The sequence below is a fragment of the Chrysemys picta genome, chromosome 20 (assembly GCF_011386835.1).
Source record: "Chrysemys picta bellii isolate R12L10 chromosome 20, ASM1138683v2, whole genome shotgun sequence".
Classification (NCBI taxonomy): Eukaryota; Metazoa; Chordata; order Testudines; family Emydidae; genus Chrysemys; species Chrysemys picta.
This window is the reverse complement of record NC_088810.1, coordinates 10,177,332-10,247,435: the sequence shown is the minus strand read 5'-3', so window position 1 is coordinate 10,247,435 and position 70,104 is coordinate 10,177,332. Positions and strand designations below refer to the sequence as shown.

The 70,104-nt window shown below is 53.7% G+C and overlaps 3 protein-coding genes and 1 pseudogene across 5 annotated transcripts; 2 read left to right on the top strand and 2 right to left on the bottom strand.

Moving 5' to 3' along the window:
- The first annotated feature begins 8,699 nt into the window (after window positions 1-8,699).
- Window positions 8,700-10,745, top strand: LOC135976869 (interferon-inducible GTPase 5-like). Its single transcript, XM_065574575.1, has one exon. It carries the CDS (start codon window positions 9,066-9,068, stop codon window positions 10,242-10,244), a length of 1,179 nt encoding a protein of 392 aa, XP_065430647.1. The 5' UTR covers window positions 8,700-9,065; the 3' UTR covers window positions 10,245-10,745.
- A 9,237-nt stretch (window positions 10,746-19,982) lies between these two features.
- LOC101940628 (interferon-inducible GTPase 5-like) lies at window positions 19,983-36,319 on the top strand. Of its 3 annotated transcripts, none has more exons than XM_065574571.1 (3): window positions 19,983-20,196; window positions 28,925-29,757; window positions 32,578-36,319. In XM_065574571.1, the coding sequence occupies exons 2-3, from the start codon at window positions 28,962-28,964 to the stop codon at window positions 33,810-33,812; spliced, it is 2,031 nt and encodes a 676-aa protein (XP_065430643.1). In that variant the 5' UTR covers window positions 19,983-20,196; window positions 28,925-28,961; the 3' UTR covers window positions 33,813-36,319. The 3 variants fall into 3 exon arrangements, with proteins under 3 accessions (XP_065430643.1, XP_065430644.1, XP_065430642.1); XM_065574572.1 differs by lacking the exon at window positions 19,983-20,196 and adding an exon at window positions 25,567-25,717; XM_065574570.1 differs by lacking the exon at window positions 19,983-20,196 and adding an exon at window positions 25,572-25,751.
- Window positions 36,320-41,113: 4,794 nt separating this feature from the next.
- Window positions 41,114-43,906, bottom strand: LOC135976691 (interferon-inducible GTPase 5-like; annotated as a pseudogene).
- Window positions 43,907-63,691: 19,785 nt separating this feature from the next.
- On the bottom strand, window positions 63,692-66,386 carry LOC101940903 (interferon-inducible GTPase 5-like). Its single transcript, XM_008177349.4, has one exon. It carries the CDS (start codon window positions 65,374-65,376, stop codon window positions 64,198-64,200), a length of 1,179 nt encoding a protein of 392 aa, XP_008175571.2. The 5' UTR covers window positions 65,377-66,386; the 3' UTR covers window positions 63,692-64,197.
- Window positions 66,387-70,104: the final 3,718 nt, after the last annotated feature.

Here is a 70,104-nt window from a genome sequence, read left to right as displayed (position 1 = left end):
TACAAATGGGAGCAGTAGAGGAGGTTCCTCTGGAATTAATGGGCAGAGGGTTTTACGCCCGATATTTCCTAATCCCCCAAGGCCAAAGGTGGTCTCAGACCAATCCTGGGCCTGGGAAACCTCAACAAATTCATGAAGAAGCTGAAGTTCCGCATGGTCTCTTTGGCCTCCATTATCTCCTCTTTGGATCCAGGGGACTGGTATGCCACCCTTGAGGTGAAGGACACGTACTTTCACATTTCATTTCTCCAAGGCCACAGGAGATTCCTCCAGTTCGTTGTGGGACAAGTACACTATCAGTTCACGGTACTGCCATTCAGCCTGTCAGCAGCCCCTCGGGTCTTCACAAAGTGCATGTCAGTGGTTGCGGCCTTCCTGAGAAAACAAAGGGTACAGGTGTATTCTAGGGTTACCATACGTCCGGATTTTCCCAGACATGTCCGGATTTTGGGGGCTCAAATCCCCGTCTGGGGGGAAATCCCCAAAAGCCAGACATGTCCGGGAAAATCGGGAGGGACGGAGGGCTCAGCGGTGCTCGGCCGGGGCCTCTGGGGCTGGGGTCGGCGGTGCGGGGCCGGGCCGGGGCCGGCGGTGCTCGGCAGGAGCCGGGGGTGCAGTGCCGGGCCGGGGTCGCGGGGCCGTGCCAGGAGCCGGGCGCGTGGTGCCGGGCCGGGGGGCAGGCCGTGCCGGGAGCCGGGGTCGCGGGGCCGGGAGCCAGGGGCGCGGTGCCGAGCAGGGGTCGCGGTGCCATGCCGGGAGCCGGGCGCGCGGCCGGGCCAGGAGCCAGGCGCATAGTGCCGGTCCGGGGGCCAGGCCGTGCCGGGAGCCGGGGTCGCGGGGCCGGGAGCCGGGGGCGCGGTGCCGAGCAGGGGGCGCGGTGCCATGCCGGGAGCCGGGGTCGCGGGGCCATGCCGGGAGCCGGGCGCGCGGCCGGGCCAGGAGCCGGGGTCGCGTACCGGGCCGGGGGCCGGGCCGGGAGCCGGGGTCGCGGGGCCGGGCCGGGAGCCGGGCCCGCGGTGCCGGGGGCGCGGTGCCGAGCTGGGCCGGGCCGGGAGCCGGGGTCGCAGTACCGGGCCGGGAGCCGGGGTCGCGGGGCCGGGAGCGCGGTGCCGGGCCGGGGTCGCAGTGCTGGGCCGGGGTCTGGGGTCGCGGGGCCGGCGTTGCAGGGCCGGGCCGGGCCAGGCCGGGAGCCGGGAGCCGGGGTCGCGGGGCCGGGAGCCGGGGGCGCGGTGCTGGTCCGGGGTCCGGGGTCGCGGGGCCGGGCCGGGAGCCGGGCCCGCGGGGCCTGGGGAGGAGCAGGGGGCGGAGCGTTCAGGGGAGGGGGCAGAGTTGGGGTGGGGCTGAGGGTGGGGAAGGGGCGGGGTTGGGGCGGGGCCGGGTCCCCATAGAGTGTCCTCCTTTTTAAAAACTAAAAGATGGTAACCCTATGTATTCCTACTTCGATGACTGGCTGGTCAGATGTCAGTTCAGAGCTCAGGGGGAGGCACATATTCAACTAATACTGTCAACCTTCCAGAGGTTAGGCCTCTTATTAAACACACAGAAGTCAACCCTTGTCCTCACCCAAAGGATAGAGTTTATAGGGGCAGTCCTTGGCAATCTGCACTTTACTCTACTTGTCCTGGAAGGTGGCCTTCCTGGTAGCCTTTACCTCAGCCAGGAGGGTCTCAGAAATCAGGGCCCTTACTTCAGAATCACCATAGACAGTCTTCTCCAAGGGCAGGTCCATCTGTGCCCTCTCCCAGCCTTCCTCCCTAAGTGGTGTTGTAGTTCCACAATAACCAGTCTTCCTCCCATAGCTACATGCCAATAGCCAGGAACAGAGGCTTCACTTGCTGGATGTCAGGCGCGCTCTGGCCATCTACTTAGAAACGACCAAATAATTTAGGAAGACTACTCGGCTCTTTGTGGTAGTGGCTGATAGGCTGAAGGGCCTCCCAGTTTCTGCCCAAAGAATCTCTTTGTGAATTACTTCTTGTATTCACTATGATCTGGCGAAAGACCCTGCTCCAGCACAGATGGCACATTCCACAAAGGCACAAGCATCTTCAGCAACATTCGTGGCACAGGTCCCCATCCCGGATATCTGTAGAGTGCCAACGTGGTCTTCAGTCCACACCTTCGCAACCCACTAGGCCATCACACAGCAAGCTAGAGACAATGCTGGATTTGGCAGAGCAGTGCTGCAGTCCACTTGTCCTTGAACTCTGAACCTACCTCCTGAATCTGCTTGGCAGTCACCTACAGGGGAATGGACATGAGCAAACACTTGAAGAATTAAAAACTGTTACTAACCTTTCCGTAACCCTTGTTCTTCGAGATGTGCTGCTCATGTCCCTTCCAAACCTGCCCTCCTACCCCTAAGTCAGAGTTGCTGGCAAGAAGGAACTGAGGGGGTGATGGGGTGGCAGACCCCTATATACTCCAGGGAGCGTCGCAGCCAATCCAACGGATAACACTGAGGGAAAAACCTTCCGACAACTGTGCACGCAGTGCGCACACGCTACATGGGAATGGACATGAGCAGCAAATCGCAAAGAACAACAGTTACGGAAAGGGTAGTAACCATTTTTTTCTGCCTGGGTGCAGGGGAAGGACTTGATGGCAGCCCAAGGTCCCTTCCATTGGTTCCATGCAAGTCTGTAGCTGACTGCACTGGAGCAGCTCTTGATGTCACAGGAGCTTCTCAGACATTTCCTCTGAAATAACAGAGAAGAGTACTCCAGACCACAACCCGGTGAGAAACTTCTAAAAACCAGGCCCGTCGAAAGGAAACTGGAACTGTGTTTGCCCAATACATTGTTAGACATGTCTGTGCAGGAGCCAGCTCTGAAACTGGCAGAAAGCCCCTGGTGTGTTGGGGTGATTCCCAGAAAGGGAGGTGTGGGTAGCGTGTGGCTCACTTGCAGCCACATTGTGCCCTCAGAGCCACACACAGCTTGGCTGGCATGAAATGGCTGCAGCATGGACGTGAATTCCCAACATGGAGGCTGAGTTCAACAGCATTCACTTCAGCCTGTCTGCACGTGTGTCGCTGAGCCATGGCTGAAATCTGCAGTGCATACTGTCCTCCCGCGCACGCTGCAAACCCAGGGGAGCTCTGAATTACTGGAGCTCTGGGAGAGGGGCCTGTATGGGATCCTAAGGGCAGGGGGAAGCGATGTGGTGAAGGCAGCTCGTCCCCACCTTGAGCCCTTTCATAGAATATCAAGGTTGGAAGGGACCTCAGGAGGTCATCTAGTCCAACCCCCTGCTCAAAGCAGGACCAATCCCCAGACAGATTTTTGCCCCCAAATGGCCCTCACAAGGATTGAACTCACAACCCTGGGTTTAGCAGGCCAGTGCTCAAACCACTGAGCTATCCCTCCCCCGACAGAACAAGCCTTGTACTCATAGATGTGGAGGGGACAATCTGGGCCACATGAGGGGGTGGTTGGGAAGCTCTTGGCAGCTTTTTTCACAGTCATGATGTCAATGAATTCAAAGTCTATTGTGACTCTTGGCAACCAGCAGAGACTCCTCTAAACTTGAGCGGCTGGACTGTTATAGGCTTCTGTGCAGCTCCTTGAACGCTCTTGTTTCTATCTCTTTGGAAGCAAGGAGTGGAATGGACTCTCACTGGAGATCTCAGGGCACAGCGTCAGGTTCCTCACCCCGCAGTCTGTGGCCAATTTGGTGTCAGACACGAGGAGATATCGGCAAGAATGTGGTCAGACCCACCATATTACAGAGACCCTCCCCAGACGCAGTCTCTCTCCCAGCCCTTGACAAACTCTTCTCCCTACGCGACTGGAGAAACATTCACATAGCCATAGCCCTGCAATTACTCTGCCAATCTGATAGCTCTGAACCAACCTCTCAGAGCAGGAAAATGCTATTTACCCTGGTGCCCAGCCCTAGCCACTCAAACTGCACCCGCTACGTTCAGTCAGTGCCTCTGAAAGCTCAGCTTCTCTCCCTCAACTTTGGGAGTGCTCTCTCCTGATCCAGAGGGGACAACATTAGCTCTGGGATAGGGTCTCTGTGACAGTCAATCCCAGCAGGGTAACATTACAGCTAGGTGACCAGTGTGATCCAGCAGAGAATCTCTGGGCCACTGACCTCTAAAAAACTAGATTCAAAGAGTTAGCGATTCCAAGGCCAGAAGGGACTACTGTGATCATCTAGTCTGATCTCCTGTATGACACTGCCCATAAAACTGCCCTGAATTAATTCCCATTTGTACTCGAGTGTATCCATTAGAAAAAAACATCCCATTTTGATTTAAAAATCTCCAACAATGGAGAATCCACAACAGCCCTTGGTAAGTTCTTCTATTGATTAGTTACCCTCACTGCTAAACAATTGTGACTTATTTCCAGTCTGAATTTGTCTCACTTTGGACAAATGTGGACAAATGTGAGACAATTAGCTCGGCCTCCCACCACGAATGGGGGACATTAATCTCCCTCATTCTCTGGGCTCCTCTTTTAAGAGCAACCGTAACTATGGATTTTCTGACTCCTGGAATTTTCTCCTGATTAAAAATATAATGTCCTGTTAATACATAGAATCATAGAATCATGGAATATTAGGGTTGAAAGAGACCTCAGGTGGTTATCTACTCCAACCCTCTGCTCAAAGCAGGACCAACACCAACTTCCCGCAGCCTGGCCAAACCAAGCAAACTGACTGGCCCTGGTTACTTCTGCCCTGCCCCACCGTGTTTGCCTGTCTTCAGAGTAGATGCCTCTTCTGATTGTAGGGCCCAGAACCAGCCTTAATCCACAGCCAGGCCCAGCAGCATGTACGTGGCGATATAGTTTTTGGAAGTCACACAGTGCTGGGGTACATTAAACCCTTGGGGCGCCAGTCATGTGCCAGGTTTACCGTGACTTGGACGCAAGCACTGTTGGTGGGTTCAGGAGCTAGGTCGTGTAGGTGCTGCTAACCCTGGTGGGTCCCAATAATCACTCAGACCCATGGCTCAGGGGAGTTTCTGAGGACTGGCAGGAAAGGGGAAGGTTGCAGGTACCCCAGGTACAGAGGGTAACAGCTACAGTTCAAAGGGAGTGAGAGCGGTTCCTGTTGGGCCCCTGGGGGCCATCCAGTCAAGAAGCAGGGATCTTCAGGCTCAGTGCCTGGGGTAGGGTTACCATTCGTCTGGATTCTCCCGGACATGTCCGGATTTTTTGAGTTAAAAATAGCGTCTGGGGGGAATTTGTAAATGTCCGGATTTCCCCCTGTCATAGAAATTTCTGTCCGTTCCAGCTGAGGAATAAGGAGAGACGGACACAGCTAATCAAGCAAGGAGCCCCGGGAGGGGCGATCCGTTTATTTCAATTGCAATTGGGTTCGAGCTCAGAAGTTAGCAAGAACAAAGAAAACACTTACACCAAAGCATTATATGCAGTTGCTTACGATAATCTATCGCTCTATGATTGGTCAAAATTTGCTATCATTACCATATATAATTAGCAAGTTACATATATCTGCCCCTCTGGTGACCCCTTATTGTTCATTTACTTGCCCCCTCCTTGCTTATTTTGCAAACTAAGTGGTTAGTTATCTATAGAATACAGGCACAGGGAGTTCCATTGTCTATAGGTTTGGAGTTTGGCTACATTTCCTCTCGAAGGAACTTCCTGAGTTAAGGCAACCTATAGCTGACACTACGTGTTTCCCATGTGTACGTGACAAATTTGCCTCCTGGCCGTTAAGTAGAATAATTCTATATCACCCCCATGCAGAGCGCGCGCGGCTGACAGGGCAGCCGGCCAGATCGTGCCACTCGCACGGGCCTCAGCCAGAGCCCCTCCTCCGCTTCCCCCCTCCTCTCCCCTGCAGCTTAAAATCACTCCCCTCCTCTCTCTCCCTCCCCCCGCATTTGCAGATTGCCGGCCGTTCGCATCGGGCCTCCGGCGGTCTGGAGCTCCTCCCCCTGCTCCCCCACCCCTGCTGCCCAGCGCGCCACACGGTAAGGGGGTCAGGGGGTCGGAGAAGGAGCAGTGAGGTTCTGGAGGGGGCAGTCAAGAGACAGGGAGCAGGGTTGGATGGGTTGGGAGTTCGGGGGGGATGGAGGTGTGGATAAGGTTTTGGGCAGTCAGGGTACAGGTATGGGGTAAGGTCCTAGGGGGGCAGTTAGGGTGGGGGCGGTCTCAAGAGGGGCAGTCAGGGGAAAAGGAACAGGGAGGCTGAGGTAGGGGGTGGGGTTCTGGAGGGCAGTTAGGAGCAGGGGTCCCAGGAGGGGGCAGTCAGGGGACAAGGGGGGGGTTGGGAGTTCTGGGGGGGGGCTGTCAGGGGGCAGGGGTGGGGAGAGGGATTAGAGCAGTCAGGGGACAGGGAGCAGAGGGGTTTAGATGGGTCGGGAGTTCTGGGGGGGGCTGTCAGGGGGTGGGGAGTGGTTGGATGGGGCGTGGGAGTCCCGGGAGTCTGGCGGGGGCGGGGGTGTGGAGAAGGGTCAGAACAGTCAGGGGACAGGTAGGGAGTGGGTTCCTAGGGAGGCAGTTAGGGTGAGGGGGGTCTCAGGAGGGGGCAGTCGGGGACAAGGAGAAGGGAGGCTTAGATAGGGGGTGGAGTCCCGGGGGGTGGTTAGAGGCAGGGGTCCCGGGAGGGGGCGATCAGGGGATGAGGAGCAGGGGGGTTGTATGGGTTGGGGGTTCTGTGGGGGGCAGTCAGAGGGTGGGAAGTGGGAGGGAGTGGCTAGGGGGGACTACCCCCCCCAATGGAGTGTCCTCTTTTTTGAAAGTTCAGATATGGTAACCCTAGAGGTGGTGATATCCCACTGGAGGTCCTAACAGGAATATTTTGCCTCCCTTACTCCTCACCCAACCCCTCAAAATACTAATTGCTTTATTTTTAGAGATAAAAAAATATACCACCATCATACATCCTGATACTCTTGTTAAATACCCTACGTTAATTAAGATGAACAGTTGTTTTGAGGGGGTAATACTAAAATGGGGGCCCCTTGAGCTGCTTGGGGCCCTAAGCACTTGTTTAGTCTGTTTTTGACTATCCCCACCACCGCTTGGCTAGCCCGGATCTCAGGGTATGTCTACACTGCACACTCCTTACAGTGGCATGTAGAGTAACAGAACACTGCACACGCCCCAGCACACGTATCAATAACAATGTAGATGGCTACGCATGGCTTAGGTGAGCAAAGACAGGCCTGAACTCCTAGGACACATCAGGTCTACGTTGCTTTTTTTTGCAGTATAGTGTCACATTGCCTCCCTGCCCCCAGTGTGGATGCAGCCGGCTTTTCACTGCCATGTGTAACTACACATACCTTACATGCTACTGCAAGTAGTGTGCAGTGTAGACATAAAGATATACTGGGAAAGGAGGAGGAGCTATCTAGAAGATCCTGACCATGGGCGGTGGGTGAACCTCTGGCTTGGGGAGGCTAGCCCCCCCAGCCCGCCCCTTCTGCCCGAGGCCCTGCCCCTTCTGCACCCACCAGAGCCCAACCCCCACTGTGGCTGCTGGCCTCTGCCCAGTGCCCCCAGCCACTCCACACGGTGGCCACTGGCCCCTGCCCCAGGGTAGTGCTTCCAGCCCCTGGAGCGCCGGAGAGACAGGTGACGTGGCCCCAGCCTCCCTAGGCCTCCCTGGGCGACACTGCCTGGCCTGACCCCTGGCCGGCCAGCCCCCCTGCCCATGAAGCCCCCCTCCCAGCCGAGCCACCAGCCCCAGCACTGAGCAGGCGGCACGGCCGGAGCACCCCCAGCCCCCAGCGCTGGGCGGTCGGAGCGGCTCCAGTGCTGGGAGGACAGGTGTTGTGGCGTGGCCCCAGGGGTGCACCATCGCCCCCAGCCTCTGGCACAGGAACAGCAGACAGGAGGGGTCTGGAGGTGGAGCATGGGTGGGGCCATGTCAGGCAGTTTGGGAAGGCAGAGCCTTCCCGTATCTACGATCCCCGCTGTCCATGATCCTGAAGGAGATCTAGACGATCTTCTGGCCCCACACACAGGTATTCCCCCCCATGCATAGGGAGCTGGGGACTGCCTCTTGAACCAGGTTTTTTCAGGGGCTTTAAATCCCTCAAACCAAAGCCCCATGCACCAGGTGGGGAGAAGTGGGCTATATCCCCCACCCTGTGCCTGGAACCCATGGCTCATTCACTGCGTCTCTCTGTAGGTCTGTCTCTGCTCCAGGAGGCATCAATCCAGCAGCAGCACAGGCCAGGCTAAGGGGTTAATATTGGTCTGTCAATCACCTTATTTACCTTCCTGATTGGCTAAATCTGTCTTGAGTTTGCAAGGCCTTTGCCACTTAATAAGATCTTGCTAGGCAGGATTGCAATAGGAGTGGGCCTGCCTCTGGATTTTCCCATTGGTGCATATTTGGGAGTGGCCACATTCGGTGTTGCCAGTAGAGAAACCTCCCTTTTCCTGGCTCTGTGACTCAGCTTGGAGCTTTATGACTGGTCAGGGCAATATGATGTCAATTGGCTGCCCTGCCGAATTTTTGATTGGCAAGTGAAACCTGTTGCTAGACAGAGCAGCCAGTGTGGGGACTTTGCAATGGCAATGCAGGACTGCTTGGGGCAACTTTAAATTTCGGGCCAGATATGGGACACTTCAGAGGGTTTCCCTGCCTTCTGTGTGGCCTTGCCTCTGCCTGTGCACATCCAGGCTTGATTTCTGTGGGCACAATTGCAGTTGTAGTCCCTTCTTAGAGATCCATCACAGTGGCCAAAAATCTTTCTTAGCAGAGAGCTTCGGTTGGCTGGAGGTGTGCGGGGTGTGACGTTTTACCTTAACTCTGCATTTCACAGTGTTCAGAGGGTTGCATTTGGCCACTCCCCAAACATAAGGCAGAACTGGGCAGCCTTAATTCTACTTTAACATCATTATTTAGGCAGTGACTAGATAGCAAACTTGATCTGCCTTTGTTGAAAACTCATTCACGTTAAACTGAGATTGGTGAAATTATCTTTTTCACCCCCAGCAAACGACAGTTTCCCATGTGAGCAGGTCATTTGGAATTTACCAGTTAATAATACATTGTTAGAATCTTTCTATTCCTTTTCTAAGATTTTTCTGGTAAGACCAGCTGTACCATTGCCAGGAGCTGCCATGGCCGGAAAACTCTCCCGAGAGGAATTGGAAAAGCTGAAGGCTGCTTATGAAACAGGAAACCTCAACGGCGCAGCAGCAAAACTGAAGGAGGAGCTGGAATCATTAGAAAAAATCCCACTGGACATCGCCATCACAGGAGAGTCGGGCTCCGGAAAATCATCCTTCGTCAACGCCATCCGGGGCCTGGGAGATGAAGACGAAGGTGCTGCGAAGACTGGGGTGGTCGAAACAACAAAGGATCCAAAGGGTTATCCACACCCTGTACTCCCCAATGTAACAGTATGGGATCTGCCGGGAATTGGGACACCAAATTTTCAGCCAGGCAGTTACCTCAAACAGGTAAACTTCAGCCGCTATGACTTCTTCATCATCATTGCCTCAGAGCGCTTCACTTCCCACCACATCACACTCGCCCGGGAGATTCACAAGATGGGAAAGAGGTTTTACTATGTGCGCTCCAAAGTGGATGCCGACTTGTACGCAGCTCAGACCCGCCGGCCCAGCACCTACGATGAGGTGCGGATCCTGCAGGAGATCCGGGACAACTGTGTCAAGAACCTGAGGGATGCAGGTGAGGTCTCCCCACGGGTTTTCCTGATCTGCAGCTGGAACTGGGACAAGTATGATTTCCTGCTCTTGCAGGAGACACTGGAGAATGAGCTAGACGCTCAGAAGAGACGTGCTTTCATCCTGGGCCTGCCCAACATCTCGGCAAAGATCCTGGAAAAGAAAAAGGCTGAACTGAAGAAACATATTTGGAAACTGGCCCTTGTGTCATGTGCTATTGCCGTTATTCCTCTTCCCGGTCTCTCATTTGCTTGTGATGTAGCCATCTTGATGGTAAACATGAAACTTTACCTCACTGCCTTTGGCTTGGATGATAATTCCCTTACTAGACTCGCTAAGCAGGTTGGCAAGCCCGTTGCAGAACTGAAGTCTGTAATTAAAACAGTTCCTATGGCCAACTCAATATCAAAAGAGTGGGTAGTGAGTCTTCTGACTAAATCTGCATGTGCTGCAGTGATGATAGCTGAAGACGTTTTAGATTTTATACCAATCATTGGTCCTTTGTTATCTGGAGGAGTTTCCTTTGGAACCACCTATTACATGCTGAACAGCTTTCTGAATGATGCTGTCAAAGATGCCCAAAATGTTCTGGCCAAAGCTCTGTCTTAAGCAAAAGGTAAAGAGCACAAATATCAGCAACAAAAGATCCACTGCTACCACCCAGAAAAAAGGCTTAAATCCCATTTCAGTTGTGCCAGAATCTCTCAAAGTGGATCAACCAAAACCAGCCCAAATAAAACAAAATTAAAAACAAAGAGTGAACAAGAGGAGGAGAGAGAAAGAGGCCGGACCAGACTCCTTGGAGTTTTGGTTGGAAATTCTTTTTTCATGGGGTCAAAGATATATTAGTAAAGTGATAAAGCCACCTGAAATTGAGAGAAAGTTCCCTAATCAATGTTCAGCCCCGTACAAGGATAGTTAAGGAAGTGTTAAACTTTCCCATTTCTCTCTCACTAGTGGAAAGTATCTAGTGCAGCAGATTGAATGCAGGAAACCTGTTATTAGAGACCAGCACCAACAGCAATAGATGCTTGCTGCTTCCCTTGATTTTCATAGGCTAAAACCCACTTCATCAGATGCATGGAGTGGAAAATACAGTAGGAAGATAGATATATACACAGAGAACATGAAAAGGTGAGTGTTGCCATACCAACTCTAACAAGAGTAATCAATTAAGGTGGGCTATTATCAGCAGGAGAAAAAAAAACTTTTGTAGTGATAATCAGAAGGTGTGAGTAACAGTAGGGGCTAAAAATAGCACGAGGAAATAGTTTTCAGTCCGGACACCCTTAAATTAGGCTTGAATAAAGACTGGGAGTGGATGGGTCATTACACAAACTAAAAACTATTTCCCCATGCTATTTTCCCCCCTACTGTTACTCACACCTTCTTGTTAACTGTTTGAAATGGGCCATCCTGATTATCACTACAAAAGTTTTTTTTTTCTCCTGCTCATAATAGCCCACCTTAATTGGTTACTCTTGTTACAGTTGGTATGGCAAAACCCATTTTTTCATGTTCTCTGTGTATATATATCTTCCTACTGTATTTTCTACTGCATGCATCCAATGAAGTGGGTTTTAGCCCATGAACCCTTATGCCCAAATAAATTTGTTAGTCTCAAAGGTGCCACAAGTACTCCTCGTTCTTTTTGCTCATACAGACTAACATGGCTACCACTCTGAAACTTGATTTTCATGTTTCCCTTGCCATTAAATGCCAGGTTTGATGGGCTCCACATTGTGGCATTTAGGGACGAGGGCAAAACAAATTAAAATGGAATCTGGCTGTGTGAAGGTCGAAACAAAAACACATGATATATTTTTTCCAACCACAAAGATGACTCTGCCCCACTCCCAATGCTTGTATCCAGCACATCTTCTTTGTACTCTGAGAGCATGAGGAATAAACTCTTTAAGAAACTCCTGGATGATTGGAATAACTGGGTCATCATGTCCCTACATTTCTGCAGCCTGGGCAGAGAGTTAACCCTGTAATCATCACTTCATTGTAAACTGAGATAGGTTTGGATGTTCTTAAATCCATTTCAAAGGCATTATGGTGAAAATATCTGAGCTGAAATTATCGCTTCCATGCAGAGCTGTGATTTGAGTTATTGGTTAGGAGTTTATATTTTGGGGCTGTATGTGTATCTCTGACCCTGACCCTTTGGATTTACCATATTACATAGTCTATTGCTGTTTATATCAGGTGATCTCTCTCAATGGACTGACTCATCTTGTAGCCTATAGGATTAACCTGCTTGTTTGCGCATATATATATATATATATTTTTTTCTTATAGTTTAAGTATTTGGTTCATTGTAATAGGTTTATAGATTTATATTAAAGTAAGTTCGGCTGTAATGCCAGGGACCTACAGGCCATATCCTGTATGTTGAGCTAAGGCAAAGTTAACATGTCTGGGACCTTTCACCCAGATAGCAAAGTCAACACACATGTTTAAGACCTTTCACCTAGACAGATAGATAATGGTAGAATGGCATAGGGGGATTCCAAGTCTGTACCCTCAAACTTAACATGCACACCACAAGAAAGAACCAAAATAATCAGGAGAACAAAAATAACATGTGTGTATGATCTAATGTCATCAATATGTACAAACATACTAGCCTATGGAGTAAGTGACCCTAACATTTTTTGTGGGTGAGGAATGAAGTTTGGGCATAGGAGGAAGGATTTCAGGCAGCCTGTGCCCTATAAGAGAAGTGACCCATCTTGCTAGAGTAGACTAGGAGGCTGTGCTTGTTTTTCTTAAACTTTCTAAGTTCCAAGGGGACTAGGCTAAGCTTGGTTTCCCTAAGCTTTTGTTCTTAGTTTTGTTTATTAGGTTTTAATTTTAAGTTTAAGTTAGTTAAATAAACTCTAAGTTAGCTTTGATAGCTCTTAGCTCCAGCTTCTTCTAAGCTTTGCACCTCTCCCTCGAGAATTGAGGCACCGGAACCACCAGAGGTGAGGCTGGTTCTATGTCTCTCACCTCCAGGTTATCAAGGAAGGGTGTGAGTATATTAACCAAAGCTTTATAGCAGGGGTCGGCAACCTTTCAGAAGTGGTGTGCCGAGTCTTCATTTACTCACTCCGATTTAAGGTTTCGCGTGCCAGTAATACATTTTAACGTTTTTAGAAGGTCTCTCTCTATAAGTCTACAATATAGAACTAAACTATTGTTGTATGTAAAGTAAATAAGGTTTTTAAAATATTTAAGAAGCTTCATTTAAAATTAAATTAAAATGCAGAGCCCCCCCGACTGGTGGCCAGGACCTGGGCAGTGTGAGTGCCACTGAAAATCAGCTCGCGTGCACGCGTGCCATAGGTTGCCAACCCCTGCTTTATTGCATAAAATACCATAATACCATATGGATCTTTTGAATAGCAGTAATGCAATTGTAACTTTGTAACTCTGATTATTTTACCATTTAATTACTACGTCATTTATCTTAATAAAAAGTCTTTAAGGCTGTATCGGTCTCAGTGTGTCATACCCCTGAGGGTCCTTTGCAAATTCTGTGGAGCCTGATTTGGGACAAGGACCTTATTATCTTCTGATCAAACAGATTGGTGAGCCTAAAACCCATTCTATCCAGATTAATATTATTAACCTCCTAAATCAGCAACAATCCAAACCCCTCAGCTCCAGCCCTTGACCCCAAATCCCTCATCCGTGGCCCCACAGCAGAGCCCTCATCCCCCCTCCCATATCCCAACCCTCTGCCCCAGCCCGGAGAAAATGAGCAAGTCAGTGAAGGTGGGGAAAGCGAGCAACAAAGGCAGGGAGGATGGAGTGAGTGGAGAGCAGGACCTCAGAGAAGGGGCAAAGTGGGGCCTCGGAGGAGAAGAGGGGCGGGGCAGGGGGTTCTCAAGGGTGTTAGGTTTTGTGGGAGTAGAAAGTTGGCAACCCTATCCTGATGTAAGGGTCTAAAATGAACTGAATGAATTCTCCCCTGACAGCTAGCTGGGAGGGGGAGAGATTTCTGGAGCAGACTGTATTTGCATGAACTCACCTACTTTGCCTAGACATCCAGCAGACAGAGCTGTGCGGCTCAAAATAGCCAACTTTGGCTGGTATTGGGTTACAAATCATTTTTCCGTTGGACCATATGAACTGGAATCATAAACTCACTGAATGTGAAATTTCACCAAATGAGGGTCAATCCATCCTCACCATTGTATCCACTCATTATACTCCACACCTGAACATAGCCATTATATGAGCAACATACCCTCATATCTCAATGTCTGTACTTTGACCTGTTAACCTTTTACCCCCAGTCGGGATATTGCAGTTTATGTATTCCTTACGCCATCCGATCTTAACCCAAACTGTTGTACTTAAAGTACTGCACAGGATCTTTTTAGGGGGAATAAGACAAAACGCCACATTTATTAGTGATACATGTATTCATTAACACTGTATTATATGCATATAATATATTACACTTACACTCACACAAACACACTCCGTCTTGTTGTTACCAATTAGTTGCTCCCCTTAACTTCACTGGCCAGGTGAGTTAGATGGGGGAGGGGGTGGAGCCGGGCTTCTGCCGATCCGGATCGATGCTCCCATGTTGGCTAGGGTTACCATATTTAGTGCCTCCGAAAGGAGGACACTTTAAAGGGGCCCCAACCCCGCCCCCAGCCCCGCCCCTGCCCCCGCCCAACCCCGCCCCCTCCCCAAAGTCTCCGCCCCCTCCCCTGCTTCCCGCGAACATTTGAGTCGCGAGAAGCCTGAAGCAGGTAAGGGGGGGGGGAGGAGGAGGCGCGGCCCACCCCCGGCACCGCAGGTCCCCAGCCCGTCCCCCGAGCCCCCGGCCCGGCACCGCCTGCCGAGTCCCCGACCCGGCACCCGAGTCCCCGGCCGGGCCCCCCGAGTCCCCGGCCCGGCAGGGCACCGGGCCCCCCCCGAGCACCGCCGGCACCCGGCCCGGCACCCGGCACCCGAGCTGCCAGCCGAGCCCCCCGGCCTGGCCCGGCAGCGGGCCCCCCCGAGCACCGCCGGCACCCGGCACCCGAGCCGCCAGCCGAGCCCCCCGGCCTGGCCCGGCACCAGGCCCCCCCGAGCACCGCCGGCACCCGGCCCGGCACCTGGCACCCGAGCCGCCAGCCGAGCCCCCCGGCCTGGCCCGGCACCGGGCCCCCCCGAGCACCGCCGGCACCCGGCCCGGCACCCGGCACCCGAGCCGCCAGCCGAGCCCCCCGGCCTGGCCCGGCACCGGGCCCCCCCCCGAGCACCGCCGGCACCCGGCCCGGCGCCCGGCACCCGGCACCCGAGCCGCCAGCCGAGCCCCCCGGCCTGGCCCGGCACCGGGCCCCCCCGAGCACCTCCGGCACCCGGCCCGGCACCCGGCACCCGAGCCGCCAGCCGAGCCCCCCGGCCCGGCACCCGAGCCGCCAGCCGAGCCCCCCGGCCTGGCCCGGCACCAGGCCCCCCCGAGCACCGCCGGCACCCGGCCCGGCACCCGGCACCACCAAGCACCGCCGGCACCCGGCCCGGCACCCGGCACCCGGACGGGGATTTGGAGCCCAAAAAGCCGGACATGTCCGGGAAAATCCGGACGTATGGTAACCCTAATGTTGGCAAGACGAGACCCGGGGTCCTCTGCAAGACACCTCACTTTTATAGCAGCTTTCCTCTTATGCAAATCTATACCAGATTCAAACTCTGTGTCTGTGTCCATTGGTCCTTTGTGCTGCTTTCTTTTGAGTGTTGTCCTAGGGTTACCATACGTCCGGATTTTCCCGGACATGTCCGGCTTTTGGGGGCTCAAATCCCCATCCGGGGGGAAATCCCCAAAAGCCGGGCATGTCCGGGAAAATCGGGAGGTCAGCCGGGCCCGCGGGGAGCCGGTCAGCCGGGCCGGCGGGGAGCCGGGTCAGCCGGGCCCGCGGGGAGCCGGGCCCGCGGGGAGCCGGGCCGGCGGGGAGCCGGTCAGCCGGGCCGGCGGGGAGCCGGGCCCGCGGGGAGCCGGGTCAGCCGGGCCCGCGGGGAGCCGGGCCCGCGGGGAGCAGGGTCAGCCGGGCCCGCGGGGAGCCGGGCCCGCGGGGAGCCGGGTCAGCCGGGCCGGCGGGGAGCCGGTCAGCCGGGCCGGCGGGGAGCCGGGTCAGCCGGGCCCGCGGGGAGCCGGGTCAGCCGGGCCCGCGGGGAGCCGGGCCGGCGGGGAGCCGGGTCAGCCGGGAGCCGGGTCAGCCGGGCCCGCGGGGAGCCGGGCCGGCGGGGAGCCGGTCAGCCGGGCCGGCGGGGAGCCGGGCCCGCGGTGAGCCGGGTCAGCCGGGCCCGCGGGGAGCCGGGCCCGCGGGGAGCCGGGTCAGCCGGGCCGGCGGGGAGCCGGTCAGCCGGGCCGGCGGGGAGCCGGGTCAGCCGGGAGCCGGGTCAGCCGGGCCCGCGGGGAGCCGGGTCAGCCGGGCCCGCGGGGAGCCGGGCCGGCGGGGAGCCGGGTCAGCCGGGAGCCGGGTCAGCCGGGCCCGCGGGGAGCCGGGTCAGCCGGGCCCGCGGGGAGCCGGGCCGGCGGGGAGCCGGGTCAGCCGGGCCGGCGGGGAGCCGGGCCGGCGGGGAGCCGGGTCAGCCGGGCCGGCGGGGAGCCGGGCCCGCGGGGAGCCGGGTCAGCCGGGAGCCGGGCCCGCCGGGCCCGCGGGGAGCCGGGCCGGCGGGGAGCCGGGTCAGCCGGGCCAGCGGGGAGCCGGGCCGGCGGGGAGCCGGGTCAGCCGGGCCCGCGGGGAGCCGGGCCGGCGGGGAGCCGGGTCAGCCGGGCCGGCGGGGAGCCGGGCCGGCGGGGAGCCGGGTCAGCCGGGCCGGCGGGGAGCCGGGCCCGCGGGGAGCCGGGTCAGCCGGGCCCGCGGGGAGCCGGTCAGCCGGGCCGGCGGGGAGCCGGGCCGGCGGGGAGCCGGGTCAGCCAGGCCCGCGGGGACCCGAGTCAGCCGGGCCGGCGGGGAGCCGGGCCTGCGGGGCTGGGAGCCGGGGGGTGCGCCGGGCCGCCGGGGGCCGGCAGTGCTGGGCGGGCCGGGGGTGGTCGGCCGGGGCCGGCACCCCAGGGCCCGAGCTGACCCAGGCTGGAAACGCCGGGGGGCCAGCCTGGGCCGCGCCTCCTCCCCCCACACCCCCCTTACCTGCTTCAGGCTTCCCGCGAATCAAATATTCGCGGGAAGCAGGGGAGGGGGCGGAGACTTTGGGGAGGGGGCGGGGCTGGGGGCCGTGGAGTGTCCTCCATTTGGAGGCACAAAATATGGTAACCCTAGTTGTCCCAATGCTGCAAAGAGGGTGTTTCCAAAAGAAGGTGCTTGCTTCTAACCCCCGAGGCCCTCGGTATGTCTGCTTGTCTTTAATGAGCCCACTTGACACGTTTTATTGTCCTTGGGTCTGGCTCCCAGCCCCTCTCCAACAGTTGAGGCTGTCTGGAGGTGCTGCCTTCCATGCCTTGCTCATCCACACCTCATTCATTCAACAGGGCAATTGATTAAGAGTCGCGGGGGGAGGGGAGAGAGCTCTTGTTCTACTGCTAGCAAAAAGAAATTTTTCTTCTATCTTATTCTATCCTTAGGAGCTATAATATTATACCAAGGGCAATGCAAAGTTTCTAAATGAGGCTTTGATACAAAGTCCCATGAAAACAGAGGTCACACATGGGTAGACCCACCACAAGGTTATATGAAGAGGCACAATGTAAAGTCATATGAAAATTATCAGAGATTTATCTACAAAACTTCGCACCCCTTGATAATCTGTACGTTATTCCCTATAACCAGAAACTTCTATGCTTAAACTCTGTACCGTTCACTTTTTTTAAACATTGTCCTAAAAAAAATTTTTTAAACTGAATGCAGGGGTAGTGAAATGCTGTTTCAATGTTGTTTCATTATTGTATGAATACAGGGAAGCAGGACTGTGCTGAACCTGTCCCAGATGAGAGGGTCACCCTCAAATGAAAGAACCTCTTTAAGCCAGGGGCTAGAATGCCAGAGCCCTGTGAAAATAAGAGGTGTGGGGACAGATATCCCAGCCAGAAGGTGTGGGCCCTCCCCCAAGGGTCTTCCCTGGATTGGTTTAACCTGTTCCCCCCACTGTTCAAAGAAGAAGCTACATAGAGTTCATTAGGTGTCTCTTTGTTATGTTAAATACTCAATCAGAGCTGAAATTGGTTGTGGTAGGACGGTGTTTCTACCCTGTCTGCAAAGAGCTAAAAATCACTGAGAGCTGAAATCGCTTGGCGGGGGGCAGTGTTTCTGCCCAGCCTGCAAAAAACTGACAATTACTAAGAGACTGATGTGCAGAGGTCACAGTAGAGAGGTGGATGGAAGCAGAAGGTGACTGACGGTGAATGAGTGGCTGGGGAGGCAGACAGGTGCAGTGAGAGGCTGTGGAGAGGTGTGGCGAGAGTGGTGAGCAGGTGGCCAGCAGGGTGGCTGGCAGAGAGAGGTGGCAAGCAAGTGCCTGAGCAGCAGAGTGAGTAAGGTGCCTCTTTACCCACCCCCCCGCGCCACCCAGGGTGGGAGTTGAACCCTGCAGATGCATCTCTGAACTCTGGCTCTGCACTGACCAAGGACAGCAACTGTGAGTAGGGTTCAGAAAAGGGTCAGGCATGTGAAAGGGAATTTTGGGTTGCTGGACTTAAGAACCTGAGAGGAAAAGGACACTGGCCAACCTATGTGGGGGTGGGTATTTTGCTCATGGTTTGTGTTTATGAACATGGATGGTAGGTGAACAGCTGGCTTGGGCAGACTAGCCCCCCAGCCCCACCCCTTCCACCTGAGGCCCCTCCCCTTCTGTGCCCACCAGAGCCCAGCCCCCACTGTGGCCACTGGCTCCTGCCCATGCCCCCGGTCCCCTCATTGTGGCCACTCTAGCGCACCCCCCCCAGAGCACTGGGGGCTGGGCAGCACAACCCCCTCCTCTCCGGCCCGAGCAGAATGGTCCCAGCCTTTCCGGCCCCAGAATGCCAGGGGGCCGGATAGTGTGACCCCAGCTGTCCTTCCCCCAGAGCGCCAGGGGGCCAGGCAGCATGGCTCCAGCATTCCCAGCCCTGGAGCGCCAGGAAGCCAGGCAGCCATGGGAGAGCCAGCTGACTGCAGAGTGGGCGGGCCACATCTGGCTGTTTGGAGAGACTCAGCCTCCCCCTGCTTCTGATACCTGCCGTCCATGTTTCTGAACCCTGTTTGCGGTGTTTTCCCAAATTAACTCCGAATTACTTCCCTCCTTTATTAAAAGTTTCTTTTCTACACTCAGACTCTGTGCTTGCGAGTGGGGAAGTTTTACCTCTCAGAGGTGCCCAGGGGTGGTGTGTAATTTTCCCAGGTTACTGGGTGGGGGCTCGAGCCAGTTCTGTGTTGTATCGATGGAAAGGAACCCCTAGATACTGAACCCGGCCCTGGTTGCTGCTGGCTCCACCTGGCAGAAGGGTTACACCAGTACCAAAGGAAGGGGAGGGGTCGATGGGAAATCAGGACCCTGAGACTGACAGTCCCCAGGAGCAATGGGGAGAGGCCAATGCTCCAGGTCAGCCTGCTTGCTATTTAATAAATTGTATTTGCTTTGAACTGTATGAAATGATCAGTGGGTCGGGGAAGCGTCCAGTGCAGAGAGAGCCCCCTGGAGTGGGGACACCCTAGCCCCTGTCCTAGGTGACCACAGCAGGGTTGGGGTCCAGCCTTCCAGGAATCCTGGGCCCAGTCTTGTCGGGGTTACGAGGACTCTGCCAGACAGGAGAGTGGAAGGGGAGCCCTCCAGGGCAGGGAGGCCTCTGGGTAAAGGAAGTGGGAGCAAGGACTCAGATTCTTTCGCTCGCCCACTTCACCGGGGTAGTGTACAAGCCAGGAAAGTTCCACACAATAGCGGGGCCATTTCCCCGCTTACACACAGTAAGTAGGAATGGGGCTCATTTAGGGGCTGTGTAGCAGATTTACAGGATGTGCTGAGCTCCCCGCACCCCCGCCTTTATACCATCTCTCTCCTGTGGAGGAAAAATGGTCTGGGGCCTAAACTTTGGTCAAGTGAACTGTATGTATGGTCAGGTAAACTGTATGTGTGGCCTGGAGGAAGGAGAAAAGGGGGAGGAGTAAAAGGAGAAGGGTAGACAAAAATCATACAAGCAAGACTAACTGTAGTAACTATAAAAGCAGAACTAACTGTAAAAATTATAAAAAAGAATTAACCTTTGTAACAGACTATAATTAATAAATGCCAGGTAACAGAGGAAAAAACCACAAAGGGCAAATATAAGGAAAAACAGGAGAAAGCTCGCTTTGCTTTATTCCTTATATGGATGTAAAACTTTAAGGAAGTATATGTCATATTTGTGGTTTTATCCTATATAATCTCTCGCATTTTATCTGTCGAGGGAGGACGGGGCGGGGGTTGGATGTCTTGGCTGACTCCCCCATGCATGAAGGTTTAATTAATCAATAAAGGAGCCTCAGGCTGTCTAATCCAAAATCAACCGTCTGGTCAATTTTCCACAACAATTTGGGGGCTCATCCGGGATCCACAAAAAGCTCCCCCAAACCGGAGGACCATGGGCAATCTCCCACCAGACCCGGGGCCCATCTAAAAGGTAAAAAACATTTTAAAATCTCTATCGTGGGTTTCTGGTGGAGGATTTGCCCATAGGCTCAGGGTTGGGTGAGTTGCACGCTGAATCTAAACCTTTTGCTGACAGACACGCCTGACGCCCTTCCGTTTTGTCTTGTTCTGGTTGTTTTGTGTCTGTCCTAGGTACAGGGCTAAAACCCCCCAAGGTAGGGGCCACTACAAACCCCAGAAAATAAGTGCCCCCGAAGTAGCCCTAAGGTTAAGGTTGGCCAAAGCTACCACCAGCAATAGGCCGGTGGTGGAGGGGCTGTAAAACTAGCCGCCAGTAATTGGGGCTAAAAGCCAGTTTAAAGGGTGTGTCGTATGTTTCTAAATAAGTAGGGGTTGCAAGGTCCCCTACCCTTGTTTCCCTCCTAAAGCCCTAGGCTCCCTTCCCCGCTCGGAGTGCGAGGAAACCCTAAAAAACCGTCCACAAACTCCTAGGCAGTAGGGTAACTGTCTCCACTCTCTCAAAAACAAACTGGTGTCCTTTGCTGGGGGAGGGGTGTGCAAAATCCGAGCCTTTCCTGACCCCTTCTGGTCTGTATGCCCTGCAACCGAGTTCCCTTCCCCAGTTCCCCTCTTAAAGCCTTAGGCTCCCTCCCCCTCTTAAAGAGAGGGGGGCCCCTAAAAACCGCCCGCCGTGCCAAAGGCAGTAGGGCAAGCAACACCATTCTCCTAAAAACGGGCTGGTGATCTTTGCCAAAAGTGGTGTGTGCAAAAACCGCGCCTTTCCAAACCCTTTCTGGTATAAATGTCTAAATGTTGGGGTTTGGGTCACACTCAGTGACGAGCTGCCAAAATCGTAACAACCGGTTCCCTCCTCACCCCACGAGGGGGTCATGGCCCCCCCCGGACTCCTACCCCATCCAACCCCCCGCGTTCCTTGACCCACCCCACCCCAGGGACCCCACCCCATCCACCCCCCTTCCCTGTCCCCTGACTGCCCCCCGCCACTCCATCCAACCCCTCCTCTCATTCCTGATGGCCCCCCGGGACCCCTGCCCCATCCAACCACCCCTTCTTTCTCTCCCCTGACTGCCCCTGGAACCCCTGCCCCTGACTGCCCCCCACTGCCCCATCCAACCCCTGCTCCTTCCTGACTGCCCCCTGGGACCCTTGCCCCCATTCAATCCCCCTGTTCCCTGCCCTCTGACCGCCCCAACCCCTATCCACCTCCACACAACCCTCCGAACTCCCCTGCCCTCTCTCCAACATCCCCTCCCTGCTCCCTGCCCCCTTACTGCGCTGACTGGACTTGGCTGGCTGCGCTACAGTCCCGCCGCATCCGGAGCTGGGGGGCCGGGGCCACAGGGCCGGGGCAGGAGTAGCGATGCCGGAGCCCAGGGACCCGGGGCCGGGGCAGGAGTAGCGATGCCGGAGCCCGGAGACCCGGGGCCAGGGCAGGAGTCACGCGGCCGGAGCCCGGGGACGCGGATCCAGGGGACGCGGTGGGAGCCAGGCGGCCGGGGTCGGAGGACGCGGCGGAAGCCGGGCGACCGGCCAGAGCCAGGGAGGGCCGCGGCAGGAGCCGGGCGGCTGGGGAGGGCCGCGGCCAGAGCCGTGGGGCCGGACCACCGCCGCACCTGGAGCTGCGCTGCCGGAGCCGGGGACGCGGCCAGAGCTGGGCAGCTGGGGATGCGGGGCCTCCGCCGCGCCTGAACCCGTGCTGCCAGAGCCGGGCTGCGTCGCGCCACAGCAGGAGCTGGGCGGCCGGGGCCACGGCCGGAGACGGGCAGCCGCGGCCGGAGACGGATGGCCAGGGTTGCGGGGCCGGGCCGGACGGGGACGTGGCCGGAGACCTGCCGGGGCACATGGCCGTTCTCGCTCCCACCCTCCCCCTACCTTAGCTCCGTCTTCCTGGGCCTGAGCGGGAAGCCTGCTTGCTTCTCAGCCCTCCCAGGCTTCCCGCACGAACAGCTGATTCGCGGGAAGCAGGGGGAGGAGAAGCAGGACGGAGCGTTCATGGGAGGAGGCAGAGGCAGAGCTGAGGTGAGCTGGGGCCGCGGCGGGGAGCGCTTGTTAAATTTAAATGCCCTTTTAGAACCAGTTGTCCCATGCGGGACAACCGGTTCTAAAAGGGCTTTTAAATTTAACAACCGGTTCCCGCGAACCGGTGCGAACCGGCTCCAGCTCACCACTGGTCACACCTCGCCGGTATAAAAAGGGGGCACACAGTAAATGGTAAATGGTAAATGTTATATGTTTTGGTGGTGTATGTTTTGTCCACTGTGCTAGCCTATCTGTTAAATTAGCCCTTTGTGGGTGCCTGGCCACTTGGTTGTGGTTGTCTGTCAGGTATCCATAATGGGGGCAGGAGAATCTAAGCAAATTCCCATGCCAAAAAAGGGCACTCCTGCCGCGTACATGTACTCCAATTATGGTCCCTCAACCAGTAAAACTGGTACACTAAAAATCACCCTAGCCTGCAATTTCCCCCAAACGAAACTGGGCAGAAAGCTGTTGCCCAGCCCCCACCACCCCAAGGGCAAAAAATATCAAGCGCCTTAAGTATCAAAAGCCCTTACATGTACCCCTCAAACAGTGTCTCCCCGTACTAAAAAAATGTTCCCCTTCCGCCAATTCCCGAGCATTGGCGCTTCAGGTCAAAAAACCTTGGTGTCTGTGCATGCACCTTCTCTCCCAGAAGCGCTGAGCTCCCACAGCTGCAACGGGAGCTGCAGTTGGAGCTGCCGGTGCTCAGGACTTCTGGGAATCACAGGGCGGAGATGAGGGATAAGAAGGACAGACAGACGGACGGACATGCACAAAGGGGCTGGTGAGAGGCAGTCCCTGGAGACTGAAACTCTCTCCCCCTCTCGCCAGGACATGGCTCTGCCAACGTACTCCAGCGAGACGTTCCTCGATAGGCAAGAGGGGAGATCCAGATCCATCCAGTCCTTGGCCTCTGTGCTGATGGGGAAGATTAGTGCCTTTGACAGGATTGGGGGTGCTGGGTGGGGCCCCTGGGAACTGAGCTGAACCCCCCAATCTCGCTGCACTCAGGTGACACAGAATGGCTGTAGGACAGGCCTCAGGCATGGTTGAGACTGGTAGCTGGGCAGTGAGGGGGTGTCTCTCCTGTCTGCCATGTTGCATAGAGCTTGGTGAGGGGAGAGAAGACTCATTAAAATTATTATTACAGTAGCACTAGGGGGCCCCAGTTATACACTCATATTCACGGAGGTATAGATTTTAAGGCCAGGAGGCATCCTTGGGATCCTCTAGTCGGACCTGCTGTTTAGGTCAGAGAGTAATAGATCAGCACCCTGTGGTGCTCGGTGCTGTACAAACACAGAGCACAGCAAGATGGTCCTTGCCCCATAGCGCTTATAGACACAAAGCAACAGGTGGGGACAACAAAGAGACAGGAAGAGCACCAGGTAACAATGAGACAGCAGTGGCCAGCGTGGCAGGCAGAAGTCACAGCACACCAGTCCCCTAACCACCCTCAAGTTTCCCGTCGGCCCCGCAACAGAGGAGACTGTTACAAACTGACCCAGTTACACACTGTACAGTCCCCAGTCTGGTGTGAGTGGAGCCAATTGCTGCTTCCACACCAGCTGAGTCTAGGCAGGGGCTAGTCGCTGTTTCTGGGTCTATATAGCCCAACCCCAGGGTCAACCTCTTGTCTGATGCCCTTCCCTGGGATGTGGGACACTGTCATCCAGACCTGTAACCAGTGCTGAGACCTCCCCCAGCTCCAGCCATTTACACACGCTGCCCCAGAGCTCACCCAGCTGGGGGCACTCTGGCCTTCTCGTTTAACCCCTTCAGGGACAGCACGGTGGGGGAACCAGGCACACAGGCTTAACCGCAGCCACTTGACTCTTAAAGCACTTGAGAGCTACAGATCTCTGAAAACAACAGAAGTCCTGAGACGCCCCCTCCCCTCCTCTGATCTGCCCCTGTTCCCTCAGCTCATCTGTCCTGCCTGTATAGCTCATAGCCAGGTAATACAGCCCCCCGCTGATGTGTGTCCTTCCATCTTGCTTCAGCAACTTCTACCGGAAGGGGAGGGACAATCAGAGCCATATGAACAGAGCCTTGAGAGCCTGGGAGGGAGGGGGAGCAGCGGCGCGTGAATCAGCTGTTTCGCGCGCCGTGGAGGTGAGCTAGGGCGGCCGGGGCACATTTTTAGGGTGGCATTCTGGTGCCGGCCATGCCGCCCCTAAAAATGTGCCGCCCCAAGCACCAGCTCGTTTTGCTGGTGCCTAGAGCCGGCCCTGCATATGAAGATGCAGCTGAGAAGCACCCAGCAGCAGGGCCGGCTTTAGGTAGGGTTACCATACGTCCGGATTTTCCCGGACATGTCCGGCTTTTGGGGGTTCAAATCCCCGTCCGGGGGGAAATCCCCAAAAGCCGGGCATGTCCGGGAAAATCGGGAGGGAGGGATGGAGGGCTCGGTGCGGGGCCGGGCCGGGGTCGCGGGGCCGGGGGCATGGTGCCGGGCCGGGCGCGGGGCCGGGCGGGAAGCCGGGGGCGCGGTGCCGGGCCGGGAGCCGGGCAGGTAGGGGGGGGTGCGCCGGGCCGCGGGGCAGCGAGCCGGTCCGGGGTAGCGGGGGGGGGGGTGTGCGCCAGGCCGCGGGGCCGGGCGGGGAGCCGGTCCGGGGTAGCGGGGGGGGGGGGTGCGCCGGGTCGCGGGGCCGGGGGCATGGTGCCGGGCCGGGCGGGGAGCCGGGGGCGCGGTGCCAGGCCGGGAGCCGGGCGGTGCGCCGGGCCGCGGGGGGGTGCGCCGGGCCGCGGGCCGGTCCGGGGTAGCGGGGGGGTGCGCCGGGCCGCGGGGCCGGGCGGGGAGCCGGTCCGGGGTAGCGTGGGGGTGCGCCGGGCCGCGGGGCCGGGCGGGGAGCCGGTCCGGGGTAGCGGGGGGGGGTGCGCCGGGCCGCGGGGCCGGGCAGGGAGCCGGTCCGGGGTAGTGGGGGGGGTGCGCCGGGCCGCGGGCCGGTCCGGGGTAGCGGGGGGGTGCGCCGGGCCGCGGGGCCGTGAGCCGGTCCGGGGTAGCGGGGGGGGGGGTGCGCCGGGCCGTGGAGCCGGGAGCCGGGAGCCGGTCCGGGGTCGCGGGGCCGGGCCGCCGGGGCGGGGGCGTGGGCGGGACTGGGGGCGGGGCCGGGGCCCCGTGGAGTGTCCTCCATTTGGAGGCACAAAATATGGTAACCCTACTTTAGGCCGATTCCACCGATTCCCCTGAATTGGGCCCCGCCCTTCAGAGGGCCCCGCGCAGATCGGGCAGTGTCCCTGCCTCAAGCAAAGCTCTGAGGCTCTCCCGGAAGCAGCAGCTGTTGCTGCTAGGCAACGAGAGATGCTGGCCGGCGGGGGGGCTGAGGCAGAGGCAGCGGGGGCTGTTGCAGGTCAGGAGGGGGGAGGGGAGGAGAAGGCACATGTGCTTTGCAGCCTTCCCCTCCCCCCAGCCCTCACCTGGAGGAGACACCGAGGGGGCTTCCGGTCGGTGGGAGACAGGAATCTCGGCAGTGGACCTCACTCACTGAGCAGCTGCTGGGGCTCCGGTCGGTGAGAGTTTAACCCCGTGATTCCCCCTAGGTGTGTAATATTGGGTTGGTTTTGTGGTTTTCAGTGGTGTGGCTGTTTGAGGGTGAGTTTGTGCCTGCCTCTGTTTCAAAACTAAACTCGGGATCATGTAACCCAGGAAGAAAGCCCCGAGCCGGTACTTAGTGCTGTGAATTCCAGGTGGGGGGGGGGGGTTGGAGGAGGAAATCAAATACATCAAGAGGGGAGAATGCGAAAGGTCTGCAACACGGCAGGCTGAGACTTTTATCTCTCCCCCTTCCCCCGAGAGAGGGGGAACTGAGGCACGGAGTGATCTGATTCCCCTCCCCAAATTATTTTGCAAAGGAGGGGGACAGGGGGCTCCTATCCAAACCAGTTCCCTTCCCATCAACTCTGCTTCCCCTGCTGCAAGACCACTGTAGGGGCTGAATATTTCCATTAAACTCTGGCTCCTTCATTTGCCCTGCAACAATAAAATAGACCGGCTTGGGGGGGAGGAATATCCCCCCCAAAGCTGTGTGGACATTAAGGTTTTGGGGGGGGCACGATAATATTCTGGATCGATCAAACGCCCGCTCAGCTTTCTAGCCATCCAGCAGCTCTAGGGCAGGGAAGGAAGGTGCTCTTGGTGCAGAGTGGTCACAAAACAGGGGTGAATTTAGCGGGGGGGGGGGGGGCGGTTGAAATCCCACCCGATGCAGCCACACAGAATCTCTGGCGGCACTAGGAGAGGCCAGGAGTTGAAGCAGGTGGCCCGGGGGTGGGGGGACATTTGCCCTCAGTCCTGGGCTCTGGGATGGACTAGGCTGGGTGGGTGGTGGGTTCAGTCTAGTCTTCCAGCCTGTTGCTTTCTCTGGGATTTGTGGTTTTCATCTGGCTCCACCGAAAAGATCAAACAAGCCCAGTAGAAAAGGGGGGGTGAGAGAGGCAGGAAGGGGTTTGTAAGGGGTTAAAGTGACCCATCAACGAAAGAGTAAAATGAGAGTTTGACTGGGTTTCCCCCCAGCCACCACTCCTGCAAACAAGGGGCAGCCCCATCCCTCACCGAGGCTATGGTGAGGGGCAGCAGGGGAGGAAGAAAGCCACATGTGATGGCAGTCCCCTCCCCCACAGCACCCACCACCCCCTCTCCGGCCCCCAAACTCTGTCCCAGAGCCTGCACCCACCCCTCCGCACTCCCTCCCAGAGCCTGCACCCCTCCACCCATCCTGCACCCCACACCGTGCCCCAGCCCGGAGCCTGCACCCAAACTCTGTCCCACTCAGCCCTGGGCAAAGCTCTCCTTGGCTGGCTCCCGGCCCCTCTCCAAGGGTTGCAGCTGTCTGGAAGTGCCTGCCTTCCACACCTTCCTCATTCATTCAACAGGTCAATTGATTACAAAGTGGAGGGAAGATCTTATTCTACTTCTAGCAAAAAGACATTTTTCTTTTAATCTTAATTATACTACCTTAGGGGCCAGCTATAACATTACCAAGGTTCAATACAAAGTCATATAAAAGTTATACAAAAATGCATAATGCAGAGATTTATCTTCAACTGCACTGATTGACTGCTGTGTCCAGTAATATAGTGACCCTTGGGTCTTTGAATGAGGCTTTATACTTGGGGGGGCGAGCGGCGAGTGGGTGGGCAAGCGGCGGGTGGGCAAAGAGGCAAGCAGTGAGCCAGCAGGGGTTCTAGGGGCGGGCATGGGGGTTTCTGGCAGGGGAGGGAGAAGGTGAAAGGAGGCAAGTGGTTGGTGGGGGACTAACTAGGAGGGATGCAGTAAGCCAGCGGGGGGTTAGGGGGTGAAGAGGGGTGTGATGGTGGGGCCGAGCGGGGAGGGGTCGGGTCCTATTTTACTGCTGTGATCTGGTCACACTATGTGTGCTGTTTCTTCCGCCCCCACCCCCCAAACCTTCCTTTTTGGCCCACAGCTGTTTCGGCGGGGCAGCGCTGGGGAAGCAGGGTTTGTTTCCACAGGCCGGGAGGCACTGGCGGGGGGGGGAGGAGGGCACAATTTTATATTAATAAGGAAATATTTTATAAATTTTAATAAAATAAACATTATTGAAGAAAATCAGTTGTACAACTATCAAAACAAGAATTATTTTCCTAATATGAAAGTGAAAATCAGCTAATTAAAATATGACGCAACGTATGTAATATATCATTTTGTTATTATTTATATAGTCATGGAAAGTAAATAATACGTGGAAGAAATGAAAGGGTTCTTTTTAAGTGGCTTTTTTTTTAGTCATCCCTGCTGGGGCCCCGTCGATACTGTTTGAATTGGGCTCCGCACTTCCTAAAGCCGGCCCTGCCCAGCAGCTGTCTCCACCCATAGGAAGAATCCAAAAACCAATCTGCTGTGATTGCCAGCAGGATGGGAGATGCTGCTTATTTCTGATTGCTCCCTGGGCAGGGCTACTTGCTCTGAGGTTCGTTACTTGCTCTGAGGGTCGTTACTTCCTTTCTGGAAGCAGGCGTTGGAATCGGACTCTGAGAGTTTGGTGGCACTGTGACGGGTTCCTCACCCCCAGTGTCTGTGGCTGATTCAGTGTCAGGCAGAAGGTGGTGGAGGGAAGATGGGGCTCAGACCCCTCAACACCTCAGCATAGTGATCTGGCTCCCAGCCCATGGCCAATTCTGACTCCTGTCTCTGCTACCTGCCCCCAGAGACAGGCTGATCTTTCTCTCCTCTGTCCCTCTTTGATCTTCCTGCAGTCTGGCCAGTCCAAGCTCACCCCAGCAGCTGGCTGGATGATGCCAATCAGCAGGGCCCCATGCATTGCCAATAGCTGTTCTGCTCCTGACTTATTGTCCTATTCAGATTGTGGGCCTCAGATCCCAGAATCCACTTTTAATCCATCCGTGGTACCCAATCAGGTGCTCAGATACCACTGTGATGGGCGTTGCATAGGTACCTAGGTCGATAGGGCAGAGCCTTCTCTCAAGATGAGGCCGTCAGTAAAGGAGGAGAAATGAGCGCCATTCTGGAAAGATGAAGGTTCAGAGAGGGACTGAGCTAGGAGCTGGGTTTGCTCACTGGCCAGACACAGATTTCCCCCGTTCGGAACAAAATTCTCCCTCTGCTTTTACCTCCTCCTCTTAACTCTTATCTTTGCTGAAATCAACCTTTTCCCCTGAGAAATCTTAGTCGAATGAGTTGTTGCGATTTGCCTGATGAAAACAGTTAATTGCAATATTTCTTTCCCTTTCCTAAGACATACCTGAGACTGATCGAACCGCTGCCAAGCAGCCATGGGTGCTAAGTTCTCCAAAAAGGACATTGAAGAATTAGAAGCTGCTGCCAAAACAGGAAACCTCCCAGGAATAGCAACAAAGCTGAAGGTGTCTGTAGAGTTGATAGAAAACACCCAACTCCATATCGCTGTCACGGGAGAGTCGGGCTCCGGAAAATCGTCCTTTGTCAACGCCATCCGGGGACTGGGAGATGAAGATGAAGGTGCCGCTGAGACTGGGGTGGTAGAAACAACAATGGAGCCAAACGCTTACCCTGTACTCCCCAATGTAACAATATGGGACCTGCCAGGAATTGGGACTCCCAATTTTCAGCCAGACGAATACCTCAAAGAGGTAAAATTCAACAGCTACGACTTCTTCATCATCATCGCGTCAGAGCGCTTCACTTCCCACCACACCAGCCTCGCCCAGGAGATTCAGAAGATGGGGAAGAGGTTTTACTACGTGCGCTCCAAAGTGGATAATGACTTGAATGCTGGGAAAAGGAAAAAGAATTTCAACAAGGAGAGACTCCTGCAGGAGATCAGGGAGGACTGTATAGAGAACCTGAGAGAAGGGGGTGAGGCCTCCCCACGGGTTTTCCTGCTCTGCAGCTGGGAACCGCACAAGTACGATTTCCAGCTCCTGCAAGAGACACTGGAGAGGGAGCTGGACGCTCACAAGGGACTCGCTTTCATCCTGGCCCGGCCTGACATCTCGGAAAAGATTGTGAAAAAAAATAAAGTGAAACCACTGAAGCATAGATCGAAATGTGCCCCGGTCTCATCTGCTGTCGCTGCTGATCCTGACCCAGGTTTTACTTTTGCTTGTGATATTATCATAGGGCTTGAATCAGGGGGTTACATAGCAGGATGGTTTATCAGCACCTGTCCCGTGAGGCCATCTTGTTCTCTAAAATATCCACTATTTGCAAAAATTTAGTCTCTGGCTCTAATGCTTACATAGAAAACCTTCAGAATGTGACCCGCGTATAACCATTGCTGTGTTGTCTACCTGAGTCTGCAGAGAGCCTGAAACAATCACTCAGAGAGTGGGGAACTGCCCCACGCTCATCAGCTGAGGTGTTAACCTCGGTGATGATCGTTTAAATGGTGCCTTTGTGAATGATTTCGCTGCTGTTGACAGCAGGGGAGAGGGAGGAAAAGGAGAGTCTGCACAGTCTGCTGTGAGAGACGTCTGAAGTGGGCAGAGTTTAGTCTGAGGGCGGAGTTTGGGAAGGAACCACTAAGTCATTCCCCAGTCTGACTGCTCTGTGCCCTTGGGGCCATCCAGGGTTATTTACTTTTGCCTGAACAAGGCATTGGACGTTGATCTTTCCGATAAGCTCAGATGCCCGTCACAGAGCTGACCTCTGTTATTAACACACAAAAGTCATCGGTAAAGTTAAGGTGGCTCAGCAGAACCTCTGATCCAGAAACCCTTCCAGAGTAGGGAGCTGAAACCCTAACAGTAAAACCTCTGAGAACAAGGAAATGCAGAGTTAATCTAATGCCTCCCCACACCCCATGCCCCCTTTGATCCTCACCCCAAGGAGTTCCTCTCTAAGATCATGTTTAGTCTTGAGGAAAGAAGACTGAGGGGGGCCTGATAAGAGTCTTCAGACATTTTCAGGGCTGTTATAAAGAGGACGGTGATCAACTGTTCTCTGTGACCACTGAAGATAGGACTAGAAATAATGGACACAAACGGCAATAAGGAAGAATTAGATTAGATATTAGTCAGGCTACGATTTGGTCACGGAAGTCAAGGAATCCAGACAGCTCCATGACTTCGGCCCACGGCAGCTGGGAGCTGCAAGGTCCCTCTGCCACCTGCGGTGGTTCCCAGGAGCTCTGAGCCACTCTGGGCGGTGGGGGTAACCCACAGCTCCGAGCCGCAGGCGATGGGGGACCCCTGATCTCTGAGCCAGGGCCCTGCAGCTGTCCAGCTGCTGCAGGCTGTGTGGGGACTCTGTAGCTCCCCAGTTTGTCACAGATGTTTTCAATAAAAGTCACGGACAGGTCACGGGCTTCCATAAATTTTTCTTTAATGCCCGTGACCTGGCCGTGACTTTTACTAAAAATACCCATGCCAAAATCTTAGCCTCATTTATTAGGAAAATCTTTCCAACTCTCAGGGGAGTGAAGCTCTGGAGTTGGCTGCCACGGGAGGTTGTGGCAGCCCCGCCACGGGAGGTTTTCAAGAGCACGTTGGACAAACACGTGCCAGGGAAGGTCTAGGTCCTGCCTCAGCGCAGGGTGCTGAACTGGAGAACTGCTCGAGGGCCCTTCCACGGAGGTGGCAGTAGGAGAGACGAGGGGATGGGAGCTGGGGCGGATAGAGGGGAAGTGAGACCAAGGGATAGGAGCTAAGTGGGGTAGATGGGATTTGGGAACACAGGGGCAGGACCACAGGTGGGGTGGGGGGAGGAGGATGAGGGGGAGGGAGCTGAGGTGGGGTAGAGGGAAGTGGGGAAAAGGGAGGCAGGAGTTGAAAGGAAGGTGGGGGCAAGGGGGAGCTGACATGGACATAAAGGGAAATAGAGGCCAATAGAGGCAGGAGCTGAGGTTGAATGGGGGCACAAAGGGGAACCAGGGTGCCGGGGATGAGGTGGGGTGGGGGGATAGAGGGGAACATTCTGACCCGCAGACGTGGGGTCCCGCCTGTGCCTACTGTCTCCTGCTCTCTGGGGATGTATTGGAGCGTAGCTAAGGTTACTGACTGTATTACTATGAAATCTGTCTCAAATCAATAGTGATGTTTTTGGCCTAGGAGCAGTTTATGAATCTCTTGGTCCAGGATCGACTCTGTGTCAAGGAATCTTTTGTTCCACTTTTCCCTCAGTTACTCCTGTCACTGCAGTTGTTTTTCTTTTCAATGCCCCCCCCCCTTCACAATGAGACTCTGACGTCTGCGCTCTCCCAGTATGGGCAGGTAGCTTCTGCTATTAGGATGGTCCTACTGGGCTGTGTGAGCCTGGATGTGAGGCATGTCATGGTGATGTTCATTGTGATATGTAGGAAGGGTGGATGAGGTCATATCGGTTTTTGGACCAACTTCTGTTGGCAAAAGAGACAGGATTTCAAACCCCACAGAGCTCCAAAATGGATGCTGACTTGTATGTGGCTCAGACCTACCGGCCCAGCACGTACAGCAGAGCTTGAAGGCTTGTCCCTTTCACCAACAGAAGTTGGTCCAGCAAACGATATTACCTCACTTACCTTCTCGCTAATATCCTGGAACCAACACAGCTACGGCAACGCTGCAAACAATAGACTGGGAAATCATCCCATCCAAGGCTGGGAGGAATAGCTCAGTGGCTTGAGCATTGGCCAAACCCAGGGTTGTGAGTTCAATCCTTGAGGGGGCCACTTAGGGATCTGGGGCAAAAATCAGTACTTGGTCCTGCTAGTGAAGGCAGGGGGCTGGACTCGATGACCTTCCAGTTCTATGAGACAGGTGTATCTCCATATATTATATTATTATCCATTGTTACATTGCCATTACAAACTTGTGCATTTTAAACTCATGGTGTTGAAATTAACCTTGTCCCTCAACAAACTACAGATGAACCAGCTCTTGTGACGTTGTCTGATAAAATAACTAATTGCAATCTGTCTTTCCCTTTTCTAAGACTTGCAGCTAAAACCCAGTGACCCATTGCCAGCAACTTACACGCCAATGTTCTCCAAAGAGGACAGTGAAGAATTAGAAGCTGCTGCCAGAGCAGGAAACCTCCCAGAAATAGCAGCGAAACTGAAAAAGTCTCTGGAGTCATCAGAAAATACCCCACTGCACATTGCAGTCACAGGGAATTCAGGCTCTGGAAAATCATCCTTTGTCAATGCCATCTTGGGATTGGGAGATGAAGATGAAGGTGCCGCTGAGACTGGGGTGGTAGAAACAACGATGGAGCCAAAGGCTTATCCACACCCTGTACTCCCCAACGTAACGATGTGGGACCTGCCAGGAATCGGGACACCCAATTTTCAGCCAGACAAATACCTCAAGCAGGTAAAATTCAACAACTTCGACTTCTTCATCATCATCGCCTCAGAGCGCTTCACTTCCCACCACACCAGCCTCGCCCAGGAGATTCACAAGATGGGGAAGAGGTTTTATTATGTGCGCTCCAAAGTGGATGCCGACTTGTACGCAGCTCAGATCCGCCGGCCCAGCACCTACAATGAGGAACAGATCCTGCAGGTCATCCGAGAGAACTGCATCAAGAACCTGAGGGAAGCAGGTGAGGCCTCCCCACGGGTTTTCCTGATCTCCAGTTGGGAACTGCTTAAATATGATTTCCACTTCCTGCAGGAGACACTGGAGCGGGAACTGGATGCTCACAAAAGACTCACTTTCATCCTGGCCCTGCCCAACATCTCGGCAAAGATCCTGGAAAAGAAAAAGGCTAAACTGCAGAAGCAGATATGGAAACTAGCCCTTGTGTCTTCTGCTGCCGCTGCCATCCCTCTCCCAGGTCTCGGTCTTGCTTGTGATATTATCATCCTGGTGACATCCATGAGACGTTACTGTAAGGCCTTTGGACTGGATACAACCTCACTTACTAATCTCGCCAACAGGGTGGGGACAACCGTCCCAGAGCTGAGGGCGGTTATAAAGTCCCCACTGGCTGCAGAAATATCTAAAGAGCTTGTAATCAAGCTGCTAAGCAAGGCTGCATGTGGTGCAGCGATGGCAGCTGAAACGGCTCTGAGTTTTATCCCAGTACCAGTGGTGGGGTCTCTGCTGGCTGCAGGAGTTTCTTTTGGGACCACGTACTACATGCTGCAGAGCTTTCTGAATGAGGCTGCGGAAGATGCTCAGAAAGTTCTGAGCAAGGCTCTTGAGGATGAAAAATTCAAATAAGAGCAAACAATCCAGTGCATCAAATATCATAAGAACATAAGAACGGCCGTACCGGGTCAGACCAAAGGTCCATCTAGCCCAGTGTCCTGTCTACCGACAGTGGCCAATGCCAGGTGCCCCAGAGGGAGTGAACCTAACAGGCAATGATCAAGTGATCTCTCTCCTGCCATCCATCTCCACCCTCTGACAAACAGAGGCTAGGGACACCATTCCTTACCCAGCCTGGCTAATAGCCATTAATGGACTTAACCACCATCAAAAATTCTTAAAGTGATTGCAAAAAAATGAGAGAGAGCCCAGATGAGATTTCCAGGGTTTCTGATTGGGATGTTTTAACCATTGCATTAAAGATGTATCAGTGAACTCCAGTTATATAGGCTTAGCTGAGGAAATGGTTATCTATCACCAGTGCAGAGGGTCTCCTGAAGCGGATTCAGTGCCGGAAACATGTTACCAATGAACAGCATCACCAACAAGGGATGTTTTCTGCTTCCATTTCTGTTTTCTTTTTCATTTTCCCTCTGCCATTAAGTGTCAGGTTAAATGGTTCCTGTCTTCAGCCCCTGGGAAAACAGTTATTTGGAGAAGTAAGATGATGCCCCAGAAAATCTTCTTTTTTATCCCATCTCCTAGAACTGGAAGGGACCCTGAAAGGTCATCAAGTCCAGCCCCCTGCCTTCACTAGCAGGACCAAGTACTGATTTTTGCCCCAGATCCCCAAGTGGCCCCCTCAAGGATTGAACTCACAACCTTGGGTTTAGCAGGCCAATGCTCAAACCACTGAGCTATCCCTCCCCCCTTATTTGCTGTATTGCTGCAGCATAAATCAATCATCAGGCCCCACTGCGGTAGGTGCTGTGCAAACACATAAAGGGCTTCACTCAAGTGTGGTGGTGCTTTCAACTTGGCGGTTTAGCTGGCCTGAGAGGCGCTATAGGCTAAAACTGGAGTGACTCCTGCTCATCAGCTGCTAATGTAACGGGGCAAGGGGAGGCAGGAGCAATTATCCTTCACTGACAAACAAATCTTATTAATGCAGAGTTCAGCTCGCCTGGCAATAGCTTGGGCCCTTCCAGAACAGCGAGTTCAGCAAAACTCCAGCCTGTGAACACCAGGAAATACAGAGTTAGCTACAAGCCCCCACACCCTTAACTCTGCCCTCTTTCAGTGATGCCCCAGTACACCCCTAACACACATACTCACCCTCTGCGTTTGCAGACAGTGCATGTCCCTCAGGGAATAGGGCCCATGTCAGCTGCAGCACAAATTCAAACACCTTCCCTGTGCTAAGGCAGACCTTGTGTTTAGATGAGCTGTACTGACCAGGAGCTACCTACACCTGTTCTACAGTCAGACACTGAGTCTACCCCCAGAAACAACCCCCCATTTGCTCAGTTTTACATCCCCTTCACCCTTCTGCACACAGAGCATCTACCATTGCACTTTTGCTTACTCTTCCAGGAAGACCACGGTGTCCCGCTATGACACAACCAATACAATGGAGCACTGAAATGGTGCATACTGGATCCCCCAAGGAACATGTGCTCCTCTTTCCATTGATCACACACCCAGAGGGGAGGAGGGATCGCCTCATATCACAGTCATTCCTCTACCACGCTGCTCCAGCTAATGCCTCCATCAATCAGTACAGCTGCACCTAGCAGGGTGATTGCACAGCTGGAGTTACAGACAATTCCCAGTGGCTGTTGCCAGCTCCGGGGTGCTGAGTTCGGGTTGTCTGGGCGTTTACCTCTACTCTGTATTTCCTGGCTTTCAGACGTTTGAGCTGTGCTGAACTGGATGTTTTGGAAAGGCCCAATGTACCTCTGGGCAACCACAACTCTGCCGGAACCATGTTTTTAGTCAAGCAGGCTCCTGGGTGTTTCCTACAGGAAGAGAAATGTTTGTAGGAGTTCATGGTCATTTAGGCAGTTGTAATTATCATGCAGATGTGCAGCTGAGGCACCCTATGGCCAGGTAATGCTAATACCTAAATCTTACACAGTGCTTTTCACCAGGACATCTCAAAGAATTGTATAGCATTGTCCCCCATTCATGGACGGGAAACTGAGGCATGGGGAAGGGAAGTGACTTGCCCAAGGTCACCCAGCAGGCCAGTGGCAGAGCTAGGGATAGTCCCAGTCCCGGGGTCTCCCACTAGGCCACGCAGTTGCCATGTGACTCCTCAGGGCTCCTCCCCTCTCCTGTACATTGTGTTACAGTGTGATGGGGATAATGGTTCCACTGCGACATGTTTGCAGTGTGTAGCTGCTAATAGGGTCAGTGAGAGAAATCTCAGCCATGGTCTATGTCCCAGATCTTTGACAGTTTTAGCGTTACCCTATTTCAAGTTCCCAAATAGAGAACACTGCCACGGGCAGAGGGGGTTGGAGGGGGACGAGGGTACAAGTTTCTACTAAACAGTTTCTTTTTACCTTGACTACCTAACATTTATCAACAACAAGTGTAAAGGCCTCAAAAATAAATGTACAGCAAATTGAAATGTACCTTTTTACATGCAGTCAGGCCTTTTCTACTGCATCTCTTCCTGTTGTACCCAGGCACATTCCTCGGTAGAGCGAATCTTCCTCAGCAGTGGTTGGTTGCTCACCAAGTAGCCATGAAAATCGTTGGAAGATGTGTGCCTAACGCTGTACTGTACAAGCAGGAACTCTTTCAATGACTCATCAGTCAGTACCGGGCCCACTGTGACTTCGGGGCAGCTGCTGACAGCAGCACTGCCTCCAGAGCTCGGGGCCCAGCCAGCAGCTGCCACTTTCTGGCCACCCCACTCTGAAGGCAGCCAGTGCGCTGCACCACACTGCCCCCCTGCCCAGAGACCGCCCCCCACAGTCCCCTATGCCCAGCACTCCTGCCGCCCAGAGACCTCTCCAAGACCACGCCACCACCCTCTGCCCAGCGCCTCTCCATCCACAGACCCCCCCACTGCCCAGCACCCCCCCACAGATCCCCCACTGCCCAGTGCCCCCCCACAGATCTTCCACTGCCCAGCGCCCCCCCACAGATCTTCCACTGCCCAGCACCCCAAAACACGCAAACCTCCCCCCTGCCCAGCACCCCACCCCCTCACTGCCCAGCACCCCGCCACAGATCCCCCACAGCCCAGTGCCCCCCCACAGATCTCCCACTGCCCAGCACCCCAAAACACACAAACCTCCTCACTGCCCAGCACCCCGCCACAGATCCCCCACTGCCCAGTGCCCCCCCACAGATCTCCCACTGCCCAAAACACACAAACCTCCCCCGACCAGCACCCCCACCCCCTCACTGCCCAGCACACCCCCCCCCTACAAACCCCCGAGACCCACTTCCCTGCGCCCTGCCCCCCAGCCGCACTCAGCGGCCCCGTTACAATGTCCAGCAGGCTGAGCCGGCAGCACGGCCAGGGCCGGTCCCGGTCGGGAATCGCTCCAGCCCCCCGCGAGTGGCACGATCAGCCAGGCCAGAGCTGGAGTGGGGCCTTCAGTACCCACTTGCCTGGCTGGGGGGGGGGGGGGGGGGAGAGGGGAAGGGGGCAACGACAATGGGTTAAATAACTATGCTCAGCTGCTGCCACGCTGGGGAGCAGGGCAGACCCCTGGGACGCAACCCCCGAGAGCCCACCTAGCCCGGCCACAGGCAGCATCCCTGCCCAGCCCACATGGCAGAGCCCAGCTGCTGGGCAGTGAGCCCCCTACAGGCAAGCAGAACCTGCTGGCTGGGAGCCACTGGCACAGCAAGGCCTGGGCACTGGACTGGGCGAGGGGCCAGTGGTCCCAGCTGTGTGGATGGGCTAAACGGGTCCATAATGGGCCCCTTCCCCGTGTGGGCCTGGCGCCATTGGTGCCATTATAAACCCAGTACTGGTCACCGCTCAGCCATGGGGCAGATCCCATCCCCAGGGCCGGCCTTACATGTGGGCGACCCCCAGGGTGCCCTGGTCAAGAGGGTGTTAACAATAACCATTTTGATTCAAAGAGTTCAGGCACAACTGTCTCTGCAAGCTAGAAAAGTTGGGGCTAAAGGTTAAGGGTCAAGTACATGTTCATCTCGGATACTGTGGTCCAGAGGCATGGGGGCTGCCCAAAGCCCGTAGCGCTCGGCTCTTAAACAGAGCCGAAGAGTCAGGGGAGGAGCAGAGCCGCCGCAGCCGGAGGCTCTGCTCCTCCCCTGACTCTTCGGCTCTGGTTAAGAGCCGAGCTGCCCGAGCGCTACCGGCTTCGGGCAGCCCCCATGCCTCCGGACCCTGCGCCGCCGGAGCCCAGGAGGGGAAGTGCCCGGCCAGCATTTTCCCTGACATGTTCGGCTTTTTGGCAATTCCCCCCGGGAAAAACCGGACGTATGGTAACCCTAGTTTCTGGCTTTGTCACTGATTTTAATAAAAATCATCGAGGCTTTGCTTTGCCTTCATTGCGTGTGTCCTCATCATTCACCCCGAGGTTCCCGACGAGATATTGAACTCATTGGTTTAGTTCTGTGTAGCCTGATTCTGGGACAAGAACCCTCTTCCCCTCAGCTCATTCATCACTTCAGTGGGCAACCAATGCAGGTGTTCTGAACCATTCAATGTATCAGGCAACACGGAAAAAAAGACCGAGTGGGAATCCAACTGTGCAACAAGCTTCTTACATCTGTCTGAGCTACAGGCACGGTGCTCCCAGAGCTCGGGTGCTGTGTTCCTCCCCACCTCAGGGTGAGTGGAAAGCAGAGCCACCCCCCACCCCCGAATGCAAATATGCTGCAGACATGTCACCCCCCTGCCCGAGAGAAAAGGGACGCGGTGTTTGTGGCTCATTCGGGCTGTGCCATCACTGCTCAGCACAATCCCCTCCCCCAGCCGGGATAAGAACCCAGGAGTCCTGACTCCCAGCTCCACTCCACCCCCTGCTCTAACCCATTAGACCCCATTCCCCTCCCAGAGCTGGGGATAGAACCCATCAGTCCAGACCCCCAGCCATTCCTGCTGTAACCCACTAACCCTCACTCCCTTCCCATGGCTGAGGATAGAACCCAGGAGTCCTGGCTCCCAGCCCCCCGCTGTAACCCCCTAGACCCCCATTCCCCTCCCAGAGCTGGGGATAGAACCCATCAGTCCAGACCCCCAGCCATTCCTGCTGTAACCCACTAACCTTCACTCCCTTCCCATGGCTGAGGATAGAACCCAGGAGTCCTGACTCCCAGCCCCCCTTGCTCTAACCATAGAGAATCCCCACCATGTAAAGACTCTAATTACAGAGAGACCGCACACACCCCACGGGAAAGCCGTAACCATAGAGAGACCCCCCCACCATGGCAGGACTGTACCCATATTTCCACAGCACCTCCAGCATTCCAAACCTGCAGCCTGTCCATGCACGGGGTGCAAACAGGCAGCTCCCTGAACCCCCTCTCCCTTCCCGGTGCCACTTCCCCCCAACCCCCCGCCCCCAGCCACAAAATCCTGGGTCGGGGCAGCTCCGGCCCTTTCTCTCCCCAGCCCGGACCCCCCATTACTCTCCCCTTATACGGGGGACAAAGTCCCTGACACACCATGGCCCAGGGCCGCTAGAGGGCAAATGCAGATGGGAGAGGTGGGGAATTATTTGTAGTCTGAATTTGTCTAGCTTCAGCTTCCAACCCCTGGGTCTGGTTCTGTCTTTGTCTAACCCTGTCAAAAATTCCTCTAATACATGGATGGGCAAACTACAGCCCTCGGGCCGGAGCCATTTTAAGCTGGCCCGCAATCTCCCGCTGGGGAGGGGGTGGGGGCCACACCACGCGGCTCGGCCCCGCTCCAGCCGGGGCACTGGGCCGGGGGTTGCACCACACATAGGAGCCGGAGAAGGGACATGTCACTGCTTCCGGGAGCCGCTTGAGGCAAGTGCCGCTTGGAGCCTGCACCCCTGAGCCCCTCCCCAGGCCCCAACCCCCTGCCCCAGCCCTGATCCCCCTCCCGCTCTCCAAACCCCTCGATCCCAGCCCAGAGCTCCCTCCTGCATCCCAAACCTCTCATCCCCAGCTCCACCCCAGAGCCCGCATCCCCAACCAGAGTCCTCACCCCCTCCTGCATCCCAAACCTCTCATCCGCAGCCCCACTCCAGAGCCCGCACCCCCAGCCGGGACCTGCACCCCTTCCGCATCCCAACCCCAATTTTGTCAGCATTCATGGCCCGCCATACAATTTCTATTCCCCAATGTGACCCTCAGGCCAAAACATTTGCCCACGCCCCCCTAGTAAAATCAGTCTCCCCACAGAGTTTCTTACAGACAATGATCAAGGCACCGCTTAACCTTCTCTTGGATAAACCAATCCGATCGTGCTTTCAGGGTCAGGCATGTTATCCTTGTAGCTTTTTCAACACCCTTTTGGAACGTGCCAACACCAGACCTGGACCCCATATTCCAGCCGAGGACTCCAACTGGAGCTGCAGCTGAAATCTGCCCAGATGATGAAGCCGGTGCGGCGTCTGGGAGTTTGTTTATTACGGGTAGAGCCCTGCGCTGATACAAAACTGTGTCTCCATATCCGATGTGCGCTCCGCAAAAATTATCGGTGGAGATCTGCAGATATGAGCGGCTTTGCAGGGCTTTACATCGGGGCAGGCTGAGGTTTTGAGGCACCCTCCAGCCCTGCCAGAGCCGGGCTGGGGAGGGCTGCATGGGCAGCTGTAGGGAGCCGGTGCGGAAACGTGGACCCTCCACCTGCCCTCGGCTGGGTTGGGAGCCTGGGGGGCGGGAACACGGCAGGGAGTGGAGGGTCTGCCGCGGCTCCCCAGAGCTCCCCAGCTGGGCTCCACGCTGGCCTGGCCGGGGGGGGAAGGAGGTGACCTGTGGAGCTGCCCCGGGGCTGCTCCGGGCCCCCATCCAGGGCAGGTGGAGGGTCTGCAGCTGCTCCCTACAGCTGCCCACCCGGCTCTTACCATGCCCAGGATGAAGCTGCAACCCCCTCCCTTCCCCAGCCACCGGAGCCAGGCCGGGGAGAGCTGCGCTGGCAACTGTGGGGAGCCTGGGTCCCTCCACTTGCCCAGGGCAGGTGGAGGGTCCACACTGCGGTTCCTCACAGCTGCCCAAACGGCTTTTGCTGTCAGAGCCCTGTGCGGATACAAAATTGGTATCCGCCTCCACCCGGGTATCGCAAAAATGGTCTAAGTTATACAGCGGATCCCTACGGATTTGCAGGGCTCTAGTGATGGGTGCACGTTCCCAGCTGCGTATGGCAGTGATACTGAGGGCTCTTTCCCCTGCCGAGCGCGACTGTGGATACCAGTGAGATCCCCGTATCTCAAGCCAGAGAGATGCCCAAGAAGCTGCAGGCAGCGGCGTGTGTTTAATGCACCTTTATTAAACCAGCGCAGTGACTGTCAACCCAAAGGCAAGAAATACCGAGATTAGGGAATAAAGGTAAATGCGATACGCGCTGGCTGGCGGGGGTGGAATGTAACGGCGTTATTACGTTAAACATGATCTGCGGCAGGGAGTGAATGAGTCAATAAAGCGTCACAAGATGGCAAGACGATGTGATTAGAATTGATACTGACTGCCAGCCTGTTGATACAGCGATGGCACACGGTACCCGGCCAATCATTGTGAGTTGTTTGTATTACGGTAGCAAATAGAAACCAGGGCCCCATTGTGCCAGGCACTATACGAAGACATAACACAAAGACAGTCCCTCCCAGAAGCACTATTGGCAATAGGTCAATTCAAGAAACAGGCCAAGAAAAAGTGCAAGGAAACAAACAGATGATACTGGTCAGCGTGAAACACCCCACACAGCACACCACTGCCCCAGCATTGCAGCTAAATGCCACTGATCAGATTCACAGGGCAGCATTTTACTGAGGCTTTTAGGCCTTGTCTTCAAAGGCCAGGTGTACTGGGCCCGCTGCTCTAATCCCCTGCCCCAGGGACGCTCCTGTGCCGGTAGAACAGTGACATTCTCCGGCTCAGCTTAAACCCCCCCCCCCCCAAGTGACATCAACGAAACTGAAAGAAAGTCACTGTTCTGCCGGAGTGAGAGCGTCCACACACGAGGTTACACCAGGATCATTCTATCGGTTTCAATTCACACCTTAGGTTATACCGAAAAACTTTCCCATGAGGACAAGGCCTTTAGCTTCTAACCTGCAATGGAGCTACAGCCGACTGACCCCAGCTGGGATCTGGCCCCATTGACTCCAATGGAGTGGCAGCTGATTTGACCCAGTGTGCGGATCCGGTCCATTCATGGTTGTAAGGTGCTCAGATTCCGAAGGGATGGAGGAGCCCAGCGGGTCCTAGGTTGATAGAACCGGATTCGGTATAATTTTATTTTTGTTGTATGCATGTCAAGAAGGAAGCTGCCTCATTCCTTGTGTGGTAAAACTTCAGGAGCGTTGAGCTGTCACCGAGTCTGTCTCCTTCATGATGGGGGCTTTGACTGGTGTGCAACGGCGCCCCAGATGGTTTATGGGGGCTGAACATGCAACTCCTGGAGGGAGAAGCATGAATCTTTCCTGCCTGAAATCAAAGATTGTGTCTTCTAGACAGCAGCAGGCTCATCCAATGCAACACCAAATCCTAGATGGTGTTTTCCCTTTCTGCCTCCAGTGCTTTGCTCAGAAGCCGCTGGGTGTCGTCAGCTACAGAGGCCAAATGCTTCCGCAGCATGAAGGACGTGGTAACCAGCGCCACCCCTCCTGACACCATGGCACCAGATACCGGACGGCGCTCCGACGAATATTCCGCTACCATCACGGCGGTCCCCACCGAATCCAACAACAGCTTCAGAGCCATCATGGCAGTTATTCCCAAGGACGTCATCACGGCCGTCAGCTCCAGCACAGACTTCCCAATCTGCCGGGCGAGAGCAGAGAGGGACCTGTCATCCACCCCGAAGATGATGTAGTATCGGGACAGGTGTTTCCTGAAGATGAAGAAGGTGCCCAAGAAAGCGAGGCCTGGGACAGGAATGGCAGCGAGAAGACATGAGAAAGGGCTATTTTCCAAATCTCCCCCTTCGGGGCGGCTTTTTTCTGGTTGATGATGGGCGAGGCGACAGCAGGCAGGCTAAGCAGGAAGGCGTCTCTCTTCAGGCACGGCAGCTCCATCTGCAAAGTTTGTCGCAGGAGTGGGAAATCGTAGCGGTTGGGTTCCCAGCTGGACACGACAAAAACCAGTGGGTGGCCCACTCCTTCAGCAGCTACGCCTCTCCTGCAATCCTCCCTGATCTGCTCCAGGATCCTCTCCTCGTTGTAGCTGGAGGGATGCTGCCTCCTGGAAGCGTCCAGGTCCATGTCGGCTTTGGAGCGCACAAAGTAGAATCTCTTGCCCATTCTCTGGATTTCACGGACCAGCCTGGCGTGGTCGGAGCGGAAGCGCTGGGAGCCGACGATGATGAAGAAATCGTATTGGCTCAAATTGAGCGCCTCACAGTAGGTGTTTAGAGGGAAATAGGGCGTCCCCACCCCTGGCAGGTCCCAGAGGGTGACGCCTGGGAGGACGGGATCTTGATAAGCCACCGGCATCGTCATGGTATCGAGCATCCCGGTTTCAGCAGCGCCTTCATCACCAGCACGTAGCCCCCGCATGGTGTTGATGAGGGAGGACTTCCCGGAGCCCGACTCCCCCGTGATGGCGATGTGGAGGGTGTGGCTATTAAACGACTCTGGTGTTCTCTGCTGCACATTAGAAATCGCATCTGTCAGGTTCCCTTGATAGACAGCGGCTCTGAACCCATCGAGAGCCATGGCGCTCAGTCTGCGGTAGAGAAGAAGAAGCATTTTAGCTCCTAGTTAAGGCTACGTCCGGAAAATCCTGCGCCAACAGTGCAGTGTCAAGCCCTCAAAAGTTAGGAAAAGGCACATTTATGGTGGCCCATGTAACCTTAACTCTACCCCTTGCATATCTGACCCATGCACTGAATGAGGCAGGGGCAGTGTGGAAAAAACAGGACTTGTTTGGTTTTAATCCTTATTTATTATTTGTAGTGTAATGCATAGAAACGCCGACCGAGATCGGGACCCCATTGTGCCGGGTGCTGCACAGACCCCGACCGAGCTCAGGGGCCCGTTGTGTCAGGTGCTGCACAGACCCTGGCTGAGATCAGGGCCCCGTTGTGTCAGGTGCTGCACAGACCCCGACCGAGATCAGGGGCCCGTTGTGTCAGGTGCTGCACAGACCCCGACCGAGATCAGGGCCCCGTTGTGTCAGGTGCTGTACAGACCCCGACCGAGATCAGGGCCCCGTTGTGTCAGGTGCTGCACAGACCCCGACCGAGATCAGGGGCCCGTTGTGTCAGGTGCTGTACAGACCCCGACCAAGATCAGGGGCCCGTTGTGTCAGGTGCCGCACAGACCCTGGCTGAGATCAGGGCCTCCATTATTCTGAGCGCTGCGCAGCCGCACAGGTGAGAATTTTCACTAGATCTCAGCTCCCACGAACTCTCGGAAATAAGTGGGGAGATTTTCGAGCCAGCCCAGCACCCTGCCGCTGACGGGGACAATATCTCAGCTGTGAACAGGCAGAGCCAGGCTCAGACCCAGCCTTCTCCCTTGGCTGCTCTCTAGACACAGGAGCCGTGGGGAGCCCTGCAGCTGCTCTCGCTCGCCCCAAAGGCCTGGCAGGAAGACGGGGAGCGCACGGCTCTCTCCGCCCCCATCCCAGCTCCGCGCACAGGAACAGAGGACACCGGAATTGGGGCCCGGCTATTTCAACTGAAGCCAAGGGGGAGTCTGAGGACCCAGAGCTGGGCACAGTTTTTTCAGCCGCAACTTTTGCAGGTGAAAAATGCAGATTCATGGATTGCGGAGCCGGAAGGGGACTGCCCTGGGGCCCATCTAATCCGCCCGCCCGTGGGTCACAGGCCAGACACCGTCCCCAGCACGAGTTCCTCTGCAGGGCGGCCTAGCAGCTGCCCCTAACACAGCCCCAAACTGCAGCCACACCAGGGGAGGAGCGAAGGGGGCCCGGGGGCCGGGTGTTCCCCAGGGACTGACAGGAGAGGGGATGTGCCAGTGTACAGGGGGGGTGGAAAATGGCTAACACACACACACACACACACACGCCGGTGCATGGCAGATTCACAGAGGGCAGATAGCACACACGCTCAGTGCAAGGCACAGATACATGGTGCAGAGACCCGACACGCTCGGTGCACGGCACAGACACACGGTCCAGAGACCCGACATGCTCGGTGCAAGACGCAGACACACGGTGCAGAGACCTGACACGCTCAGTGCACGGCACAGACACACATGGTGCAGAGACCGGACACGCTCAGTGCATGGCACAGACACACGGTGCAGAGACCCGACACGCTCAGTGCATGGCGCAGACACACGGTGCAGAGACCCGACACACTCGGGGTAGGGCACAGAAACACGGTGCAGAGACCGGACACACTCGGGGTAGGGCACAGACACACATGGTGCAGAGACCCGACACACTCGGGGTAGGGCACAGACACACGGTGCAGAGACCGGACACGCTCAGTGCACGGCGCAGACACACGGTGCAGAGACCCGACACGCTCGGTGCACGGCACAGACACACGGTGCAGAGACCCGACACACTCGGGGTAGGGCACAGACACACGGTGCAGAGACCCGACACACTCGGGGTAGGGCACAGAAACACGGTGCAGAGACCCGACACACTCGGGGTAGGGCACAGACACACGGTGCAGAGACCCGACACACTCGGGGTAGGGCACAGACACACGGTGCAGAGACCGGACACGCTCAGTGCACGGCGCAGACACACGGTGCAGAGACCCGACACGCTCGGTGCACGGCACAGACACACGGTGCAGAGACCCGACACACTCGGGGTAGGGCACAGACACACGGTGCAGAGACCCGACACACTCGGTGCATGGCATAGACACACGGTGCAGAGACCCGACACACTCGGGGTAGGGCACAGACACACGGTGCAGAGACCCGACACACTCGGGGTAGGGCACAGACACACGGTGCAGAGACCAGACACGCTCAGTGCACGGCACAGACACACGGTGCAGAGACCCGACACACTCGGTGCATGGCATAGACACACGGTGCAGAGACCCGACACGCTCGGGGTAGGGCACAGACACACGGTGCAGAGACCCGACACGCTCGGGGTAGGGCACAGACACACGGTGCAGAGACCCAACACACTCGGGGTAGGGCGCAGACACACGGTGCAGAGACCCGACACACTCGGGGCAGGGCACAGACACACCCTGGGCAGCAAAACATCGCGGCCTGGCCCTGACTCCAGATTCCAGCTGTTGACAGCTGCTACTTGCTCCCCCATGGGGACGGCTTCCAACAGGACCCCGAGGAGCCAGACGTTCACAGGCCCGGGCAGTACCGCCGGCATGAAATGAACCTGCTAAGCGGAACGTTCAGCCAAGAACCAAAGCCAAGTTCCCGTGTGAGTGACACAATTGTGGAGCATCGGTATTCACACCACAGCTCTGGCTCCATAATTAACCAGATGTTGGCCCCTGGACACACACACACAGCAGCCCTTTCTACTGGGGTTGCCCCTAACTGAGTTGTTCCCCCTCCCTCTTGTCTTTTCCTGGCCCTGGCCCAGCTGGGGTCACCTATTATCATTAAGTTGCCCTATCGCCCACAGCGGGGTGGGGGGAGGCTCGCTGTTAGCTCACAGGCCAGGCCGAGCTTGGCTTGCCTTAAGGAGCCGGCCAGCCTGTGACACCTCCCACAACCAACCACCCCACTGCACACACAGTGCAAGGAGAGGCTGAGAGGAACCGAATCACACGTGACAGACATCAGTCACCTCGTTTAACACCCGGCAGGAAAGTGAAGAGAGTCCAGGGTGGTCTGGGAATCACAGAAACCTGCCTGAGTCTCAGGAGAAGAATCTCCCAGTCACGTACACAGGTTTGTTCTTAAATCATAAGACAAAATTAAGGTCCCCTCTCCCCTCACACACGATTTCTCACTGTCTTGTGAAACTGTTTGTCTTGCTCCCACTGCCCTTGAATTACTGACTAATAACGAGCTATTCCTGAGACTTTCACCACAAACCTTTCTACATATGAATTAACCCTGTGAGCCCTCTCTGGGCACAGCGCTGCTCCCATTGGAGCTAGTGGGGTTTGTGCCACAGATCTCAAAGGAGCAGGATTCCCCCTTTCACAGGAGGAAAAGTGCAGCACAGAGAAAATAAGTGACTTGCTCAAGATTGCACAACAGCTATAGACATCGAGCTCACAATAGCAACCAGGAGTCCTGGCTCCCAGTGCCCGAGCTCTAAATTCAGATTTTATTACTTAATGAAGCAGCAGTAACATGCAATGCACAGTCACTGCTGTTCCACTTACAAAATACACTCTCTGCATTCCCCTAATTAGCCACTGGATGTCACTGCTGTGCTAATGAGGGAAACGTTACCCAGACTGGTCACCAGGTGTCACTGTTGCTCCATCTAAAATACCCACTGCCCCACCTCCTGGGGAAGGGCAGCCAATCAGAGCTGCTGCAGGAGACAGGCAGCACCCTCCCCTTCCCCTCAGGAGGCAATGGGTATTTCTGATGGTTTATTTCTAATGTTAATTAGTGACCCCAGCTGGGCCAGGGCCAGGAAAAGAGGATACAAGGGAGGGGGACTCAGTTGGGGCAGAGCCAGGAGAGAGAAGTGGGAGCCCTGGGGCCTCAAGTCCATGAGAGAAGGGGAGGTACCACAGGGAGCTCTCTGCTGCCATCTGCTGGAGGGCAAAGGGACTGAGTGAGGCCGTAGCTCATTTACATATCAACTGTGGATGGTTTGGGGACATCGGGGTTAAATGTGGCCAAGTTCTGCAGTTGGGGCTGATACTCTGGAGAGTTCCCTGGTGGGAACCAGCTGGGCAAAGCCTGAACAGTGGCTGGGATCAGGGTCTACGTTCACCTAAAGACTCTGGAGCAGCCTCCCTGTCCTAACTGCTGAAATCATCCTAAGAACCCCAGAACGGCTGAGTGGTGGCGGCTTTAGGTTTAAGGTCCAATGGACATGTCCCTGCACAGGCTTAAACCCACTTCTGACATCATCAGAGCAGGACGGGGGCAGAGCCCCAGGGACCCTGATTCTCCTGCAGCCACAAACTGTGAGTGAGGGGCTGGGAGACAGAACAAACTGCATCAGCCGCTCAGGGGCCAATTGGTCGGGGCTGTGACAGATACACCCTGAGACAGAAGATGGGGGAAGGTGTTGAACAGTAAAGGTTTGTCCCAGTTCACCCCGTCCTTCCTCTTTCCTCCGCCAACAAAGTTCTTCTGTTTAACTCGCTGTTGACTGTGCTTATGACTGGGTACAGATTTGCCCAGCAAAGGTGCCCAGAGCGAATACAGGTTCCCGGGTTACTGGTGAGGGCTCGAGTCACAGATAAGGAACTGTAGAGAATCCCCTCAGGTAAAGACCCGACCCTTGTTGCTGGTGACGCTGCTGCTTCAGGGTTTCGCTTCTTCTCCTCACAAACACCCTATGGCTGCATTCCCCCCCCCCCTCGTTTAACCGCCAATTAGTGACACTCGGAGGGAAGAGCTCCTGTCTAGTCAGAGCAATGCCCTTAAACCATGGGCCTTTAGCAATGGTGAAATTCAGAGACACGGGCTCTTAGTCCAGATTAAATGCAAGTTTATTATAATTGAAATATTAAATCATTTCTACAAGACAAGAGGGGCCCATTCTGGGGGTGTGAAAGGATCGAGAACTGGACCTCTAATATAATTACAAAAACAAAATCAACAAATCAATGGGTTATTGAGGGAAGACAGAGGCTGACGCACTGGCTATACATATGGCCAAACCAGCAGCAATTTATCCGAGTCTCCAATTGCTCAAATGAATTGTTCAATATGGGAAACTGTTGAAAAATTCACAATGCCATTTGATTGCATCACTGTGTTTGTGACCAATCATGCCATGTACATGGGGGAAACTTAGGATCGAGGTTTGAAACCTTTGTTTTAAAATGTTGTACATCTTACATGTATGGCATATTTGCTTAACATTGTGGGCGATCGGTGGAAGCAGATACTTTTGAAAGTAAATGAATTAGTTGTGGTTATACAATGTGCTTTCACTGCCTGTCCTGCAAGAAAAGCCTGGTTCTGCATGTTTCTAATGGAAAGAGGGAAAAGTCCTTCCCTCCCACCAACCCCATAATAACCAGATGGAACAGCTGGTTCAATGCTTCTCTTTACCACAGTGAACACACTGAGAATTCCGTTTCATTCTTTACAGAGGAGAAGGTCACAGAAGCAGTTCAAGTGTTCAAGAGATTGTTGATCTTTGCCAATCCGCAGCAGTTATTGAAGAAGTCCCGGCTCTAAAAGAGTTTGCACCCTGAATCAGGAACATGCTTACAGCTTATGAAGAGCCCACAGTTCATGAGCTCGCGTTGTGGGCAGAGACCTGCTCTGAAACTTGCCAACAGCCAACAGCAAAAACAACACTCTTGGAAAACTCAAAAAAGAACAAGTCAGACATGGACACTGACTGAACTTTTTGCCAACCCGATGCCGCTTTCTTCACTGCATGCTGTGTATGTGTCAAATCAAGTCAAATACCTTGGCACATGTGAGACCACCGTATTTGGAAATATACCACTGTTTGAAGACAACATTCCAGCCCAAAGAACATTGGTCTTACTGGGAGCAGTTCAAGAACTGAGGAACGAGGATGTTTTCCAGTTCTGGAGAAGCAGGATGGACAAATTCCCAGCTCTGCCCGTAGTTACCCTTCGATGCTTAGCAGTACCCGGCTGCAGAACGCGCCTTCTCGTTTTATACAAATGTGCTTGGGGACAACAGACGCCGCATAAAAAATAACAATCTACCTACGCGTAACTTGTTACACCAAAATCACAACAGTTTGCAAAAGGGCCTTTACTAAAAAGAATCCATTATTTTTGTTATATAATTTTTCCTTATTTTTGTTTAAAAAATGATTGCACAATATGCATATCTCATTTCAAAATCGTTTACTTTGACAAGGAAATGAAAACTGTTGCATTAACGTTGTTTCATGTAAATGTGACACTGTAAGACTTTATTGTTAAACTGTTACACATGTTTTGTTTCTGTGTCTAAACCCTGATTTTATACATTTTTATCTTGACTGTTCTGTGAATTTTGCCTAATTTTACCATGACAAAAATCGTATCCATAATGATTATTGATCTTACAGCAGCACCAGGGGGTTCCCAGTTATACACTCATGCTCACAGAGTTATAGATTTTAAGACCAGGAGGGACCCTGGTGATACTCTAGTCCAGGGGATCTCAAACTGGGGGTCGGGACCCCTCAGGGGGTCGTGAGGTTATTATGTGGGAGATCGCGAGCTGTCAGCCTCCACCTGAAACCCTGCTTTGCCTCCAGCATTTAGAATGGTTTTAAATATATAAAAAATTTATAAGGGGGGGTCGCACTCAGAGGCTTGCTATGTGAAAGGGGTCTCCAGTACAAAAGTTTGAGAATCACTGTTTTAGTGGGACCTGCTGTCTATCCCAGGTCAGAGAGTCACAGGTCAGTGCCCTATGGAGTTCAGTGCTACACAAACACATACCACAGGGAGATGATCCTTGTCCCGTAGCGGTTACAGAAACAAAACAACAGGTGGGGACTGTGACACTGCCCCCCATATTCTCCATACAGGAGCAGAATTCACACCCGTAAGAGCAAAAGCATTTAGCTCTCAAATGCCTAACGGCTGAGAGGCCAAGAGGGTTTATAGCCATGACTTGGACAGCGTGGGGGCAGGGGTGCCGGACCAGGGCCATGGCGCCAGGGCCGACTTTAGGAAGTGCGGGGCCCAATTCGAACAGTTTCGACGGAGCCCCAGCAGGGATGACTAAAAAAAAAGCCATTTAAAAAGAACCCTTTCATTTCTTCCACGTATTATTTACTTTCCATGACTATATAAATAATAACAAAATTATATATTACATACGTTGCGTCATATTTTAATTAGCTGATTTTCACTTTCATATTAGGAAAATAATTCTTGTTTTGATAGTTGTACAACTGATTTTCTTCAATAATGTTTATTTTATTAAAATTTATACAATATTTCCTTATTAATATAAAATTGTGCCCTCCTTCCCCCACCCCACAGTGTCTCCCGGCCACGGAAACAAACCCTGCTTCCCCAGCGCTGCCCCGCCGAAACAGCTGTGGGCCAAAAAGGAAGGTTGGGGGGCGGGGCGGAAGAAATGGCACACATAGTGTGACCAGATCACAGCAGTAAAATAGGACCCGACCCCTCCCCGCTCGGCCCCACCATCACACCCCTCTTCACCCCCTAGCCCCCCGCTGGCTTGCTACATCCCTCCTAGTTAGTCCCCCACCAACCACTTGCCTCCTTTCACCTTCTCCCTCCCCTGCCAGAAACCCCCATGCCCGCCCCTAGAACCCCTGCTGGCTCACTGCTTGCCTCTTTGCCCACCTGCCGCTTGCCCACCCGCTTGCCCCCCCCCAAGTATAAAGCCTCATTCAAAGACCCAGGGGTCACTATATTACTGCACACAGCAGTCAATCAGTGCAGTTGTAGATAAATCTCTGCATTATGCATTTTTGTATAACTTTTATATGACTTTGTATTGAACCTTGGTAATGTTATAGCTGGCCCCTAAGGTAGTATAAATTAAGGTAAAAGAAAAATGTCTTTTTGCTAGAAGTAGAATAAGATCTTCCCCCCACTTTGTAATCAATTGACCTGTTGAATGAATGAGGAAGGTGTGGAAGGCAGGCACTTCCAGACAGCTGCAACCCTAGGAGAGGGCCTGGGAGCCAGCCAAGGAGAGCTTTGCCCAGGGCTGAGTGGGACAGAGTTTGGGTGCAGGCTCCAGGCTGGGGCATGGTGTGGGGTGCAGGGTGGGTGGAGGGGTGCAGGCTCTGGGAGGGAGTGCCGAGGGGCGGGTGCAGGCTCTGGGACAGAGTTTGGGGGCCGGAGAGGGGGTGGTGGGTGCTGTGGGGGAGGGGACTGCCATCACATGTGGCTTCCTTCCTCCCCTGCTGCCCCTCACCATAGCCTCGGTGAGGGATGGGGCTGCCCCTTGACCAGTGTTTGCAGGAGGGGTGGCTGGGGGGAAACCCAGTCACACTCTGGTTTTACTCTTTCATTGATGGGTCACTTTAACCCCTTACAAACCCCTTCCTGCCTCTCTCACCCCCCTTTTCTACTGGGCTTGTTTGATCTTTTCGGTGGAGCCAGATGAAAACCACAAACCCCAGAGAGAGCAACAGGCTGGAAGACTAGACTGAACCCACCACCCACCCAGCCTAGTCCATCCCAGAGCCCAGGACTGAGGGCAAATGTCCCCCCACCCCCGGGCCACCTGCTTCCACTCCTGGCCTCTCCCCGCGCCGCCAGTGATTCTGTGTGGCTGCATCGGGTGGGATTTCAACTGGACTCCCCCCCCGCTAAATTCACCCCTGTTTTGCGACCACTCTGCACCAAGAGCACCTTCCTTCCCTGCCCTAGAGCTGCTGGATGGCTAGAAAGCTGAGCGGGTGTTTGATCGATCCGGAATATTATCGTGCCCCCCCCTAAAAAAAACTTAATGCCCACACAGCTTGGGGGGGGGAATATTCCTCCCCCCCAAGCCGGTCTATTTTATTTATAGTTTAATGGAAATATTCAGCCCCTACAGTGGTCTTGCAGCAGGGGAAGCAGAGTTGATGTGAAGGGAACTGGTTTGGATAGGAGCCCCCGTCCCCCTCCTTTGCAAAATAATTTGGGGAGGGGAATCAGATCACTCCGTGCCTCAGTTTCCCCTCTCTCGGGGGAGGGGGGAGAGATAAAAGTCTCAGCCTGCCGTGTTGCAGACCTTTCGCATTCTCCCCTCTTGATGTATTTGATTTCCTCCTCCAACCCCCCCCCCCCCCCACCTGGAATTCACAGCACTAAGTACCGGCTCGGGGCTTTCTTCCTGGGTTACATGATCCCCAGTTTAGTTTTGAAACAGACACAGGCAGGCACAAACTCACCCTCAAACAGCAACACCACCGAAAACCACAAAACCAACCCAATATTACACACCTAGGGGGAATCACGGGGTCAAACTCTCACCGACCGGAGCCCCAGCAGCTGCTCAGTGAGTGAGGTCCACTGCCGAAATTCCTGTCTCCCACCGGACCGAAGCCCCCTCAGCCCCCTCGGCATCTCCTCCAGGTGAGTGCTGGGGGGAGGGGAGGGGAAGGCTGCAAAGCACATGTGCCTTCTCCCCCCTCCTGACCTGCAACAGCCCCTGCTGCCTCTGCCTCTGCCTCAGCCCCCCCCCCCCCCGCCAGCCAGCATCTCTCGTTGCCTAGCAGCAACAGCTGCTGCTTCCGGGAGAGCCTCAGAGTTTTGCTTGAGGCAGGGACACCGCCCGATCTGCGCGGGGCCCTCTGAAGGGCGGGGCCCGATTCAGGGGAATCGGTGGAATCGGCCTAAAGCCGGCCCTGCTGCTGGGTGCTTCTCAGCTGCATCTTCATATGCAGGGCCGGCTCTAGGCACCAGCAAAATGAGCTGGTGCTTGCTTGGGGCGGCACATTTTTAGGGGCGGCATGGCCGGCGCCAGAATGCCGCCCCTAAAAATGTGCCCCGGCCGCCCTAGCTCACCTCCACTGCTGAAACAGCTGATTCACGCGCCGCTGCTCCCCCTCCCTCCCAGGTTTGAGAGCCGGGGGGGAGGAGGCAGGGCTGGGGATTTGGGGAAGGGGCGGAGCGGAGGCGGGGCCGGGGGTGGGGTAAGAAAAAAACGAGGGGGCGGCCAAAATTGTTTCGGCTTGGGACAGCAAAAATCCTAGAGCCGGCCCTGTTCATATGGCCCTGATTGTCCCTCCCCTTCCGGTAGAAGTTGCTGAAGCAAGATGAAAGGACACACATCAGTGGGGGGCTGTATTACCTGGCTATGAGCTATACAGGCAGGACAGACGAGCTGAGGGAACAGGGGCAGATCAGAGGAGGGGAGGGGGCGTCTCAGGACTTCTGTTGTTTTCAGAGATCTGTAGCCTCAAGTGCTTTAAGAGTCAAGTGGCTGCGGTTAAGCCTGTGTGCCTGGTTCCCCCACCGTGCTGTCCCTGAAGGGGTTAACCGAGAAGGCCAGCGTGCCCCCAGCTGGGTGAGCTCTGGGGCAGCGTGTGTAAATGGCTGGAGCTGGGGGAGGTCTCAGCACTGGTTACAGGTCTGGATGACAGTGTCCCACATCCCAGGGAAGGGCATCAGACAAGAGGTTGACCCTGGGGTTGGGCTCTATAGAATCAGAAACAGCGACTAGCCCCTGCCTAGACTCAGCTGGTGTGGAAGCAGCAATTGGCTCCACTCACACCAGGCTGGGGACTGTACAGTGTGTAACTGGGTCAGTTTGTAACAGTCTCCTCTGCTGCGGGGCCGACGGGAAACTTGAGGGTGGTTAGGGGACTGGTGTGCTGTGACTTCTGCCTGCCACGCTGGCCACTGCTGTCTCATTGTTACCTGGTGCTCTTCCTGTCTCTTTGTTGTCCCCACCTGTTGTTTTGTGTCTATAAGCGCTATGGGGCAAGGACCATCTTGCTGTGCTCTGTGTTTGTACAGCACCGAGCACCACGGGGTGCTGATCTATTACTCTCTGACCTAAACAGCAGGTCCGACTAGAGGATCCCAAGGATGCCTCCTGGCCTTAAAATCTATACCTCCGTGAATATGAGTGTATAACTGGGGCCCCCTAGTGCTACTGTAATAATAATTTTAATGAGTCTTCTCTCCCCTCACCAAGCTCTACGCAACATGGCAGACAGGAGAGACACCCCCTCACTGCCCAGCTACCAGTCTCAACCATGCCTGAGGCCTGTCCTACAGCCATTCTGTGTCACCTTGGTGCAGCGAGATTGGGGGGTTCAGCTCAGTTCCCAGGGGCCCCACCCAGCACCCCCAATCCTGTCATTGGCACTAATCTTCCCCATCAGCACAGAGGACAAGGACTGGATGGATCTGAATCTCCCCTCTTGCCTATGGAGGGATGTCTCGCTGGAGTACGTTGGCAGAGCCATGTCCTGGTGAGAGGGGGAGAGAGTTTCAGTCTCCAGGGACTGCCTCTCACCAGCCCCTTTGTGCATGTCTGTCTGTCTGTCTGTCCTTCTTATCCCTCATCTCCCCCCTGTGATTCCCAGAGGTCCTGAGCACCGGCAGCTCCAACTGCAGCTCCCGTTGCAGCTGTGGGAGCTCAGCGCTTCTGGGAGAGAAGGTGCATGCACAGACACCAAGGTTTTTTGACCTGAAGCGCCAATGCTCGGGAATTGGCGGAAGGGGAACATTTTTTTAGTACGGGGAGACATTGTTTGAGGGGTACATGTAAGGGCTTTTGATACTTAAAGCGCTTGATATTTTTTGCCCTTGGGGGTGGTGGGGGCTGGGCAGCAGCTTTCTGCCCAGTTTCGTTTGGGGGAAATTGCAGGCTCGGGTGATTTTTAGTGTACCAGTTTTACTGGTTGAGGGACCATAATTGGAGTACATGTACGCGGCAGGAGTGCCCTTTTTTGGCATGGGAATTTGCTTAGATTCTCCCGCCCCCATTATGGATACCTGACAGACAACCACAACCAAGTGGCCAGGCACCTACAAAGGGCTAATTTAACAGATAGGCTAGCACAGTGGACAAAACATACAACACCAAAACATATAACATTTACCATTTACCATTTACTGTGTGCCCCCTTTTTATACCGGCGAGGTGTGACCAGTGGTGAGCTGGAGCCGGTTCGCACCGGTTCGCGGGAACCGGTTATTAAATTTAAAAGCCCTTTTAGAACCGGTTGTCCCGCATGGGACAACTGGTTCTAAAAGGGCATTTAAATTTAACAAGCGCTCCCCGCCGCGGCCCCAGCTCACCTCAGCTCTGCCTCCAGCTCCTCCCATGAACGCTCCGCCCTGCTTCTCCTCCCCCTGCTTCCCGCGAATCAGCTGTTCGTGCGGGAAGCCTGGGAGGGCTGAGAAGCAAGCAGGCTTCCCGCTCAGGCCCAGGAAGACGGAGCTAAGGTGTGTGGCGGGGAGCAAGGAGGGCCATGCGCCCCGGCAGGTCTCCGGCCACGTCCCCGTCCGGCCCGGCCCCGCAACCCTGGCCATCCGTCTCCGGCCGCGGCTGCCCGTCTCCGGCCGTGGCCCCGGCCGCCCAGCTCCTGCTGTGGCGCGACGCGGCCCGGCTCTGGCAGCACGGGTTCAGGCGCGGCGGTGGCCCCGCATCCCCAGCTGCCCAGCTCCGGCCGCATCCCCGGCTCCGGCCGCGCAGCTCCAGGCGCAATGGTGGTCCGGCCCCATGGCTCTGGCCGCGGCCCTCCCCAGCTGCCCGGCTCCTGCCGCGGCCCTCCCTGGCTCTGGCCGGTTGCCCGGCTTCCGCCACGTCCTCCGGCCCCAGCCGCCTGGCTCCCACCGCGTCCTCTGGTCCCGCGACCCCGGGCTCCGGCCGCGCGACTCCTGCCCTGGCCCCGGGTCTCCGGGCTCCGGCATCACTATTCCTGCCCCGGCCCTGTGGCCCCGGCCCCCAGCTCCGGATGCGGCCGGACTGTAGCGCAGCCAGCCAAGTCCAGTCAGTGCAGTAAGGGGGCAGGGAGCAGGGAGGGGGTGTGGGAGAGAGGGCAGGGGAGTTCGGAGGGTTGTGAGGAGGTGGATAGGGGTCGGGGCGGTCAGAGGGCAGGGAACAGGGGGAATGAATGGGGGCAAGGGTCCCAGGGGGCAGTCAGGAAGGAGCAGGGGTTGGATGGAGCGGTGGGGGGCAGTCAGGGGCAGGGGTTCCAGGGGCAGTCAGGGGAGAGAAAGAAGGGGTGGTTGGATGGGGCAGGGGTCCCGGGGGGCCATCAGGAATGAGAGGAGGGGTTGGATGGAGTGGCGGGGGGCAGTCAGGGGACAGGGAAGGGGGGTGGATGGGGTGGGGCCCCTGGGGTGGGGGGGATCAAGGAACGCGGGGGGTTGGATGGGGTAGGAGTCCCGGGGGGGGGGCCATGACCCCCTCATGGGATGAGGAGGGAACCGGTTGTTATGATTTTGGCAGCTCATCACTGGGCGTGACCCAAACCCCAACATTTAGACATTTATACCAGAAAGGGTTTGGAAAGGCGCGGTTTTTGCACACACCACTTTTGGCAAAGATCACCAGCCCGTTTTTAGGAGAATGGTGTTGCTTGCCCTACTGCCTTTGGTACGGCGGGCGGTTTTTAGGGGCCCCCCTCTCTTTAAGAGGGGGAGGGAGCCTAAGGCTTTAAGAGGGGAATTGGGGAAGGGAACTCGGTTGCAGGGCATACAGACCAGAAGGGGTCAGGAAAGGCTCGGTTTTTGCACACCCCTCCCCCAGCAAAGGACACCAGTTTGTTTTTGAGAGAGTGGAGACAGTTACCCTACTGCCTAGGAGTTTGTGGACGGTTTTTTAGGGCTTCCTCGCACTCCGAGCGGGGAAGGGAGCCTAGGGCTTTAGGAGGGAAACAAGGGTAGGGGACCCTGCAACCCCTACTTATTTACAAACATACGACACACCCTTTAAACTGGCTTTTAGCCCCAATTACTGGCGGCTAGTTTTACGGCCCCTCCACCACCGGCCTATTGCTGGTGGTAGCTTTGGCCAACCTTAACCTTAGGGCTACTTTGGGGGCACTGACTTTTCTGGGGTTTGTAGTGGCCCCTACCTTGGGGGGTTTTAGCCCTGTACCTAGGACAGACACAAAACAACCAGAACAAGACAAAACGGAAGGGCGTCAGGCGTGTCTGTCAGCAAAAGGTTTAGATTCAGCGTGCAACTCACCCAACCCTGAGCCTATGGGCAAATCCTCCACCAGAAACCCACGATAGAGATTTTAAAATGTTTTTTACCTTTTAGATGGGCCCCGGGTCTGGTGGGAGATTGCCCGCGGTCCTCCGGTTTGGGGGAGTTTTTTGTGGATCCCGGATGAGCCCCCAAATTGTTGTGGAAAATTGACCACACAGTTGATTTTGGATTAGACAGCCTGAGGCTCCTTTATTGATTAATTAAACCTTCATGCATGGGGGAGTCAGCCAAGACAGCCGACCCCCCCCCCCCACCTCCCCTCGATTGAGAGAGATTATATAGGATAAAACCACAAAAATTACATATACTTCCTTAAAGTTTTACATCCATATAAGGAATAAAGCAAAGCGAGCTTTCTCCTGTTTTTCCTTATATTTGCCCTTTGTGGTTTTTTCCTCTGTTACCTGGCATTTATTAATTATAGTCTGTTACAAAGGTTAATTCTTTTTTATAATTTTTACAGTTAGTTCTGCTCTTATAGTTACTACAGTTAGTTTTGCTTGTATGATTTTTGTCTATCTTTCTCCTTTTACTCCCCCCCTTTTCTCCTTCCTCCAGGCCACACATAGTTTACCTGACCATACATACAGTTCACTTGACCAAAGTTTAGGCCCCAGACCATTTTTCCTCCACAGGAGAGAGATGGTATAAAGGCGGGGGTGCGGGGAGCTCAGCACATCCTGTAAATCTGCTACACAGCCCCTAAATGAGCCCCATTCCTACTTACTGTGTGTAAGTGGGGGAACGGTCCCGGTATTGTGTGGAACTTTCCTGTCTATACACTACCCCGGTGAAATGGGCGAGCGAAAGGATCTGAGTCCTTGCTCCCAATCCCTTTACCCAGAGGCCTGCCTGACCTCGAGGGCTCCCCTTTCACTCTCCTATGTGGCAGAGTCCTGGTAACCCCGACAAGACTGGGCCCAGGATTCCTGGGGGGCTGGACCCCAACCCTGGTGTGGTCACCTAGGACGGGGCTAGGGTGTCCCCACTCCGGGGGGCTCTCTCTGCACTGGACGCTTCCCCGACCCACTGATCATTTCATACAGTTCAAAGCAAATGCAATTTATTAAATAGCAAGCAGGCTGACCTGGAGCATTGGCCTCTCCCCATTGCTCCTGGGGACTGTCAGTCTCAGGGTCCTGATTCCCCATCGACCCCTCCCCTTCCTTTGGTACTGGTGTAACCCTTCTGCCAGGTGGAGCCGGCAGCAACCAGGGCTGGGTTCAGTATCTAGGGGTTCCTTTCCATCGATACAACACAGAACTGGCTCGAGCCCCCACCCAGTAACCTGGGAAAATTACACACCACCCCTGGGCACCTCTGAGAGGTAAAACTTCCCCACTCGCGAGCACAGAGTCTGAGTGTAGAAAAGAAACTTTTAATAAAGGAGGGAAGTAATTCGGAGTTAATTTGGGAAAACAGCGCAAACAGGGTTCAGAAACATGGGCGGCAGGTATCAGAAGCAGGGGGAGGCTGAGTCTCTCCAAACAGCCAGATGTGGCCCGCCCACCCTGCAGTCAGCTGGCTCTCCCATGGCTGCCTGGCTTCCTGGCGTTCCAGGGCTGGGAATGCTGGAGCCATGCTGCCTGGCCCCCTGGCGCTCTGGGGGAAGGACAGCTGGGGCCACACTATCCGGCCCCCTGGCATTCTGGGGCCGGAAAGGCTGGGACCATTCTGCTGGGGCCGGAGAGGAGGGGGTTGTGCTGCCCAGCCCCCAGTGCTCTGGGGGGGTGCGCTAGAGTGGCCACAATGAGGGGACCGGGGGCATGGGCAGGGGCCAGCGGCCACAGTGGGGGCTGGGCTCTGGTGGGCACAGAAGGGGAGGGGCCTCAGGTGGAAGGGGTGGGGCTGGGGGGCTAGTCTGCCCAAGCCATCTGTTCACCTACCATCCATGTTCATAAACACAAACCATGAGCAAAATACCCACCCCCACATAGGCTACCCAGTGTCCTTTTCCCCTCAGGTTCTTAAGTCCAGCAACCCAAAATTCCCTTTCACATTCCTGACCCTTTTCTGAACCCTACCGTCAGTTGCTGTCCTTGGTCAGTGCAGAGCCAGAGTTCAGAGATGCATCTGCAGGGTTCAACTCCCACCCTGGGTGGCGCGGGGTGGTGGTGGTAAAGAGGCACCTTACTCACTCTGCTGCTCAGGCACTTGCTCGCCACCTCTCTCTGCCAGCCACCCTGCTGGCCACCTGCTCACCGCTCTCGCCACACCTCTCCACAGCCTCTCACTGCACCTGTCTGCCTCCCCAGCCACTCATTCACCGTCAGTCACCTTCTGCTTCCATCCACCTCTCTACTGTGACCTCTGCACATCAGTCTCTTAGTAATTGTCAGTTTTTTGCAGGCTGGGCAGAAACACTGCCCCCCGCCAAGCGATTTCAGCTCTCAGTGATTTTTAGCTCTTTGCAGACAGGGTAGAAACACAGTCCTACCACAACCAATTTCAGCTCTGATTGAGTATTTAACATAACAAAGAGACTCCTAATGAACTCTATGTAGCTTCTTCTTTGAACAGTGGGGGGAACAGGTTAAACCAATCCAGGGAAGACCCTTGGGGGAGGGCCCACACCTTCTGGCTGGGATATCTGTCCCCACCCCTCTTATTTTCACAGGGCTCTGGCATTCGAGCCCCTGGCTTAAAGAGGTTCTTTCAGTTGAGGGTGACCCCCTCATCTGGGACAGGTTCAGCACAGTCCTGCTTCCCTGTATTCATACAATAATGAAACAACATTGAAACAGCATTTCACTACCCCTGCATTCAGTTTTTAAATTTTTTTTAGGATGATGTTTAAAAAAAGTGAACGGTACAGAGTTTAAGCATAGAAGTTTCTGGTTATCAGGGAATAATGTGCAGATTATCAAGGGGTGCAAAGTTCGATTTAAGATCGGATGGCGTAAGGAATACATAAAATGCAATATCCCGACTTGGTGTAAAAGGTTAACAGGTCAAAGTACAGACATTGAGATATGAGGGTATGTTGCTCATATAATGGCTATGTTCAGGTGTGGAGTATGAGTGGATATGATGGTGAGGATGGATTGACCCTCATTTGGTGAGATTTCACATTCAGTGAGTTTATGATTCCAGTTCATATGGTCCAACGGAAAAATGATTTGTAACCCAACACCAGCCAAAGTTGGTTATTTTGAGCAGCATGGCTCTGTCTGCCGGATGTCTAGGCAAAGTAGGTGTGTTCATGCAAATATAGTCTGCTCTAGAAATCTCTCCCCCTCCCAGCTAGCTGTCAGGGGAGAATTCATTCAATTCATTTTAGACCCTTACATCAGGATAGCGTTGCCGACTTTCTACTCACACAAAACCTAACACCTTTGAGAACCCCCTGCCCTGCCCCTCTTCTCCTCCGAGGCCCCACCCTGCCCCTTCTCTGAGGTCCTGCTCTCCAATCACTCCATCCCCCCCGCCTCTGTTGCTCGCTTTCCCCACCTTCACTCACTTGCTCATTTTCTCCGGGCTGGGGCAGAGGGTTGGGATATGGGAGGGGGGATGAGGGCTCTGCTGTGGGGCCACGGATGAGGGATTTGGGGTCAAGGGCTGGAGCTGAGGGGTTTGGATTGTTGCTGATTTAGGAGGTTAATAATATTAATCTGGATAGAATGGGTTTTAGGCTCACCAATCTGTTTGATCAGAAGATATTAAGGTTCTTGTCCCAAATCAGGCTCCACAGAATTTGCAAAGGACCCTCGGGGGTATGACACACTGAGACCGATAGAGCCTTAAAGAATTTTTATTAAGATAAATGAAGTAGTAATTAAATGGTAAAATAATCAGAGTTACAAAGTTACAATTGCATTACTGCTATTCAAAAGATCCATATGGTATTATGGTATTTTATGCTATAAAGCAGGGGTTGGCAACCTATGGCACGCGTGCCGAAGGCGGCACGCGAGCTGATTTTTAGTGGCACTCAAACTGCCCAGGTCCTGGCCATCGGTCCGGGGGGCTCTGCATTTTAATTTAATTTTAAATGAAGCTTCTTAAATATTTTAAAAACCTTATTTACTTTACATACAACAATAGTTTAGTTCTATATTATAGACTTATAGAGAGAGACCTTCTAAAAACGTTAAAATGTATTACTGGCACGCGAAACCTTAAATCGGAGTGAGTAAATGAAGACTCGGCACACCACTTCTGAAAGGTTGCCGACCCCTGCTATAAAGCTTTGGTTAATATACTCACACCCTTCCTTGATAACCTGGAGGTGAGAGACATAGAACCAGCCTCACCTCTGGTGGTTCCGGTGCCTCAATTCTCGAGGGAGAGGCACAAAGCTTAGAAGAAGCTGGAGCTAAGAGCTATCGAAGCTAACGTAGAGTTTATTTAACTAACTTAAACTTAAAATTAAAACCTAATAAACAAAACTAAGAGGAAAAGCTTAGGGAAACCAAGCTTAGCCTAGTCCCCTTGGAACTTAGAAAGTTTAAGAAAAACAAGCACAGCCTACTAGTCTACTCTAACGAGGTGGGTCACTTCTCTTATAGGGCACAGGTGCCTGAAATCCTTCCTCCTATGCCCAAACTTCATTCCTCACCCACAAAAAATGTTAGGGTCACTTACTCCATAGGCTAGTATGTTTGTACATATTGATGACATTAGATCATACACACATGTTATTTTTGTTCTCCTGGTTATTTTGGTTCTTTCTTGTGGTGTGCATGTTAAGTTTGAGGGTACAGACTTGGAACCCCCCTATGCCATTCTACCATTATCTATCTGTCTAGGTGAAAGGTCTTAAACATGTGTGTTTATTTTGCTATCTGGGTGAAAGGTCCCAGACATGTTAACTTTGCCTTAGCTCAACATACAGGATATGGCCTGTAGGTCCCTTGCATTACAGCCGAACTTACTTTAATATAAATCTATAAACCTATTACAATGAACCAAATACTTAAACTATAAGAAAAATATATATATATATATGCGCAAACAAGCAGGTTAATCCTATAGGCTACAAGATGAGTCAGTCCATTGAGAGAGATCACCTGATATAAACAGCAATAGACTATGTAATATGGTAAATCCAAAGGGTCAGGGTCAGAGATACACATACAGCCCCCATTGGAATCTGATGCTGGGTACAGAGAAATGAATAAGAAAAAATATATAAACTCCTAACCAATAACTCAAATCACAGCTCTGCATGGAAGCGATAATTTCAGCTCAGATATTTTCACCATAATGCCTTTGAAATGGATTTAACAACATCCAAACCTATCTCAGTTTACAATGAAGTGATGATTACAGGGTTAACTCTCTGCCCAGGCTGCAGAAATGTAGGGACATGATGACCCAGTTATTCCAATCATCCAGGAGTTTCTTAAAGAGTTTATTCCTCATGCTCTCAGAGTACAAAGATGATGTGCTGGATACAAGCGTTGGGAGTGGGGCAGAGTCATCTTTGTGGTTGGAAAAAATATATCGTGTGTTTTTGTTTCGACCTTCACACAGCCTGATTCCATTTTAATTTCTTTTGCCCTCGTCCCTAAATGCCACAATGTGGAGCCCATCAAGCCTGGCATTTAATGGCAAGGGAAACATGAAAATCAAGTTTCAGAGTGGTAGCCGTGTTAGTCTGTATGAGCAAAAAGAACGAGGAGTACTTGTGGCACCTTTGAGACTAACAAATTTATTTGGGCATAAGGGTTCATGGGCTAAAACCCACTTCATTGGATGCATGCAGTAGAAAATACAGTAGGAAGATATATATACACAGAGAACATGAAAAAATGGGTTTTGCCATACCAACTGTAACAAGAGTAACCAATTAAGGTGGGCTATTATGAGCAGGAGAAAAAAAAAACTTTTGTAGTGATAATCAGGATGGCCCATTTCAAACAGTTAACAAGAAGGTGTGAGTAACAGTAGGGGGGAAAATAGCATGGGGAAATAGTTTTTAGTTTGTGTAATGACCCATCCACTCCCAGTCTTTATTCAAGCCTAATTTAAGGGTGTCCGGACTGAAAACTATTTCCTCGTGCTATTTTTAGCCACTACTGTTACTCACACCTTCTGATTATCACTACAAAAGTTTTTTTTTCTCCTGCTGATAATAGCCCACCTTAATTGATTACTCTTGTTAGAGTTGGTATGGCAACACTCACCTTTTCATGTTCTCTGTGTATATATCTATCTTCCTACTGTATTTTCCACTCCATGCATCTGATGAAGTGGGTTTTAGCCTATGAAAATCAAGGGAAGCAGCAAGCATCTATTGCTGTTGGTGCTGGAATCTAATAACAGGTTTCCTGCATTCAATCTGCTGCACTAGATACTTTCCACTAGTGAGAGAGAAATGGGAAAGTTTAACACTTCCTTAACTATCCTTGTACGGGGCTGAACATTGATTAGGGAACTTTCTCTCAATTTCAGGTGGCTTTATCACTTTACTAATATATCTTTGACCCCATGAAAAAAGAATTTCCAACCAAAACTCCAAGGAGTCTGGTCCGGCCTCTTTCTCTCTCCTCCTCTTGTTCACTCTTTGTTTTTAATTTTGTTTTATTTGGGCTGGTTTTGGTTGATCCACTTTGAGAGATTCTGGCACAACTGAAATGGGATTTAAGCCTTTTTTCTGGGTGGTAGCAGTGGATCTTTTGTTGCGGATATTTGTACTCTTTACCTTTTGCTTAAGACAGAGCTTTGGCCAGAACATTTTGGGCATCTTTGACAGCATCATTCAGAAAGCTGTTCAGCATGTAATAGGTGGTTCCAAAGGAAACTCCTCCAGATAACAAAGGACCAATGATTGGTATAAAATCTAAAACGTCTTCAGCTATCATCACTGCAGCACATGCAGATTTAGACAGAAAACTCACTACCCACTCTTTTGATATTGAGTTGGCCATAGGACCTGTTTTAATTACAGACTTCAGTTCTGCAACGGGCTTGCCAACCTGCTTAGCGAGTCTAGTAAGGGAATTATCATCCAAGCCAAAGGCAGTGAGGTAAAGTTTCATGTTTACCATCAAGATGGCTACATCACAAACAAATGAGAGACCTGGAAAAGGAATAACGGCAATAGCACATGACACAAGGGCCAGTTTCCAAATATGTTTCTTCAGTTCAGCCTTTTTCTTTTCCAGGATCTTTGTCGAGATGTTGGGCAGGCCCAGGATGAAAGCACGTCTCTTCTGAGCATCTAGCTCATTCTCCAGTGTCTCCTGCAAGAGCGGTAAATCATACTTGTCCCAGTTCCAGCTGCAGATCAGGAAAACCCGTGGGGAGACCTCACCTGCATCCCTCAGGTTCTTGACGCAGTTGTCCCGGATCTCCTGCAGGATCCGCACCTCATTGTAGGTGCTGGGCCGGCGGGTCTGAGCTGCGTACAAGTCGGCATCCATTTTGGAGCGCACGTAGTAAAACCTCTTTCCCATCTTGCGAATCTCCCGGGCGAGTGTGATGTGGTGGGAAGTGAAGCGCTCTGAGGCAATGATGATGAAGAAGTCATAGCGGCTGAAGTTTACCTGTTTGAGGTAACTGTCTGGCTGAAAACTCAGTGTCCCAAATCCCGGCAGATCCCATACTGTCACATTGGGGAGTACTGGGTGTGGATAAGCCTTTGGATTCTTTGTTGTTTCGACCACCCCAGTCTTCGCAGCACCTTCGTCTTCATCTCCCAGGCCCCGGATGGCGTTGACAAAGGATGATTTTCCAGAGCCCGTCTCTCCTGTGATGGCGATGTCCAGTGGGATTTTTTCTAATGATTCCAGCTCCTCCTTCAGTTTTGCTGCTGCGCCGTTGAGGTTTCCTGTTTCATAAGCAGCCTTCAGCTCTTCCAATTGCTCTCGGGAGAGTTTTCCATCCATGGCAGCTCCTGGCAATGGTACAGCTGGTCTTACCAGAAAGTCTTAGAAAAGGAATAGAAAGATTCTAACAATGTATTATTAACTGACCTGCTCACATGGGAAACTGTAGTTTGCTGGGGGTGAAAAAGATAATTTCACCAATCTCAGTTTAACGTGAATGAGTTTTCAACAAAGGCAGATCAAGTTTGCTATCTAGTCACTGCCTAAATAATGATGTTAAAGTAGAATTAAGGCTGCCCAATTCTGCCTTATGTTTGGGGAGTAGCCAAATGCAACCCTCTAAACACTGTGAAATGCAGAGTTAAGGTACCACCTCACACCCCGCACACCTCCAGCCAACCGTAGCTCTCTGCTAAGAAAGGTTTTTGGCCACTGTGATGGATCTCTAAGAAGGGACTACAACTGCAATTGTGCCCACAGAAATCAAGCCTGGATGTGCACAGGCAGAGGCAGGGCCACACAGAAGGCAGGGAAACCCTCTGAAGTGTCCCATATCTGGCCCGAAATTTAAAGTTGCCCCAAGCAGTCCTGCATTGCCATTGCAAAGTCCCCACACTGGCTGCTCTGTCTAGCAACAGGTTTCACTTGCCAATCAAAAATTCAGCAGGGCAGCCAATTGACATCAGCTCCAAGCTGAGTCACAGAGCCAGGAAAAGGGAGGTTTCTCTACTGGCAACACCGAATGTGGCCACTCCCAAATATGCACCAATGGAAAAATCCAGAGGCAGGCCCACTCCTATTACAATCCTGCCTGGCAAGATCTTACTAAGTGGCAAAGGCCCTGCAAACTCAAGACAGATTTAGCCAATCAGGAAGGTAAATAAGGTGATTGACAGACCAATATTAACTCCTTAGGCTGGCCTGTGCTGCTGCTGGATTGATGCCTCCTGGAGCAGAGACAGACCTACAGAGAGACGCAGTGAATGAGCCATGGGTTCCAGGCACAGGGTGGGGGATAGCCCACTTCTCCCCACCTGGTGCTTTGGTTTGAGGGATCTAAAGCCCCTGCCAAAAACCTGGTTCAAGAGGCAGTCCCCAGCTCCCTATGCATGGGAGGAATACCTGTGTGTGGGGCCAGAAGATCGTCTAGATCACATGTGTCAAACTCAAGGCCCGCGGGCCACATCCGGCCCGCCATACAATTATATCCGGCCCGCGAAATCGTTTTATATATCTGTTTTTAATGGCCCTGTGATATGACGCCCCAATAACACACACTACAAATCCCATGATGCAGTGCAATTGCCGCCAACGGCAAGCCGCGGTTCAAGTTCGCGGTCTGTTGATGTATACAACGCTAATATCAAATCAAAGCTAGACCCCAACAATGGCCAAGAGAAAAATTGATTCTGAAAACCGAGGCTTTCAAAGCCGGTGGGAGAATGAGTATATGTTTACTGAAATTGCAGGTAAACCAGTGTGTCTCCTTTGCGGGAGTAATATCGCTGTAATGAAGGAGTATAACCTAAGACGGCACTACGAGACGAAACATGAGAACAAATTCAAAAACCTGAGCGCAGGACAGAAGCTACAAAAGGTAGAGGAGTTGAAGAAGAATTTGACATCCCAGCAGACGTTTTTCACCAAAGCAAAATCACAAAGTGAAGCTGCTGTGAAAGCAAGTTTCATTGTGGCCGAAGAGATCGCCAAATCAGGACGGCCGTTTACCGAGGGGGAATTCGTAAAGAATTGTATGATGAAAGTGTGCGACGTCCTTTGTCCAGATAAAACGCGAGCGTTTGCAAATGTAAGCCTCAGCAGAAACACTGTTGCTAATCAGGTTTGTGAGATGGCGACTGATTTGAAAACACAGTTGATTGAAAGAGCAAAAGATTTTGTTGCATACTCCCTTGCCGTGGATGAAACTACTGACGCGACTGACACTGCACAGCTGGCGATATTTATCCGTGGTGTGGATTCCAATTTGTGCGTAACAGAGGAAATACTGGACATTAAATCGATGCACGGGACAACGAAAGGAGAAGACATCTTTGGAAATGTATTTCAAAGTGTAACCGACATGAAACTGCCGTGGGAAAAACTCGTTGGACTTACAACAGATGGCGCACCTGCTATGTGTGGTGAAAAAAATGGACTGGTGGGAAGGATGCGCTCAAAGATGCGGGAGGAGAACTGTGCCAGTGAGTTGACAGTGTATCACTGCATCATACACCAGGAATCGCTGAGTGCTAAAGTCCTAAAAATGGATCATGTGATGAACACTGTAACACAAACCGTCAACTTTATCAGAGCCCACGGTTTAAATCACCGCCAATTCCAGTCTTTTCTGCGGGAAATAGATAGCGAGTTTGGCGATATGCCATATCATACGGAGGTCCGGTGGCTAAGTCGGGGAAAAGTTCTCAAAAGACACTTTGAGCTGCAAGAGGAAATCTGCCAGTTCATGGACAGTAAGGGGAAAGACTGCACAGTTCTGCGGGATGAAAAGTGGAAATGTGAGTTGGCGTTCCTGGCTGACATAACGTCGCATCTTAGCGCTTTAAACCTTCAACTCCAGGGACGGGAGCACATAATAACCGATATGCATGATGCAGTGAAGGCATTTCAAGTGAAGCTGCGCTTATGGGAGACACAAATGCACCAATGCAACTTGTCTCACTTTCCCTGTTGCCAAGTAATACGGAACCAAGAAAGTGCCACAGTTTTCCCAAATGCCACCTTTGCTGAAAAACTCAGCGCGCTGCGCACTGAGTTCGCACGGCGCTTCAGTGACTTTGAGGCACAGAAAAGTAACTTCGAGCTGCTTCGCAACCCATTTGCAGTCGATGTGGAAACCGCACCTGTAGAAATGCAGATGGAGCTGATAGAACTGCAATGTAACGGGACACTGAAGGCAAAGTACGACACTGCGGGGCCAGCACAGTTCACTCGCTTCATTCCTGAAGCGATGCCGCAGCTCCGCCAACATGCGGCTCGAATCCTGTCCATGTTTGGCAGCACATATCTGTGCGAGCAGCTGTTCTCTGTGATGAAAATTAACAAAACGTCACACAGGAGTCGCCTCACTGATGAACACCTGCAATCGATCCTGAGAATCTTCACAACACAGAACCTAACCCCAAACATAAACGAACTTGTTGCAAAGAAAAGACTCCAAGTATCAGGCTCTGACTAAATAGGACAAGAAAATGGAATGTTATGATTTGTTATGATTATACTTTTGCTTTAAATTCAATTTTTTATTTATATTTTCAGATTTTTTAATATTCCAGCATGTACAGATTTTGAATGTATTGTATTGACAGGATATTTTTTTATGAAGAGCAAAATATTTTAAGTTGAAATGTATTTATTTTGGAATGATATCCTGTATTTTGGTTCATATTAATGGTTAAAAAACATAAATATTTAGTCTGTTAAATAAATGGTTATACTGTTCGGCCCGCGAGTTTTGAGTTTTGGCCCCCTGTGCAATTGAGTTTGACACCCCTGATCTAGGGGTTCTGTTTCAATAACACAAGGCAAAACCAGCTCGAGCCCCCACCCAGTGACCTGGGACAATGACATATCACCCCTCTGGGTGCCTCTAAGAGGCAATACTTTCCCTCTCGCAAGCACGGGGTCTGAGTGTAGCAAAATCCTTTTAATAAAGGAGGGAAACAACGCGGCATTATGTTGGGAAAACACCACAAACAGGGTTCATAGCAGAAACCATGAGCAAAAGACCGACCCCCAAGTAAGTTTGGCAGTATCCTTTTCCCCTCAGGGTCTTAAGTCCAGCAACCCAAGAAATCACCCAAAATCCCAATACCCCAAAAAGTCTCATGGGTCCAGCAACCCAAAAAGCACCCAAAACTCCAACAACCCAAAAGTCTCTGTCCCTGGTCAGTGCAGCCCCAGACTTCAAAATTTTATCTGCAGAGTTTTACCTCCCATCTGGGGGGGGGGGGGGCACCGCAGTGTTAAGGAGCACCTTACATGGTCCAAGGCCAACCACACACTCACCCCTCCATGGGGTTCTGCTGTGAGCACAATTCCACAAACTGCTCTACTCCACCAGCTGTCACACAAACTGCACCAGTCAGCAACATATCTTCAAGCCCCCCCCCATCACTCAATGATTTCACTTCTTAGCAATTTTAACTCTTTAGTGATTTCAGCTTACAGCAGGAGAGCCACAATGCAGATACACCATTGGCCCAAAGTGCATTTAATTCAGCAGCCTGTACTAGACTTCTCATAGAATTAAAATTAGATCTGATAGTCCACAATGGAGGAAGGACAGGAGTACAATCAATAACACAGAGAGACCTCCAACTCCCCCCTTCACTGGCTTTTGGAACCCATGTCCCTTGTCTAGTGAGTGCTACTTAGTTGATGGCGAGTCCCTCTGTCATAAACAGTTCCATTGTCCTTGATTCACATAGTCAGTGTAACAATACTTTATTCTTCCTGCCCCAATTAGAGAGAAACTGGGGATCCCACAGCAGTCAAAGTGACCATTTGGGGCTGCTGTGGGCTCATGGTAGGCGGGGTGGGTGTGCCTATGCAAACAAGATCAACCCCTGAAGTTCTTTTCCACAACTGCCACAATTCACCACCAGATGTCAGAGTACATCCCCCATAGTTAATAGCTGCACACTGCCTGTCGAGTTCTAGGAGTATACAGACATCAAATAAGACTACGTGTGAAAGCCTCTTGAACCACGAGCAGCCTGTCATAAAAATATAGATGTTCTTCTTAGGTGGTTAGGAGTGTTTATCAGT

What these genes read in the sequence shown, in the direction of transcription:
- LOC101940903 (XM_008177349.4), bottom strand. Translation starts at nt 65,376, where the DNA reads ATGGATGGAAAACTCTCCCGAGAGCAATTGGAAGAGCTGAAGGCTGCT.
- LOC135976869 (XM_065574575.1), top strand. Translation starts at nt 9,066, where the DNA reads ATGGCCGGAAAACTCTCCCGAGAGGAATTGGAAAAGCTGAAGGCTGCT.
- LOC101940628 (XM_065574571.1), top strand. Translation starts at nt 28,962, where the DNA reads ATGGGTGCTAAGTTCTCCAAAAAGGACATTGAAGAATTAGAAGCTGCT. An exon ending in CGCTGCTGATCCTGACCCAG is followed by an intron (nt 29,758 to 32,577) that starts GTTTTACTTTTG and finishes CCCTTTTCTAAG; the next exon opens with ACTTGCAGCTAAAACCCAGT.